The following is a 72,089-nucleotide window of genomic DNA, read 5'->3' on the forward strand; positions in this document are numbered from 1 at the left end:
GAGCTGCACACATCCAGGCAAGTGGGGAGTATTCCATTACACTCCTGAATTGTGCCTTGTAGATGGTGGACAGGCTTTGGGGGAGTCAGTAGGGGAGTTACTCACTGCAGGATTCCTTGCCTGTGACTTGCTCTGGTAGCCACAGTATTTATATGGCTAGTCCAGTTCAGTTTATGGTTAATGGTAACCCCCAGAATGGTGACAGTGGGGGATTCAGCTTTGGTAATGACATTGAATGTCAGGGGCGATCCTCTCTGGTCATTACCTAGCACTTGTGTGGCGTGAATGTAACTTGCCACTTGCCAGCCTAAGCCTTAATATTGTCCAGGTCTTGCTGCATTTCGACATGAACTGTTTTAGTCTCTGAGGTTTTCATAGAATTTACAGTGCAGAAGGAGGCCATTCAGCCCATCAAGTCTGCACCGGCTCTTGGAAAGAGCACCCTACCCAAGGTCAACTCCTCCACCCTATCCCCATAACCCAGTAACCCCACCCAACACTAAGGGCAATTTTGGACACTAAGGACAATTTAACATGGCCAATCCACCTAACCTGCACATCTTTGGACTGTGGGAGGAAACCGGAGCACCCGGAGAAAACCCACGCACACACGGGGAGGATGTGCAGACTCCGCACAGACAGTGACCCAAGCCGGGAATCGAACCTGGGACCCTGGAGCTGTGAAGCAATTGTGCTATCCACAATGCTACCGTGCTGCCCTTGTTGTGAATGGTGCTGAATATTGTGTAAACATCAGCAAAGATTCCCACTTTTGATATCATGGAAGGGAGCTCATTGTTGAAGCAGTTAATGATGGTTGGGCCTTGGAGAATACCCTGAGGAACTCCTGCAGTAATGCCCTGGAACTGAGAGGATTAACTTTGTTGTACCCTCAATAACGACGCTAGAGAGTAAAATGGTAAAGAAGGCTTTAATAAGCTAAGAACTAGCCTGGTGCTGAGACAGGTGCTTACTGGGTGCCGCCTGCAAGTCAGCCCCTTATCTACGACTCCCAGGTGGGCGGAGCCAGAGGCGGAGTCCCCCAGGGTTCCAAGTCCGGTCTTCAAGGGGACATCACCTTACATGATGATAAGGGTACAGTAATACAATAACAGTTTATCACAAACTTCTAACCGCCACAACCATCTTCCATTGTTCTAGGTATGACTCCAACCAGTGTAGAGTTTTGCCCTTGATTCCCATTGACATCGGTTTAGCAGGGCTCGTTGATGCCATACTCGGTCAAATGCTGCCTTGTTGTCAAAGGCAGTCACTCTCACCTCACCTCTGGCATTCAGTTTCTTTGTCCATGTTTGTCCCTGGGATAAGGCCATAACCATTTTTAAAAATCGTTCATGTGATGTGGGCAGCAAACATTTATTGCCCATCGCTGGAGGCATTTGAGAGTCAACCACATTGTTGTGGGTCTGGAGTCACGTGCAGGCCAGGCAGATTTCCTTCCCTGAAGGACATTGGGGAGCCAGATGGGTTTTTACAACAATCGACAATGGTTTCATGGTCATCAATAGACTTTTCATTCCAGATCTGTATTGAATTTAATCCACGCTATTTGCAATGGTGGGATTCGAACCCGAGTTCCCAGATGATTATCCTGTGTCGCTGGATTGCTAGTCTGTCAAAGGATTTGAAGGAAAGCGTGAACAGGTTACTGAGTTAGATGATCAACCATGATCATAATGAATGGCGGGCCAGGCTCGAAGGGCCGAATGGCCTCCTCCTTCTCCTATTTTCTATGTTTCTAATACCACTAAGCTACTGCCTCTCAATGCAGCAGTCCTTGTTGGGCTGCAGCCTTCTTCTTCTGGCTTGCAGCCTCCCTCGTTGGGTTGGTACACATCTCTGTGGGCCGCCTGGAGACAGCTGGGCTGGAGAGAGTGAACTAAGTGTGCTTGGGTGGCGTTTAAATATGGTGCCCAGGACTTTCAGCCCCATCACGAAACGGCAGGGCGGATGAAATATTTCCCAGTCTGCCAAGGAGAGGGACGGGGGCGAGGGGAACGTTTCAAATTTGTGAAGTGGGAAGGATTATGCAGCTCTGAAGCCGATGAAGTCCTTCCTCTGGATGCATGGAGCTGCGAAGGTATTGAAAATGCTGGCATCAATTCAATCTATTTTCATGACAGACAGAATAAGAAGAAATTGAGGGACAGAATTAGCCACAAATAAGTGACGTCTGATGCATGATTACACCAGCAAGTTTGATGCATGCACTTTGAGTGGTGTTTACTGTCAAGACACATGCTAATTTGCAGAACTTTATTTACTTTCTGTTCATTTACGTGGGGCAGAAATATGTTTTCAATGCTAATTGTTTGGAAATAGGTGAAAAATAATGAGGAAATTGCCAACAACAAATTCACAGTTCAGAGGTCAAACTGCAAAATCCATCCCACCCCTGGATTGGGCAAAGCAAAAATGATCCCATTGATAAAGTGCAGTTCTTGCTTTCTGAAACAAACACCTCTTCATACACAAGGAATAATTTAACTCTTTATCCATGGCACACAAATGGGTGAAATCTTCCCTTTGTTCACACCGGCTGGATCCTCCGGTGCTGCAGGCGGTACACCATCGCCGCAGGTCTCCAGGCGGCATGGGGCGGATTCAATGGGACCAGAAGATCCCGTTGCTGGACAATGGCGGGGCTGCCTCCCACCGCCGGGAATCACGCCACAAGGAGACCAGAGAATTTCACTCATGATGTGATAATGTTTGAATGGCTGGAGGGAAATTTAATATTAGTTATAATGTGCAAGGGGTTTTAATAGACATATCTTCCATGACTCCCTGGCAACCTATGTCTGACATTTATCCATATCTATATTAAATAAAGACATCTTTAGGGGCAGCACGGTAGCATAGTGGTTAGCACAATTGCTTCACAGCTCCAGGGTCCCAGGTTCGATTCCAGCTTGGGTCACTGTCTGTGTGGAGTCTGCACATCCTCCACGTGTCTGCGTGGGTTTCCTCCAGGTGTTCCGGTTTCCTCCCACAGTCCAAAGATGTGCAGGTTAGGTGGATTGGCCATGATAAATTGCCCTTAGTGTCCAAAATTGCCCTTAGTGTTGGGTGGGGTTACTGGGTTACGGGGATAGGGTGGTAGTGTTGACCTTGGGTAGGGTGCTCTTTCCAAGAGCAGGTGCAGACTCGATGGGCTGAATGGCCTCCTTCTACACTGTAAATTCTATGATAATCTATGACATCGTAGACGCTAGGATTTTTTGAGTAGCCTAGGCAGAAGAAGAGGGTTTATCTACATACTCATTCTCATTCAGATTTAAATTTATCTCTAATACTCAAGTATTTTTGCCTTTGGAATGTAAAGCTCATCTGGCTGGGGAAGGGATACATCCTATTTGCCAATATGGTCCTTTTTCATCTAAGGGAAAATTTCGGTCCTTTCAAGATACTTAAATAGCTTTTTAAGCAATTGATGTGAATGTGTTAAAAAATGTTGTTCCATGGGGAAATATATTCTCATTAAATACAGATATACAAACTTATTTAAGATCCAATTTAAAAGTATCCTTCCTACTAAGAGGCTTAAGAGTACAGTACAGGATAGAAGGCTCAGAATTCTTCGGCTTTTATATTTATCAGTTAGTCACAGAAATGCCACAGGTACTTTGAAGGAGAAAGTGAATGTAAAATATAACAGTGACTACAAACATGCCATCAGACAACGTTTGAGATCAAATTAAAGTATATTTAACGCTGCCATTGGGTGTTCTGCATTCCTAAATACAGTCCTGTCATTCTAGTGAATTGACTGAGGCTTGGCACTGTGCCAAAATCTGGGAGGCGATTCTCCGCGCCCCGTGCTGGGCCGGAGAATCGCCGCCACAGCGCCACGATGCCCCGACACCGGCGCGCGATTCTCCGAGGTGCGGAGAATCGGCGGCATTTGCTCCGGCGCTTCTGGCGCGGTGCCGGCCGCGGGCCGCTGGAATCGGCGGGGCCGCCGATTCTCCAGCCCGGATGGGCCGAGCAGCCGTGCCGATATGACAGAGTCCTGCCGGTGCCTTTCACCCCTGATCGCTGCCGCCGGAAACTCTGCGGGAAAGGTCGGGGGGCGGCCTGTGGAGGAGGGGGGGGGGGTGGCGGAGGGGGGCTCCTTCACCGGTGGGGGCCTCTGCTGGGGTCTGGCCCATGATCGGGGCCCACCGATCGGTGGGCTGGCCTCCCCTCCCACCGGGCCTGCTTTCTGGCGAGCCGGCCCCTGAACACCGACACCATCTTGAGTCGGGGCCGGCACGCTAAAGAAGTCCCCCGCGCATACGCGGACTGACGCGGCTCCCATTTGGCGGCGCGAAAGGAGGCGGAGCGGAGTGAACCACTCCAGCGCCATGCTGGCCCTCTATGGGGGCCTGAATCGGTCGTTCCAGGGCCCGGTTCGCGCCGTCGTGAAACCCGACGGCGTTCACGATGGCGCGAACGCTTGGGCTCCATATTGGAGAATCGCCCCCGCCCCGATGACAACTTAGCTTCAGGTCGAGTTAGTATTTCATCTTGTTTTAAGTGATCAGTTAATGTCTCTGCTAAAAACGAGAACACGGGAGATGTCGGACTTACTCAGGACTTCAGTAGACTTCTGCAGCTCTGCCCCGGCGGATTTTCAAATGAACTCAGATGCAGAATATTGGGCTGCAGAAATGCTTCAGCAGAATGAAGCATGCACATCAGTTCATTAGCTCTGATTAATCTTTATGGATTTCTTTGAAGCCATCATCCGAGTGACTGGTAGATATGATCTATAGACAGCAGATCGTAAAATCCAGAGAACTGATGCATTTCAGTTAAAACATAAAGCTCTTTGGTCCTTCCAATAGCTCAACAGCTTTACAACGTGAGTAACTGAGCTAGACAGAGCAACAAGTTTCCAAGTTCGATCCATTGGCTGTGGTCAGTTTACTGTAGCACAGTGGTTAGCACAGTTGCTAAAGCAGCTCCAGGGTCCCAGGTTCGATTCCCAGCTTGGGTCACTGTCTGTGTGGAGTCTGCATGCTCTCCCCGTGTTTGCGTGGGTTTCCTCCGGGTGCTCCGGTTTCCTCCCACAGTCCAAAGATGTGCAGGTTAGGTGGATTGGCCATGATAAATTGCCCTAAGTGTACAAAAAAATTTAAGTGGGGGTTATGGGGATAGGGTGGAGGTGTGGACTTGAGTAGGGTGCTCTTTGTAAGGGCCGGTGCAGACTCGATGGGCTGAATAGCCTCCGTCTGCACCGTAAATTCTATGATTGTATGATTCTATACTGACCTCAGCCATGTAGGTTTTGAGATATTACCTTTAGCCCTAGTGTCTGAAGGTTTGGGAGGACAACATTGGTCAGAAAAACTCAATCTTGGGCTGGAATCCCTGGTTCCCCCAGCCACGTGTTTATTGGCGGTGCGCTGTTCGTGGGTGACGGGATTCTATACTCCTATATAAGAAATTAATTTAATCAGTTCCGGGAATAAAGTATTTCTAAAGAGGCAATGGTGTGATCAAAATGGAAGAATGCATTTAAGGAAATACTGAAACCTACGTGAGGGGTGAACTGTTTCGATCTCCCAGAGATCTCGGCACGATAGCACAGTGGTTAGCACAGTTGCTTCAATGCTCCAGGGTCCCAGGTTCGATTCCCGGCTTGGGTCACTGTCTGTGTGGAGTCTGCACGTTCTCCCCGTGTGTGCATGAGTTTCCTCCGGATGCTCCGGTTTCCTCCCACAGTCAAAAGATGTGCAGGTTTGGTGGAATCACGGACATCATTTCCGGATTTCAGAACCTTTCCTCATGCTATACAAATTGCAAAAAAGAAACGCTGTTTCAAGTTTCTCCTGGGATTTAAGCAGCTCGGCATTTACCATCAGCCATGCCATAATACTTGCGGGAGGTATTTTTTAGGTTGACCAGCAGCTCTGAAACTTAACAAGGACTGTCTTCAGGGCAGGAGATCGAGGAAATTGGAAAGGAAAGGCGGCTATTTTAGAGTCAGCCTGGGAGCTCAAATCATTGCATTTGATGATTTTCAGGGGGTAATTGGTAGCTTTTTTTATTTGATCCTTGTTTCAAAATTATTCTCTGGATATTAATTTCAATATATTTATTTGTGTGCGAATGCATTTTCAGAGATGATGGGCGGGATTCTCCCAGCCCCGCGCCGGGCTGGAGAATCCCCGCAACCGCGCCACCTCGCCCCGACACCGGCACGCGATTCTCTGCTGCGCGGAGAATCGGCGCCATTGGCGCCGGCGCGTTTGGCGCGGCACCGGTCGCGGGCCGCTCTACGGGGCCGGGCTGCTGATTCTCCGGTCCGGATGGGCCGAGCGGCCGCCCTAAAAAGGCAGGATCCCGCCGGCGCCGTCCACACCTGGTCGCAGCCGGCGGGAATTCTGCGCGCAGGGTCGGGGAGTAGCCTGTGGGGGGTGGGGTGGAGGGGGCTCCGATCCCAGGGGGGGTCCTCCAATGGGGCCTGGCCTGCGATCGGGGCTCACCGATTGGCGGGCCGGCCCCTTGATTCCCGAGCCTATTTTCTTATGCGCCGGCCCCTGAACTCCCCCGCCATGTTGCGTCGGGGCCGGCACGTTGAGGGAGGCCACCGCGCATGGGTGGATTGGCGCCGGCGCCACTGCGCATGTCCTCGTTGACGCGGGTGCCACTGCGCACGTGCAGATCCCGCGGTGCACAGTTCGCGCCGGGATGGGAGGCTGGAGCGGCGTGAACCGCTCCAGCGTCTTGCTGGCCCCTGTAGGGGCCAGAATCGGTACTCCCAGCGGCCCGTTCATGTCGTTGTGAAACGTGACGGCGTTTCCGATGGCGTGGACACTCTGCCGCCGAATGGGAGAATCCGGCCCGGTGTCCTTCGAATGAGAATTTAAACCAAAAATTCCTTTTGCTTATCTGGCAGATGTTAAAGGCCCGATGGCAATTATTGGAAGAAATGAAAGGGCATTCCGCCACAACCTTCACATTCTTTACCTAACAACTGCACAATAGATTAATTTGTTAACTACCTTGTTGCTGCTGCTGAGAATTTGCTGCATGCAGAATGGTTTCCACATCTGCCGATGTGATAACAGGAACTGTATTTCAAATTAATTATTTGTATGTACGTCAACAGGCTATTTGACATGGCAAGAGACTGCACTAATACTAATATTCATCGGATTTTAATTTTCATGCTAAAATACTACATCCATTTCTATCTCTGTGATCACCCCAGTTCCACACACCTTGTAAAGTTTTGGGATCCTCCAATTCTGGATACTTGCACATCCCCAATTTCTTTCCCTCCATTATTGGCGGACATATCTTCAGATGCCTAGTGTCAGGAAACAGAGATAGTTTTAAGCAATCTACATGTGTATTTTGGGATGTTAGAAACAAGGTAAAGGTTTAGGTGAGTTTAATTATGTGGTCCTGTATAATAAAGGGTTAAACTTTAGTTAGATTCATGTTAAACAAAGGTGTTTGCCTATATGGGGGCTTTGGGTATCATTTCAAACAGTGCTCCATTGTGATTCGAGAGTTTACAGTGTGAAAACAAACAGCTTAAAGAAAGACTAGGCTGTTGCTGAGCAACCAGGGGAAAATCTGAGTTGGAAAGAAATCTCTGAGTTTGGTTTTAAGCTGGACCCAGTAGTAGTTGGAACCAGATAGCTGGGGATGAGGCGACTCTCACAGGCACTGCCAAATGCGTAGGCAAAAACAATGGAGTACGATGCAGAAAGCAAGTCCCAGAAGTTAAAGAACAGATAGTTCCAGAAACCAGTGAATGAAAAGAGAAATCCCAGGAAAACTGAAGTCAAAGGGACAAAAGGAACTGGAAATTGAACCAGGTATTGTTCACTGAAGTTAAAGAAAGGTGCAGAGAGTGAGAGACTCCCAGTTACAGACAAAGCTGAAAGTGCAGACCTGGTGATGTTGATTCGCGAGAAATCAGATACCTGAAGTAAACCTAAGGTTGATGGTACCTTATTAAATCTGTGAAGCAATGGTGTTCTGTTAGTGTGGCTGGGAACCTGAGATTTGCGTGGAAGCTTGAATGCACATGGTTATCCAGGGCAGATGAATACTGAAAGGAGAGATTGAAGTCCTGGAAGTGGATCATTGGTGAAGTCTGAGAGAAGGTGTTGTTTGGGTGAAGATTCGAAGACATTTGGAAACACTTGTGTGGAAACAGGAATTCCAGTGAGACATTTGTCTCACAGAGTGATAAGCATCTGAGGGGATTTGAGAAGTCCACAGAATTAGGTGGTGTTTTCGACTTGATTTCAGAGTGTGGTGTGTCTGACCACAGTTGGCCTGGTGGTACAGGGACTATGTACTTACTGAAAACATTAGAATTTAAGGTATGTTATAACATGTGTTATCCTTAAAATTGGTGTACATTTGTAAAGATATGGGTGGGATGAAGGAGTATTTTGTTATAGTCTGTTCCTCCTTGTCTCTAAAATAAAAGTAAAAGTTATGTTCTATTGAATCAGGGTTCCATTCTGGGATCTTACTGTTAAGTAGTAATATAAGCTGGGATCGTAACACTGGACTCTAACCTCTGGAATTCAATCCCTAAACCTCTCTGCTTTTTTAGTTCTCCCTCCTCAAGTCAGTGCTTAAAACCAACCTCTTCTGACCTAATGGCTCAGAGTTTATCATCAGCAGTGAACAAATCTCAGCAGCCATCATCATAATTATGCTTGTCCACAGACTTTTCATGTGAATTTGCAGTGGAACTCGCTATGATTAGACAGCCAGTTTTGGTGCAGAACCCGATACAGGGGGCTGGATTCTCCTTTATTGGGACTATGTTACCACGGCAGCATCAAAACGGTATAGTTTTAATCCTGAAAATCCTGGATTCCCAGATCTGCAGGAAGCTAGCAGGGACCCAGGTAAATCTCACAGCTTTTGCTGCAGATACTGGACCCCGCACGTCCGGGTCGGAGGCGGCGTCCAGCGGCCGCGCCCTTCTCCATAGCAGACTCAGACCGCGGAGCCAGACCAAGAAAGAGACCCCACGATCAGCTGCCCGCCTGACCCTCAAATCCTGCACAGGCACTCCCGGCCGCCTTTAAGGCCCCTCCATGATCTCCGATCTGCCCGCCCCCGACCAGGACGGCCGTGGACTGAGTCCGCAGCGCCACGCGAGTATCCCGACCGGCTGGAGCACATTAGTTCCACGTCGTCGGGACTTCGGCCGGTCGGACACGGAGGATGTCGGAGCGGGCCACTGGCAATGGCCCCAGGCGGCGCGGCGTACTCCCCGAGTCACCACTTTTCGGTGCCCGGAGGATCCGCGAACTGACGCCGGTGCCGATTTCTGCGTCAAACTGGATTCTCCGCCCCGGCGCCGGCCGCTATTTCGGTGTCGGGGTGCGGAGAATCCAGCCCTGGGGATTTGGGAACTGAATTATTTACCTCCTTAACCAAACAGATTGAAGAGTCCTTACTGGGGCATGCAGTGTCAATAAAGATTCTTCTTATTATTATATTTTTTCTTAGCCACAGGGACCTGCTACACTGATTGAAGCTCGGCCGACTTCCCGACTCAGTCCGGGTGAGATGGGATCGGAAGAGGAATCACACTGAGGACAGTGAGGCAATCTAAAACCGATTGCAACAAGGAAGTTACACCCGAAGGATACTTTAACTGAAATATATACAAATTCACTTACTTTTGCATGATTTCCCAAAATCAACTTTTGGATAATATTGAACCATTGTGAAAGGGTAATGGGGTTGTGTTTTATCAGCACCAATCAGCTGCTGCAATAGCTTTACACAGGGAAGGTTTCTGTTTTCATGTGGGTGGTTACATAACTGTGTTAAACCACCAAGTAAAGTTACCATTGAGTTCTGCGACGGAAAATGCGACTGGAATAAACTGCCTCCCTTTGTGTTCGGACAAAAACTGGAAATGGATTTTGAATTTGTGCATCGAACCAGAAATTGAAAGATCCTTTGTGGCGACATTTGTCTGGCAAGACACCAACATAGGTTCGCCCATAGGCGCGAGCAGAGAGAAAGAGATCCTGCTGTTGAGATGAACAACAATGTAAGAAGGAAAAAGAACAAGTTGATTTCATACAAACTGCTTTCTGATTCACAATTGATTAGTTGACTGCATTAAAGTGTTCAAACATATCAATCTCATCTTTCTATGTCTCCCTCCACAATTTAATGATTCCAATTTAAGAACATACCTCTTGGAGTTTTGAATACATTTCTCTAATTTTTACAGCTGTTTTATATTCAGTTTACAGTAATTATATTACTTCCCGAGTTTGTAGCTTTCTTTCTCTTTTGATTTTATTTTTATCCACGCTCTTATGTCGGTGGGAACCTGGGAATTGTTGGGGAGAGGACTTTATTTTCTCTTTCATTGTTTCTTAAAAATCATTCAAAAATGCTCAATTACCACAATGATTGTTATTTTTGAAATGATAGTGTAACCGGATGGTCACAGCTATTTGATGGTCAGGTGTCAGCAACGCGGGAGTTCTCCGGGGAGTGCGGGCAGAGGTACAGCATGTAAGAGCTGCTCAGATTAGTTAATAAACTGTTGTTGTTCTAAGTCCTTGGACGACAGTCCTTGGAACCAAGCTCTCTGGTCACCGCACTACCAGAAGGACGTGGAGGCTTTGGAGAGAGTACAGAAAAGGTTTTACCAGGATGTTGCCTGGTATGGAAGATATTAGCTATGAGGATAGATTGAATCAACTGGGATTGTTCTCCCTAGAGAGACGGAGGCTGAGGGGCGACCTGATAGAAGTTTATAAAATTATTAGGGGTATGGGTAGGGTGAACAGTTGGAGACTTTTTCCCAGGGCGGAAATGACAATTGCAAGGAGGCACAAGTTCAAGGTGAGGGGGGAAAGGTTCAGTGGAAATGTGCGGGGGAAGTTTTTTTACACAGAGGGTGGTGGTGGCGGTCTGGAATGCCCTGTCAAGTGAGGTGGTTGAGGCAGATACGTTAGCGGTCCTTTTAAAAGAAATTTAGAGTACCCAATTCATTTTTTTCCAATTAAGGGGCAATTTAGTGTGGTCAATCCACCTAGCCTGCACATCTTTAGGTTGTGGGGGCGAAAGCCACGCAAACACGGGGAGAATGTGAAAACTCCACACGGCCAGTGACCCAGAGCCGGGATCGAACCTGGGACCTCGGAGCCGTGAGGCAGCACTGCTACTCACTGAGCCACCCTGCTGCCCCCTCGTTAGTGATCTTTAAGACTTATCTGGATAGGCACAGGAACAGACAGGGTATAGAAGGATACAGGCGGTTGGTCTAGACAGGACACGTGATCGGCACAGGCTTGGAGGGCCGAAGGGCCAGTTCCTCTGCTGTACTGTTCTTTGTTCTTTGTTCTACAGGCGAACACTTTACTAAACATAGCAGACCCTGAGGCTGTCGAGAAGTTTGAATCTTTTGTTTTCCAAGTGGATAAGGAGAAAGAGGACCTCAAGATACCGTTGAAAATGTTTGAGCGCATTTGTTTGCCAGTGAAGGACATCATACTCGATAGAGAAGCATTTAAAATGACAAACCAAAGATCTGACAGATCGATACAGTCCTTCACTGCGACTCTAAAAATCTTCACAAAAACATATTCGTTCGGCACCCTTACCGGTGAGCTCGTAGTGATCACATTGTGTGTGGGGTCCACGGTGACCTTGTCCACAAGCAGCTTCTTCATGAGAATGATCTAACATTGCAATCAGCCATCAGCATCTTTATGTTGAATGAGCAGTCAGAAAAAAGCAGCAAGGAGTTAAGGTGGAGAACAGAAGGTTTTGTGGTACAGCGCACGTCCTGCTCCAACTGCAGTGCTGTCACCCTCAAGAACAGAGCAGCGTGTTTGGCATTTGGGGAAACGCTGCTACAAATGTGGCAAATGGAACCATTTTGCGAAATGCTGCAGCTCAAGTCACAACAGCCTTCCTGTGCCACCAGCCACATTGCAGCCAGTCACGCCTCCAGGACACCAACAAGGTAAACGATTTGGAGCTCAGTTAGAGCAACCGAACCACTGACCCTCCAACAACACTCTACTGAGAGAGTGTCAACACCGTCGCAGAGAAGGGTGAGATTTTCACCCCCTTGAACATTTCCTGCAGTAATGTAAAACTAAAAGTAAAGATTGACACTGCAGCAATGTGCAATATCCTTCCCAAGAAAATACTGACGGAACCAGACCCATATGCATCACTAGATCCTGACACCAAGATGGATGTCATAGCCTGTGGCGGATAAACCATTCGCACTGAAGATGTGGCCACACTCCATTGTGTACAGGGCAGCTTCAAGTTTCATATTGTCGACCAGAATGTAATGCTATTATTGGGCCATCAGGGCAGCATTATATTAAGATTCATCCACCTTGGTGCAGATGTATGCACTCAGCAACACCAGCCCCAGAACTGACACAATATAAACACCTATTCAACTGTGCCACCATTGGGAAGCTACCTGTAATATGCCACATGTGGCTAGATGCCTCGGCACCACCAAGAGACTGTGCTCCCTAGCAATGAAGCAGAAGGTGGTCAGTCGATGAGCTGAATCGGATGTCGACACTGGGTGTCATAGCCCACATTGACAAAGCCACAGAATGGATTTCAACAATGATGGCCGCAGTAAAGAAAGGTGGCATGGTCAAGATATGCATTGACCTAGTTCATCTAAACAAGGTGCCGCTCAGACCTCATCACCCTATGAGGACGGCTGAACAGGTGATAGCCGATATGCCCATTGCTGAGGCTTCCAGCAGATTCTATGCGAAATACAGGATCTGGAAAATTCTCGAAAGTCATTCCATTCATGGGCGTCATTCTCCGACCCCCCGCCGGGTCGGAGAATGGCCGTTGGCCGCCGTGAAACCCGCCCCCGCCGAAGTCTCCGGTACCGGAGATTGGGCGGGGGCGGGAATCGGGCCGCGCCGGTTGGCGGGACCCCCCGCTCAATTCTCCGGCCCGGATGGGCCGAAGTCCCGCCCAGAAATTGCCTGTCCTGCCGGCGTAAATCAAAGCTGGTATTTACCGGCGGGACCAGGCGGCGTGGGCGGGCTCCGGGGTCCTGGGGGGGGCGCAGGGCGATCTGGCCCCGGGGGGTGCCCCCACGGTGGCCTGGCCCGCGATCGGGGCCCACCGATCCGCGGGCGGGCCTGTGTCGTGGGGGGCACTCTTTCCCTTCCGCCTCCGCCACGGCCTCCACCATGGCGGAGGCGGAAGAGACTCTCCTCACTGCGCATGCGCGGGAAACTGTCGGCGGCCGCTGACGCTCCTGCGCATGCGCCGCATTTCCGCGCCAGCTGGCGGGGCACCAAACGCCATTTCCGCCAGCTGGCGGGGCGGAAATCCCTCCGGCGTCGGCCTAGCCCCTCAATGTTGGGACTCGGCCCCCAAAGATGCGGAGCATTCCGCACCTTTGGGCCGGCGCGATGCCCGTCTGATTGGCGCCGTTTTTGGTGCCAGTCGGCGGACATCGCGCCGTTGGGGGAGAATTTCGCCCCTGGTCTCCGCAAGGCATCTCATGGAGCACCGAGTAATAGGGAAAAGGGACCATGATAGAAATACTCACAGACTCTTCCCTGTAACACCTGGTCAAATGGTCCAGATGCAGATTACATGTGGCCACAACAAATTGGCGGTGGTACACAGCCATACCCAGCAGCCAAACAGCTACTTGGTAGCCTTGGATGGTGCCCACTATGTACGAAACCGGTGTCACCTACTGCAGGCATCAGAGCCAGCACCAGCAACCACAACAGTTCCCCAGTCACCCAGTCTACAATACAGACTCCTTACACCGGTGGAAATGCAGGCTCTTCCAGAAGTCTTGCAGCAACCTCTACAGCCATTGGGTGCACCAAAAGAATGTCTGATGTCATCGCCACTAAGGACCTGAGACCATCCCCGACACAGTTGACTAGCACAACCATGCACTCAGGGTCGATGCCCAAACTAAATACAAGACGTGGAGATGCCGGCGTTGGACTGGGGTGAGCACAGTACGAAGTCTTACAACACCAGGTTAAAGTCCAACAGGTTTGTTTCGATGTCACTAGCTTTCGGAGCGCTGCTCCTTCCTCAGGTGAATGAAGAGGTATGTTCCAGAAACACATATATCGACAAATTCAAAGATGCCAAACAATGCTTGGAATGCGACCATTAGCAGGTGATTAAATCTTTACAGATCCAGAGATGGGGCAACCCCAGGTTAAAGATGTGTGAATTACATCAAGCCAGGACAGTTGGTAGGATTTCACAGGCCAGATGGTGGGGGATGAATGTAATGTGACATGAATCCCAGGTCCCGGTTGAGGCCGCACTCATGTGTGCGGAACTTGGCTATAAGTTTCTGCTCGGCGATTCTGCGTTGTTGCGCATCCTGAAGGCCGCCTTGGAGAACGCTTACCCGGAGATCAGAGGCTGAATGCCCTTGACTGCTGAAGTGTTCTCCGACTGGAAGGGAACATTCCTGCCTGGTGATTGTTGCGCGATGTCCGTTCATTCGTTGTCGCAGCGTCTGCATGGTCTCGCCAATGTACCACGCTTCGGGACATCCTTTCCTGCAGCGTATGAGGTAGACAACGTTGGCCGAGTCACACGAGTACATACCGCGTACCTGGTGGGTGGTGTTCTCACGTGTAATAGTGGTATCCACGTGAGAACACCACCCACCAGGTACGCGGTACGTACTCGTGGCTGATTTAAAGGACAAAAGTAATTATGTTGAATTCACAATACTTCAGTCATTTAATCACCACTTTACTGTTATTTCCCGCTGGCTCTGATTCATTGTGCTAGCTCTTCATTATATCTATGCTTGCAGCACCATTATTATCACCTGTGGGGGCTATCATAGAAATATTTTTCTTCCTTTGCATTTGAAATGGTTCATTTTGGTGCTGACAATCCAAGAAAAACAATTTCTACCGTTCATTGCGGGCTCCAGAGGAAATGCAGAGTCACACTGATCAGTGTACATGCTCTGTGCCAAATATTTTTATTCCCTGTAATCGCTGCTACATCCCTTGCTTTCAAAACTCATTTTAATGCTCAAACCTGATTTTGTGGCGGCGGACAAATCTCACCTCATTCATCATGTTATGTGTGGAACCCTGAATAAATCAGCTGAACACTCCAATTCGAACTACAATTAAGCAATTGAATGGAACAGATTAGGTTTTTCCCATTCCGTACAGCTAATAATGCTGTGATAAAACGCCCTCTTTGCAATCGAGAGATTCCTAGTCAGAGACATAATAAGAGACAAAAACAATGAAGTTGTGGAATTGAAACATAAAATGATTCCCTTTAAAAAGCAATTCCCTTTCAAATCCTGCAATTTTTAAAGCAACAATATACAGGTTCCTTAGCATTGCACTTGATGTTGATAATCTTGGTTTGGATGAGGCAGATTTATTTATTTTGCACTCACAAAGGGAAACAAGGGTATTCCCCATCTTGAAATGATAATGTTATTTTTCTAGTCCAGTCTTCTGCTTACAGGTGATCAATTTTTATGAGGGAGAATGCTATTTTGGGAGAATATCCAAATAGTCTTCTCCTCGTGATGAATTTGAAAGTCTCTTTGCTTAAGCAGTCCTTCGCGATTCAGGATGATTTGCCTCCAGTCCATTCGGTGGGTTCTGAGATGTCAGGTTGAGTCCAATACGTGATCTGCAGACTCTGCCACATGCGGGCCAGGTGGTGCCTGAAGCGTTAGCTACATGAGGTGTTTGGAGGCTCAAGTGCCTCCTCCGATGCCTCAACTTGACCTCTGCACGTTGCCGAAGAAGTTTCTCGATGATTTTGGTATCTTCCCGATAAACCTTCTTCAAGTTGGTCAGTCAGAAGCCACGGGGCTTCCGGGAGTCACTGGGGATGTTTGATTTCTTGAGGGATGCTTTGAGGACAACCCTAAAGCATTTCCGCTGCCCTCCAGGGAGTTTATGGCTTTGACTAGGCAGACAGAAGACATGCTGTGAGCTGTCACCACCTTGCCAAACAGAACAGGCTTCTTTTCAGAGAGCCAACATCATCGATGGGGCTCGAAGGACCCACAAGAAGGTCCAGCACTTACTGTACATCACTGGGAAAACAGATAAAACACAAAGAGAAATACATTTTATGTGGCATTGTGGTGATCCCACCAGCTCAAGTTCACCAACATATATTAAAAATTGAATTCTACACCAGATATGCCCCTGATCAAGCCACTTAGTGAGCTCAAGGTGCCTATTAATTTACAATAAGTAGGATTCTCATCCTATCCTCCCCACTGGACATTAAAAATTACAAGCAATTACAGAGGCAATGTCCAGGACCATAATTTTCAAAATGCGTCCGCCCTGGATCCTGACCCCACAGCCCTTTAAAAACCCAATCTATCATGTCGACATGTTGTTCTGTTCATGTATCAAGTTGGTCAATGGCAAACAACAGCAGAGCAGATACAATGTACACAATGGGCCATGTAGTACCACGGTAGTCAGTACAATTGGCTGAGACAATAATCTCATTGTCTATTCACAGGACTATATTTCTGTTTATTAATCAATATAATAATTGATATAATTTATATAAAATCAGATCTAGTTGAATGTCACCATGCATCTTGTGCCAAGAATATAACATGTTAAAATTACTTAGGGCATGATTTAACGGTAAAAGTTCTGACTGTCATTTCGGGCGAGATGGCGGGGAGTATCCCGATGGCTGCGTTGGCGAGATCGCAAGGAGAAACATTCTTCCAGCTTCTCTCCTCAAGTCCCCTCAGGATCTTATACGTTTTAAGAAGATTACATCTCATTCTCCAAATTCCAATGGATACAGTTCCAGCCTATCCAACCTTTCCTCAAAGACAACACTCTCAACCCAGGATTGAGGTGAGTGAACCTCCTCTGAACTCCTTTCAATGCAATTATATCCTTTCTAAAGTAAGGATAGCAAAGCTGTGCACAGTACTCCAGATACCATCTGACTAAGGGCTTGTACAGTTATAGCAATGCTTTGCTACTTTTATACTCAATTTCTCTCACAAAAAAACAGCAAATTTCCATTTGTCTTCCTAATCCTGGCTGTACCTGCATACTAAACCTTTTGTGATTTATGTACCCAAATGCCCATATCCCTCTGTACCACCAAATTCTATGTTTCTATTGTTCCTGCAAAAATAGACAAGTTCACAATTTCCGACATTATACTCCATCTGCTATAGTTTTGGCCAGCTATTTAACCTAATTAAATGCCTTTGTAGACTCTTTGGCCTGTAGTTTTGCAATGATGGAGCCTTTTGTCATTGTGAAATAGGCAGTATAGGCCACAAACCTGAGGGTTGGCACGGAGGGGATGAGACCCATGGGGTATGTGTAGAGGGACACAGATTGGTGGAGTGTATGAGGGCCATGGGGAGTGTTTGGGGGAGTGAGTGAATGTGAGGGGTAACGTCTGGAGGGAAGCTTTTTGTTTTATGGCTTTTAAAACTCTTTGCGTGCAGAGGCAGAGAGGCAGGCATTCGGCCCAGTCCACCTCTACGCCTGGAAGCATTGACACTCTTTCGGGAGTGGCAGGCCCAACTACCAGAGAACCCTGACAAACCAGAACAAAATTTCCAACTTCTGAAGCACTTGCTCCTGGGCCGAGTTTGTCCTCCCTCTGTTCTCCCGATCTTGGAGGGGAAATCCAAGTCTTAATGTCCTCTTGACATCTTACCTTCCAAAGTACCTTTGTGTCACATATCCAGAAGGGCTGTGGGGTGGTCCCTCCTATCGATACTGTTATGAACAGATGGACATGTGGCAGGCAAGTTGGTGAGGGTGAGGTCACGTACGTTATGCCCTCTTATTGGTTCCCTCGCCACCTGCTGCAGTCCATGGGGGGTGGAGGGGGGGGGGGTGATGGCAGGAGGTTTCCTTGCCCATGCTTGACCTGGTGCCATAGGTCCAGAATCTATGTTGAGGACTCCCGTTTTCTCCTGACTGTATATCACTGTGCCATCACCTCAGGGGGTTTGTCGTGTGAATAGGAAACAACATGCCTGAAGATGGTGATGGTCTGATTTGGGACATTGACTCAGAAGGGATGTGTTACTTGAGACCCTGCTCATTTGGCTCAGACAAACGCGATAAAGACACCTGAATTTAGAACAACTCGACTTTATTCAAAAGATACAGCTGAATTGTGATTTCTGAGAGTATAATACAGAGATGACTCAGATGGACTACTGAGATCTAGGTAAAACCCACACTGCCTCTCTGCCTCTGCACGCAAAGGAGGCTAGCCAGGCTACAATCACTCGCTGTGGAAATTTCCTTCTCTGATCTCCGAATTCAGAGCTCCTCTTCTGCCCTGTTTGCTCCCAAGGGTTCTCCAGTTGTCACTGACGATGTGTTCCGACGTCCCTTCTTTTATCCAGGTTTTACTCACGCTGAGACATGACACACACACACACACACCTGGCCTGGGTTTAATTAGACTTAGACTCATCGATAGGAATAAACAGGATACTCCTGTTTAATAAGGGGGATTTAATCAAGATGGGAGGCACGGTGGCAGAGTGGTTAGCTCTGCAGCCTCATAACGCCAACGATCCTGGTTCGATTCCGGCCTCGGGTGACTGTCTGTGCAGAGTTGGCACGCTCTCTTTGTGTCTTCGTGGGTTTCCTCCAGGTGCTCCGGTTTCCTCCCACAGTCCAAAGCTCTGCAGCTTAGGTAGATTGGCCATGCCAAAATTGCCCCTAGGTAGGATTATGGGGATAGGCCGGGATTGGGTTTTGGTGGGGTGCTTTTTTAGAGGATTGGTGCAGACGTGATGGGCCAAATAGCCTCCTTCTGCACTGTAGGGATTCTACGATTCTATATTGGGATTCTTATGAAGGTCCATTGTCCTGATGTTTGACCAGCTATTAGCCAATTATGGAGTCTGATTGCCTGTTTATCGTTCTTCCTGTTACAATGTTTACCTCTACTGTCGTGAAGTGAGTTACATATTCACAGTATGGTCTGTTTGTCCCTTTGTGTTGACATGTAATTGGCAATCATAAAGCTCTGTTCAGTGATAATGAGTTTAATGGTCTGGCGGAGAGCCTATAGCGATTCCAGCCAGGGCCTTTTTGGTAGCTCCTGGTCTAAATGTCTTTTTCCTTGTCAGCCTGTTTCCCAGTATCACAGATAATTTTATGGATATGTTTGAGTCAGGCTCTTGCTTGGCTAGTCAATGGCACAGTACCTTACAGTAGTGAGAAGGGTTGTCTAAGCTGGTTGCTCCTTAGGCGTGTCTGATGCCTTGTTTGAGGCTGGGTGATCTGACTGCTTTTACTCTTTTTATATTGTTTTATTAGAGTGGTGTGATACAATTGCTCGGCCATTTCAGTGCATGTTTGCAATACAACCATTTTCCATGTACTAAACTTCACAGCTTCATAAATAATTAAAAGGGAATGTTATTATTGGATTGTCAATCATATCAGTATGGTGGCCACTGTTTCCGATAGAAAATAGCAACTGGATTCCTGGGCTGAATGTTCCTGGCCATTGGTGACAGGCTGGGAAGTGGGAGGGTTGGGAAAATTGCTCACAGAGGCACTGGAAGTGGAGCTCAATGTCTTCCTGCCTCCATGTCATGTCGTGAGTGGGAGGAAACTTGGCGACCCACAATTGAACCGCTTTAGTGCCCAAAGACTGACCGGTTACTGCTCCCGCAGACATTTCGCCTGTGTCAGTCGGACCCACTGCTATGTGGGGAGACCTCATTGTAAACTCTGGCAACCTCCCAGCAGGTGCTGGGGGACTTCCTTTGTGGCGGCTCCATGGTCCACGAGGGGGATCCCTGGCAGCAATGGTTGCCTTTGCAGCTACATCGCAGCTAGTGCTTCACGATCACCCTGCCCACAACTCACCCCACCCCCTGATCGCTGGGACATGGCTGCCAGGCTCCGGCTTTCCCCCAAGCATCAGCCATCTTTAGCAATGAGACTGCTGAGGGACCGGTCCTCTGATTGGCTCAGGCAGCTCTTGGAGTCCACGCTTAAGTGGACAGCAGCCCCGGTGATTGATTTGATTTGATTTATTATTGTCACATGTATTAGTATACAGTGAAAAGTATTGTTTCTTGCATGCTGTACAAACAATGCATACCGTACATAGGGAAGGAAGGAGAGACTGCAGAATATAATGTTACAGTTATAGCAAGGTGTAGAGAAAAGATCAACTTAATATGAGGTAGGTCCATTCAAAAGTCTGATGGCAGGAGGGAAGAAGCTTGAGTCGGTTGGTACGTGACCTCAAACTTTGGTATCAGTTTCCTGGCGGAAGAAGGTGGAAGAGAGTATGTCCGGGGTGCCTGGGGTCCTTAATTATGCTGGCTGCCTTTCCGAGGTAGCAGGAATTGTAGACAGAGTCGATGGAGGGGAGGCTGGTTTGCGTGATGGATTGAGCTACTTGACAATCTTTTGTAGTTTCCTGGGGTCTTGGGCAGAGCAGGATCCATACCAAGCTGTGATACAACGAGAATGCTTTCTGTGGTGCATCTGTAGACGTTGGTGAGAGTCGTAGCTGACATGCCAAATTTCCTTAGTCTTCTGAGAAAGTAGAGTCGTTGGTGGGTTTTCTTAACTATAGTGTCGGCATAAAGGTATCAGGACAGGCTGTTGGTGATCTGTACACCTAAAAACATGAAGCTCTCGACCCTTTCTACTTCGTTCCCATTGATGTAGACAGGGGCATGTTCTCCACTACGCTTCCTGAAGTCGATGACAATCTCCTTTGTTTTGTTGACATTGAGGGAGAGATTATTGTCGTCGCACCAGTTCACCAGATTCTCTATCTCATTCCTGGACTCTGTCTCATCATTGTTTGAAATCCGACCCACTATGGTGGTGTCATCAGCAAATTTGAAAATCGTGTTGGAGGGGAATTTGGCCACACAGTCATAGGTGTATTAGGAATATAGTAGGGGCCTAGGACACAGCCTTGTGGGGCATCGGTATTGAGGATGATCGTGGAGGAGGTGTTGTTGCCTATCCTTACTGATTGTGGCCTGTGGGTTAGAAAGTTCAGGATCCAGTCGCAGAGGGAGGAGCCGAGGCCAAGGCCATGGAGTTTGGAGATGAGTTTCATAGGAATGATGGTGTTGAAGGCTGAGCTGTAGTTGATAAATAGGAGTCTGACTTAGGTGTCTTTGTTATCTAGGTGTTCCAGAGTAGAGTGCAGGGCCATGGAGATGGAGTCTGCTGTGGACCTGTTGCAGTGGTAGGTGAACTGTAGTGGATCAAGGAAATCCGGGAGGCTGGAGTTGATTCGTGCCATGACTAACCTTTCGAAGCACTTCATGATGATGGGTGTCAGAGCCACTGGACGATAGTCATTCAGGCACGCTGCCTGGCTTTTTTTTGGTACAGGGATGATGGTCGTCTTCCTGAAGCACATAGGGACCTCAGATTGTTGTAAAGAGAGGTTGATGGCCTCTTATTGGCTGTACCAGCAATACACTGTCCAGATCCCACCACCCACCAAGGCAGAGGCACCTCCCACTTTCTGCTTCAGCGGCACAACATCCAGTTAAGTGACAACATTTACCCTTCTTGTCTTCGAACTTCTCTGTGTCTTTCCTCCTGACAGGGCATTGCCTCAGAAATTCAGATATTTGATCCACAGTGTAATCAAAATGATCACCCTTTTCTTTTTACGTTGCGGAAACGATTCTCTTGTATTTTATATATATATGTCACCAGGCAGCCAAAGGCTACAAGTACCTTTTCTTTAAATGATCTATGCCTTGACATAATGAAAGGTAGGTTTCACATCAGCTGTCACAAAGTCTGCTAATTGGTGCAGTGAATTGTGGCAGAGATGGAAAATTTCCACCTACTTTCTCAATGGAAGATTCAGATGAAAGTTTCACGCTTTCGTGACAAGTGTTCAGCTTTATGCCCTCACAGATTATAAAATGGTGTTTTGTTTTTGACTGTAATTATAAAACGGGAAACACGATTGAATTTTGACCTAATTAGGTTGAAAATGGAAGGTGTTTTTCCTTATGAGAATTAGCAGGCTGGGAATGGTGTCTGCGAAAAAGCAGGTTTGAGTGTTTGATCTGGCAATTAATCAAACGGGGGGCGGGTGATGTGCTCTCTGCAGCATTGAGCAGTTCCTGGTGTGTGAAACCTGGACAAGGTGTGTAAAGTGTTGTGCTTCAAGTTGTGCCCTGTTCAAGATGCTCGACTGTCTTTGAAATAACCTTGAGTGACGACTCCGTGTTCAGAGGATTCGCAACCTGTTAAACGCACTCAATTTCTTTATTTTCTTTACTGTTTTGAAAAAGCATGATCAATTCACTGTGGCAGCACCATGCAATTTAAAACAGCTAATTTATGGAATTTTAAGTAATGAAACATTCGATTTTGCCAGTTTATTTTCCTATCAGCACAAAAGGATCATGGAGACTTAAGCACTAAATTAATATTTTGTTTGTTGCTATATTTTTACTTTGGTAAGGATCATGGTGAGTTAAGCATTATATTACTATTTTGTTTACTGCTATATTTTTGCTTTTGTTCAGCCTTATGCTTCACAATAAATTTCAATCTATGCCTTTACCTTGAATCATATGTTTGGTCAGGGTGGTGCTTTCTTACTTATCATGGAATCACCACAGAGCAGAAGGAGCCCACTCGGCCCATCGAGTCTGCACCTCTGAAAGAGCACCCTACCTAGGCCTATGCTCCCACCCCATCCCCATAACCCAATCACCCCACCTCAGGGGCAATTTAACATGGCCAATCCAGCTAACCTGCACATCTTTGGGCCATGGTATCACGCAGGAGCACCCACGCAGACACGTGGAGAACATACAAATTCCACACAGTCACCCAAGTTTGGAATTGAACCTGGGTTCCTGGCACTGTGAGGCAGCAGTGCCAACCACCGTGCTGCCCATTATTGCATAAATCAGAAATGATTAGCGTTAGCATCTGTACTGACCCTGGTATAACTGAGCAGTAAAGGCCATTTCCCATTGATTGAACATAGAACATGCAGTGCAGAAGGGGGCCAGTTGGCCCATCAAGTCTGCACCGACCCACTTAAGCCCCTCACTTCTATCCTATCCCCCTAACCCAATAACCCCATCTAACCTTTTTTTTAGACACTAAGGGCAATTTAGCATGGCCAATCCACCTAACCTGCATGTCTTTGGACTGTGGGAGGAAACCGGAGCACCCGGGGGAAACCACGCAGACACGGGGAGAACGTGCAGACTCCACACAGGCAGTGACCCAAGCCGGGAATCGAACCTGCGACCCTCGCACTGTGAAGCTACAGTGTTAACCACAATGCTACTGTGCTGCCCACACTCAAGACACTCAAGATTTAGTCTGGATTCATAGGATTTGATACTGACTTTTTCCATTAAATTATCAAGTGTTGGAAGAGAACCTAAAAACAATGTATCCAATGTTTAATGTGGCATGTTAATGTGGTGCTGTAGTGAAGCGAATACTGAGGTATTATCACAGAAAAAATTAATAACATTGGTAAAGTGATGCTAGCCCTGGACATATTGAAACCCAGAATGAGCAAATCTACATATGCAAAAATATAGAGACAGAAAAAGAAAGGCCGATGACAACAAGTTGAACATACACACAAGCAGTATTTCGGTTGGTGGGCATGTGACAGCGTGGAATCGCGCCCACTGACAATCAGACAAGCAACTTAGCCCATGAAGGGGCCAATAAAATGAAATTTTATATGTTGCGGCGGGCAGAATGACTGCACGGGTTGCCGGGTGTGGAGTCGAGTTGGGCGCAAGGCCTGCCTCTCTTAAAAAAAAAGAAACTTAAAAAATAATCAAACAAAAATATCCTTCCATCCCTCACCCCCATCCCCTCACTCATTCCCTATATCCCATCCATGCCAATCTATGATAGGGTGGAGGTCTGGGCTTTGGTAGGGTGCTCTTTCCAAGGGCCGGTGTAGACTCGGTGGGCCGAATGGCCTCCTTCTGCACTGTAAATTCTATGTATTATGAACAGATTAGCAGATAGCCGTACACACAGCAACTTACTGGTGTAAAGGGAACAAAAGATTATTTCAAAAGGAGCTCCCCATTAGACCTGAGATCCATTCTGCTCAGCTGGAGAGATCTATAAACGTAACATAATAATGATCCTTAATTAAACTGCACAGAAAATAATATTGGCAATGCCCTTCCAACAGAAAAAGAAGCAGATGTTGCAAAAAAGAATTGCTTTGGCTGCTACTTATCGCAACTTTGAAACATATTTTTTTTTGATGTGTTACAGGCAAGAGAGAAAGCGGCAAACTGTATCTAATTCCTCTCACCACCTGTCCTTGAGCAGAAGGTGTTTTGAATTATTTTTCAAAGGAGGTGGCAGCCTGCTTTCCCAAACCCTCGGTATGCGTAATGCAATTTACTAATAACCCGTAGCAAAGACGCATTATCAGTGACTCAGAAGGTTAGTTTATTTCACATTCAAACTTGTGCGCAGGAGTGTTTGCAACCGTCCACCCCACTACACACACACACGCACACCTGCATAAACAGACAATCACTTTGCGGTGGGGGGGGTAAATAGGAAAAGATGGGGAGCTCCTCACGCCGGAACTCCCCGTTGTAGTGAGAGATTGTGACACCATTTTTAAATGGTGTCCAGATCTCCAAGGCCCACAAAAAAATCCACGACCTCCCCCCAGCTCGAACGCAACATGGGGGGGGGGGTACCCAAGCCCCCTGCCCCCCAGCACACCAACATCCACAGCGGGCAACCCCAGCCCAATCACATATACACAAAAATTCCAGCTCGGAACCCTGGCAGTGCCCTTGCCAGCTGGAAGTGCCACGTGGGCACCATGGCAGTGTCAGGCTAGCATCCAGGTGGCAGTGTTAGGTTGCCAGGCTGGCAGTGACAGGGTGTCAAGCTGGCACTGCTAGGGTAACCAGGTAGCACCAGCAGTGCCAGCCCAAAGGTCATGCAGCTGCGGGGGGGGGGGGTCTCTGATCCCCTTGGAAACCCCCCCTAATGCCACTTCGTCTGGTCCCCATTTCTGCTTGCCTGTGGTCACAGAGGCAAAGGAGTTGAATCCCAAAGCCTCAGGTTCCTTGGGAATCTGAACATTAGAGTAAGGTTTACTGCATCGCTCTAATATGCAGATTTACCAAAAACTGATCCTGTCCATTGCTGGCAGGATTCCCCTTGCAACGTTGCGTTGAATCACGTGAGGAGTTGCGAGCCAGGTAGATCTTGGGAGTGGGGTCTGCCAGCTTTCACCAGCCACACTGAACCACAGCGAGCTACTTTTCCAGTGGCCGGAAGATCGTGCCGACAGTCTGTATTAGCATGTCTTCTGGTATAATGAGTTTCAAACTCTCTCTTTTGTGATAGTTCAGGTTGGGATCCAGTGTGTCTGCACTTCCTCTTCTTTCATTATTTACAAGTGGTCTGTACAAAGTGACGTAAGATTCCATAGGCTGAGATTGGAATAATTTTTTTTCTTGTAACTCCTGGTGTTGTTCCCAGAACAAAAGGCAAACCATGTGGTCATGTGACCTGTAGCAGCCATCTTTCTTGTTCAGCAGCAAGTCAATCTTTTTTTTAATGACTAAAGAATAAAGTTCTGGATTTCTTTACGTATGAAACCAATAGATGGCAGTTTTCATGTCTTGCAGATTATGATCAGAACAATTCTTCTTCCTCTTGTAAAATCATTTGTTATTCAGGCACTGAGCAGGGCAATAGGCCTTTGGACGTGGAAGGTTAGTTGAATGCCCAGAAGAAATCAAGTCCACTCAATGCAACTGGGCTGAAATGCCAAAGTGATATTTGTTGAAAACATTTTGGATTTAAATGGGTTAATCCTACCCTTGGACCATCACAACATTATTGTTCAATGCTGCATTCTGAATAAACCTGTTCTTAATAAGAACTGGCAAACAGAGCTTATTTGCAGAATAGCTCAACTGAAAAACAATTTATTTTAAGGTGACTGTAGGCAGCCTGACATGAATTAACAATGATATGACGTATTATGCACTCTATAGCATTTTTTGCTTTCCTTTTTCAAAACTTTATATAATTTGAACATCAAGATATTATGGCACATTTCCCAAAGTTTGAGGGATGAAGCGAAACTGGAAAATAAATGTTGTATTTCAAGGACTGTGGAAACAATTGCCATGCCATTATATTCACCCAATTGCATTCAATTTTCATAGAGGTTTCAAATCCTTAATTAGTTTTCACTTACATGATTGGACACTTTGATATATTGATCTGAAAACCATGTTGACTTTTTTTGCAATCAAAGACATACTAGAGCTCAGTAAGCCCATATTTATATTTTAATCAGAATGCAATCAGCATTTTTGCATTTTGCATAATGCACTTTTCTCAGATTAATTTGCGGCATAATTTTAAAATGGTATGGACTGATTTATTCTTAGTACATATAATTACCATAGAATTCTTGGTAATAATTGCTTAATTAAGATTGATATTGCTTCACCTCTAAGTAAAACCACTATAAAGAAGAGTTCTCACAACAGACTTTAGAAGAAAATTATAGCTTTTAGAGAATAAAAGTGACAAGAGCAACATGAACACAAAAGTGGCTGAATGGAAGGAAACACGGAATGGTGGTTAATGGATAATTTTCAGGCTGGAGGTCCCCAGGGGTAAGTAGTGGGATCTTTGCCTTTTCTGATATTTATTAGGGACTTCATTAGTTGCAATACAAAACTTGGAAGAACTGTGAACTGTGCGGAGGCCAGTGTAAAACTTCAAAAGGACATAGACAAGTTGATGGAATGGGCAGATAGGTGGCAGCGAAGTTCAATACAGAGAAATCATAGAGTCATAGAATTTACAGTGCGGAAGGAGGCCATTCAGCCCATCGACTTCGCACCGGCTCTTGGAAAGAGCACCCTACCCAAGGTCAACACCTCCACCCTATCCCCATAACCCAGTAACCCCACCCAACAACAAGGGCAATTTTGGACACTACGGGCAATTTAGCATGGCCAATCCACCTAACATGCACATCTTTGGACCGTGGGAGGAAACCGGAGCACCCGGAGGAAACCCACGCACACACGGGGAGGATGTGCAGACTCCGCACAGACAGTGACCCAAGCCGGGAATCGAACCTGGGACCCTGGAGCTGTGAAGCAATTGTGCTATCCACAATGCTACCGTGCTGCCCCTATGTAAGGTGATATACTTTGGTAGTAAGAACATGGAGAAATAATATAAAGTAAAGGGTACAATTCTAAAGCGGGCGCAGGAGCAGAGAGACCTGGATATATAAATGCACAAATCATTGTGGCTGGATAGATTAAGAGAGTGGTTAATAAAAGATACAAAATCCTAGGTTTTATTAAGAGCAACATAGAGCAGAAGAGCTAGGATGTTTTGTTGAACTTGTGTAAGACACTAGTTAGACCTCAGCTGGAGTATTGCGTACAGTTCTGGGCGCCGTATTTTCGGAAGGCACTGGCGAGAATACAGAAAAGGTTTACGAGAATGATACCAAGGATGAGAAACTTCAGTTATGCAGATATATTGGAGATTGGAACTCTTCCTTGGATAAAAGATGGTCGAGAGGAGATTTTATAGAAGTAGACTATAAGACCATGGAGACCATAAGGCGAAGGAGCAGAAGTAGGCCATTCGGCCCATTGAGCCTGCTTAACCATTCAATGAGATCATGGCTGATATAACCCTCAACTCCACTTTCCTGCCTTATTCCCATAACCCTTGATTCCCTTACTGATTAAAAATCTGCATATATCAGCCTTGAACATGCATAACAACCCAACTTCTACAACTTCTGCAGGAAAGAATTCCACAGATTCACTGCCCTCTGAGAGAAGACATTCCTCCTTATCACTGTCTTAAAAGGGTGACCCCTTACTCTGAGATTATGCCCTCTGGTCCTAGACTCTCCCACAAAAGGAAACATTCTCTCAGGATGTACCATGTCAAGCCCTCTGAGAAAGCTACATCTCAATAAGGTTGCCTTTCACTCTTCTAAACTCCAGTGAGTACAGGCCCAACCTACTCAACCTCTCCTCATAAGAAAATCCCTCCATACCCGGGATCAACCTCATGAACCTTCTCTGGACTGCGTTCAATGCCTATATATCTTTCCTTGGATAACAGGACCAAACTGTTCATACTATCATACTATTCCAGGTGTGGACAACTAATGTCTTGTGTAGTTTTAGCAAAACTTCCCAATTTTTATATTCAATTCTCTTCGAAAAAACAGCCAGCATTCCATTCTCCTTCCTTGAGCTGGAATCTCCGCGACCCGGCGGGGCGGGCAGACCCGAGGAGTGGCGTGAACCACTCCGGCATCGGGCCGCCCGGAAGGGGCGGAATCCTCCACACCTTCAGGGGCTAGGCTGGCGCCAGCGGCATTGGCGCCACGCCAACTGGCACGGAAGGAGCTTGGCGCCGTGCCGATCGGCGCCAAAGGGCCTCCGCCAGCCGGCGCGGGTTGGCGCATGCGTGGGTGTGCCAGCATGTGCTGGCATCATCCCAGTGCATGCGCAGGGGGGTTCGTCTCCGCACCGGCCATGGTGGAGATCCACAGCAGCCGGTGCAGAGGGAAAGAGTGCCCGCACGGCGCAGGCCCGCCCGCGGATCGATGGGTCCCAATCGAGGGCCAGGTCACCGTGGGGGCACCCCCCAGGGCCAGATCGCCCCGTGCCCCCCCGAGGACCCTGGAGGCTGCCCGCAGAGCCAGGTCCCGTCGGTAAGTACCAGGTCTAATTTACGCCGGCGGGACCGGCCTAACACGGGCGGCCGCTCGGCCCATCATGGGCCGGAGAATTGCCGGGTAGGCCGCTGCCAGCGGCCGCCGACCGGCGCGATTCCCGCCCCTGCCAAAACACCGGCGCCGGAGAATTCGGCAACCGGCGGGGGTGGGATTTTTCCCTTACTCAGCCTGTCCCCAGTACCACAGGAATGACGAAGCAGACACGATGGGCTGAATGGCCTCCTTCTTCACTGTGACAAATCTATGATAAATGAATTTCTAAAGCGATAGAAATATTGTGTTTAAAGGCATTTTGCAGATTTCTGGTGCCATCATTGTTCATTTGCATTGACTCCAAAAGAAATTGCCTTTGGCTAGTTGATGTGAATGTGCAGTTAATAAATAAGTTATATTTATAGACTGACTTTCACAATCTCAGGAAGCTCAAATCACTTCAGGTAATTAAAAACTTTGAAGTGTGATGTAAAAAACACTGCAGCCAAATTGAACACTTGTTAAGTCAGCACAAGCAGAGAAATGTAAATGTAGACGACACACTGAAATCCTGGAGGGGGTCTTGAACCCCTAACTCTCTAAATGCATAGGCAAGGGTCCAGCCACTGAGCTAAGGCTGATGTTTATTTTGATATTTTTTGGGCATCACTGGCGAGGACAGCATTTATCGTCCAACCCTGTTTGCCCTTGAGAAGGTGGTGGTGTGCCATCTCCCTAAACCCCGACAGACCGTGTGGTGTTCAGTCAAGTGCTGCCATGTTCTCAAGTGCAGTCACTCTCTCCTCAATTCTGGAATTCAGCCCCATCTTGCTAGTGGCCCTGGTGGAACTCATACTGAGGTTCACTCAGCAGACTATGTCGCACTGTCCACGACACCTTCCATCACTTCGCTGGTGATCGAATAGCAGTGGATTATGCCAGGAGCAACCCCAGGTATACAACAAAGGGATGGTTTTGCATGTGAAACAGAGAAGCAGTATGTGACAACCAGAAAGTGATCCCGCAACTAATGGACCAACTCTAAGCTCTGCAATCTGGCCACATCCAGCTATGAATGGTGGTGGACACTTAAACAACTCTCTGGTGGAGGAGGCTCCACAAATCACCCCAGCCACAATGATGGAGGAGCCCAGCACACCTGTTCAAAAAATCAGGCTGAAGCATTTCACTCATCTTCAAACCGAAGATCAACTGAAAGATCCATCTAGGCCTCGTATGTGTCCCCAGTACAGCAGATGCCACTGACCAGCCATTTCAGCTCATGAAAGTAAGAAATGGCTGAATTCACTGGATACTGCAAAAGCTATGGGCCCTGACAACATTACAATAATAGCCCTGAAGATTTGTGCTTCGGAACTTGCTGCGCTCCGAGCCAAAAAATGGTGCCCCAAACTCCGAGGCGCACAAAACTTTCCCCAACTTCTCCCCCCCCCCCCCCCCCCCGCCCCCCAGCCCGAACGCAACATGAGAGGATCTCCCAGCATCCCACCCCCCCCCTCCAACACCCACGGCAGGCAACATCAGCCCGACCATACGCACGCAAAAAATGCCAGCTTGGCAATCTGGCAGTGCCCCTGTCAGCACCAACTGGGCTGGCACCCAGGTGGCACTGCCAGGGTATCCAGGTGGCACCAGCAGTGCCAGGACACCACCCGGCCCAGAAGGCACGCACATTAGAGTAGGGCTTACTGCCTCGGTCTAATATGCAGATTTGTCACAATGGGCGGGATTCCACTTGCAAGGTCTCACAAGATTGCATTGAATCTCACAAGGCATTGTGAGCCGGGTAGATCCCGAGAGCGGGGTCTCCCAGCTTTCACCCGCCACGTTGCATCATGGTGATCTGATTTTCCGGTGAAGCATGGCCGGAAGATTTGATTTATTGTCACATGTACCGAAGTACAGTGAAAGGTATTTTTCTGCGGCCGAGGGAACGTACACAGTAAGTACATAGTAGACAAAGAGAATAATCAACAGAGGACATTGACAAATGGTACATTGACAAACAGTGATTGGTTACAGTGCGGAACAAGGGGCCAAACAAAGCAAATACATGGGCAAGAGCAGCATAGGGTTCAGTGAATAGTGTTCTTACAGGGAACAGATCAGACCAAGGGGGAGTCATTGAGGAGTCTTGTAGCTGTGGGGAAGAAGCTGTTCTGGTGTCTGGATGTGCGGGTCTACAGACTTCTGTACCTTCTGCCTGATGGAAGGGTCAGGAAGAAGGCAATGCCTAGGCAGGAGGGGTCTCTGATAATGCTGTCTGCCTTCCTGAGGCAGCGGGAGGTGTATACACAATCAATGTGGGGGTGGCAAGCTTGTGTGATGCGTTGGGCTGAGTTCACCACACTCTGCAGTTTCTTGCGATCTGGGACCAAGCAGTTGCCTACCAAACTGTAATGCAGCCAGATAGGATGCTCTCTATCGCACATCTGTAGTGGTTTGTGAGAGTCGATGCAGACATGCCGAATTTCTTTAGCTTCCATAGGAAGTAGAGACGTTGTTGGGCTTTCTTGACTGTTACATCAACGTGAGTGGACCAGGACAGATTGTTGGTGATGGTGACCCCCAGGAACTTAAAGCTATCGACCATCTCCACTTCGGAGACGGGTGTGTGAGTCGTGCTACGCTTCCTGAAGATCGTGCCCCTTATCATTTTTTGGGTGAATCGCGCCCAATGTCTGGATGAGCGCAGTTCCAAAAATAGTCAAGAAGCTCAACACCATTCAGGACAAAGCAGCTCATTTGATTAGCACCTTTAACATACACTCCTCCATTCCCTTCCCCTCCAAGTCACTCACTATCCTGACTTGGAAATATATCGTCGTTCCTTCACTGTCACCGGGGCAAAATCCTGGAACTCCTGCTCTAGCAGCATTGTGGATGCACCTACCCACATGGACTGCAGCCGATCAAGAAGGCAGTTCAACACCACCTTCTCTTTTTTAAGAATAAATTTAGAGTACCCAATTATTTTTTTCCAATTAAGGGGCAATTTAGCGTGGCCAATCCACCGACCCTGCACATCTTTGGGTTGTCGGGGTGAAACCCACGCAGGCACAGGTAGAATGTGAAAACTCCACACGGACAGTGACCTGGGGCCGGGATCGAAACCGGCTGCTCAGCACTGTGAGGCAGCAGGTATCACCTACCTATGGCCGTTGTCAGAGGCCCGCCCCGCTATTCTCCGCCCCCGACCGGCCGAAGTCCCGACTGCGTGGATCTAACATGGTCCCAGCCGTTCGGGAATCAAGCTAGGCAGCTACGGACTCAGTCCGCGGCCGCCATGGTCGGGAGCGGGTCGATTGGAGGGTGGGGGTGGCCTCATCTGGGACCGGGCTATTTTGGGGCGGGCGGTCCGGATAGGGAGCGCGGCCGATCGAGGGGCACTATTTAGGATGTCCAGCTCCGCGGTCTGAGTCCGCCATGAAGCATGACGCGGCCGCCGGGCTCATGCGCGGCCTCTGAACCGGAAGTGCGGTGACCTGTATCTGCAGCTAAAGTTGCTAGCTTCCTGACGGGTCCCTGCTCGCCCCCTGCAGGGCTATGAATATGTGGCTTTTTGATGCCAGTTTTTCATTGACTATTTACGGCATTTTCTGTTTTTATCTCAGATTTGTGGAATCTGCAAACTTTGTTTTTGTAGGAATATAATGGTGTATGGTAAGTGAAGGTCAATTACAGTGTTTCAAAATCCGCAGAGGACTTTAAGCATAACAAGTGAAACATCCGCAGTGTCTGCCGCAGCAGGGTTCCTTCACCATTTGTCATTTTCAAAATATTATCTTTTCTTCTGGGATGTCATTTTGAACAACACTTTGATGCAGTAGAAAATGTGGGTGAAGATGTGATAACAAATAACCATGAGAAGAATGCTACGATGTCATCTCTGCCGCTAACGCTGCAGCAGACAAACCGCAAAAGATTGGCCCCACTTTTCGGTCATATGAAGCCCTGGCTTGTTTTTTGAGTGGGCCGCTAAATGTCTGACCTACTCTCTCACGTGACAACCTTGTTTAAATACATAAATGAGGTGAACCTGATGTAGGGACCTCATATGGCTTTCACATGGCAACCAGCTGAGTGTGTATTACATTAGTAGATAGGGTCGGTGGGCAGCACGGTAGCACAAGTGGCTAGCACTGTGGCTTCTCAGCGCCAGGGTCCCAGGTTCGATTCCCTGCTGGGTCACTGTCTGTGCGGAGTCTGCACGTTCTCCCCGTGTCTGCGTGGGTTTCTTCCGGGTGCTCCGGTTTCCTCCCACAGTCCAAAGACGTGCAGGTTAGGTGGATTGGCCATGATAAATTGCCCCTTAGTGACCAAAAAGGTTAGGTGGGGGTTATTGGGTTTCGGGGATAGGGTGGAAGTGAGGGCTTAAGTGGGTCGGTGCAGACTCGATGGGCCGAATGGCCTCCTTCTGCACTATGTTCTATGTTAATCGTAGCACAGTAGGCCACTCAGCCCCTTGAATCCGCACCATCATTCAACACAATTGTGGCTGAACTTCAAATTCAACACCTGCACTGTCCCCAAATCCATTGATGTTCTACTGCATCAAAGTGTTGTTCAAAATTACATCCCAGGACTTCCGGTTGCGGCGATGCACTGCTAAGCCGCACATTTCGGCAGCTCCCGTTCTAACGGACTTTTGGGCTCTTTTCGGGAGCCCCAACGGAATTTGTTTCATACCAAACCCAGTGTTGGGTGACGAAGGAAGGCCCTCCCCCCCCCCGGGTGTGTATGGAAAGGACCGGTGGTAGTGGCCAGGTTGCGAAGGATCCTCTGGAGCAGCGGCAGAGAAGAGAAGGAAGAAGCAAGATGGCGGCGGATGGAGCCCAGACGACATGGGACCCGAACCAGCAGGAATTCCTCCGACGGTGTGTGGAGGAACTAAAGAAGGAGGTGCTGGCGCCGATGTTATTGGCAATCGATGGGCTAAAAGAAACACAAAAGGCCCAGGCGATAGAGCTCCGTGGGGTGAAGGCAAAGGCAGCCGAAAACGAGGATGAGATACAGGGCCTGGTGGTAAAAACGGAGACGCATGAGGCGCTACATAAGAGGTGTCTTGAAAGGCACGAAGTCCTGGAGAACAGCTCGAGGAGGAAGAACCTCCGGATTCTGGGTCTCCCCAAAGGAATGGAGGGAGCTGACATTGGGGCTTATGTGAGCATGATGCTCCACACGCTAATGGGAGCTGAGGCCCCCTCGGGCCCCCTGGAGGTGGAAGGGGCTCACCGGGTCCTTGTGAGAAGACCAAAGGCTGGAGAACTACCAAGGGCGATAGTGGTGAGATTTCACTGCTTCACTGACAGAGAGGCTGTCTTGAGCTGGGCCTAGAAGGTACGGAGTAGCAGGTGGGAGAATGCGGTGATACGAGTGTATCAGGACTGGAGCGCGGAGGTGGCGAGAAGGAGGGCGAGCTTTAATCGGGCCAAGGCGGTGCTTCACAGGAAGAAAATAAAATTTGGGATGATGCAGCCGGCGCGATTGTGGGTCACGCACCAGGGCAAGCACTACTACTTTGAAACATCGGATGAGGCATGGACATTCATCCAAGAAGAGAAACTGGACCAGAACTGAGGGACTGGTGTTGGGGGGGGGAGACAACGAGGTTGATGTACAGAAATGTAAATTGGGGAATGGGAGGTTCATAGTATCGAGACGATAGACGGGGATTTCCCCCCCTCTTGATGGGGGGGACACTGAGAAATGTGGGCGCTGGTGGGAAAAAGGGACTGAGAGGGGGGATGGGGAATGGGGGAGCTGCGCCATGGGGGGGCGGGGCCGATCTAGGACAGCGCGGGTTTTTTCCCGCGCTAGGGAGATGATGGCGGGAAGATAGGCGTAGGAAGGAAGAGAGTTCCACGCACAGGGGGGTCAATGAGAGAACGGGGGAAGCCGGGGTCAGTTAGAGTTAGCTGACTTTCGGAAGCATCATGGGGGGAGTAACCATGCTAGATGGGGATCTAGCAGGGGGGGTGGGGGTGGGGGGGATCAACTGGGTTGCTGCTGCTGGGAGCGAGTGGGAGCTGGCAAGGGAAGAGGTGGTTGGGACGGGAGGGCGCCGCCTGGGGGACGGGTGGGTGCGCGGGACCCTGACGGGGGGCTGGCCTAGAACAGGGGATGGCTAGTCGGCGGGGGGGGGGGGGGCCAATCCGGCTGATCACGTGGAATGTGAGAGGCCTAAATGGGCCGATTAAGAGGGCCTGAGTGTTCGCGCACTTAAAAAGACTGAAGGCAGACGTGGTCATGCTTCAAGAGACGCATCTGAAGGTGGCGGATCAGGTTAGGTTAAGGAAAGGATGGGTGGGACAGGTGTTCCACTCAGGTTTGGACGCGAAAAACAGGGGGGTGGTGACATTGGTGGGGAAACGGGTGTCGTTCGAGGCTAGGAATATAGTGGTGGACAACGGGGGTAGATATGTGATGGTGAGTGGTAGATTGCAGGGAAAGGAGGTTGTGCTGGTAAATGTATATGCCCTGAACTGGGATGACGCGGGATTTATGAAGCGGATGCTGGGACGTAACCCGGACCTGGAGGTGGGAAGCCTGGTAATGGGGGGGGGGGATTTCAACACTGTGCTGGATCCAAGGCTAGATCGGTCTAAATCCAGGACCGGAAGAAGGCCGGCAGCGGCCAAGGTGCTTAGGGGGTTCATGGAGCAAATGGGGGGAGTGGATCCGTGGAGATTTGCTAGGCCGTTGGCCAAAGAGTTCTCCTTTTTCTCCCATGTCCACAAGGTATACTCCCGAATAGATTTCTTCGTTTTGAGCAGGGCATTGATCTCGAATGTGGGATTATTGGCGGATGAGGGGGTCTGTGGAAGGGTGCGAGGATGTATTGACAGGTACCTGGAGGCCAATGATGATGGTGAGATCCAGGTGGCGGTAGTATGGGAAGCGCTGAAGACGGTGGTTAGGGGAGAATTGATCTCCATTAGGGCCCACAAGGAGAAAAAAGAGGGCAAGGAAAAGGAGAGATTAATGGGAGAGATTTTGAGGGTGGATAAAAAATATGCGGAGGCCCCGGACGAAGGACTATATAGAGAGAGGCGAAGACTTCAGACGGAGTTTGACCTGCTGATCACAGGAAAGGCAGAGGCACAGTGGAGGAAGGCACAGGGGATGCGATATGAGTATGGGGAAAAGGCGAGCCGGCTGCTGGCCCACCAACGTCGCAAGAGGATAGCGGCGAGGGAAATTGGGGGAGTCAGGGATGAAACGGGAACTACGGAGCGGAGAGCAGGGAAGGTAAATGAGGTGTTTAAGACCTTTTATGAGAGGCTATATTGGTCCCAACCCCTGGAGGGAAAAGAGAGAATGCAACAGTTTCTGGACCAACTAAGGTTCCCCAGGGTGGAGGAGCAGGAGGTGGCAGGTCTGGGGGTGCCAATTGAGGTGGATAAGGTGATTAAAGGGCTGGGGAACATGCAGGCAGGGACGGCCCCGGGACCAGATGGGTTCCCGGTGGAATTTTACAGGAAATATGTGGACTTGTTGGCCCCGCTGCTGGCGAGAACCTTTAACGAGGCCAGCGAAGGGGGGACTCTACACCGACAATGTCGGAGGCGACGATATCACTAATCCTGAAGCGGGACAAAGATCCACTGCAATGCGGGTCATATAGGCCTATCTCACTCCTGAACATAGACGCCAAGCTGCTGGCAAAAGTGCTGGCGACGAGGATCAAGGATTGTGTAATGGGGGTGGTGCATGAAGACCAGACAGGGTTTGTAAAGGGGAGACAACTGAATGTCAACGTGCGACGGCTGTTGGGGGTGATAATGATGCCCCCAGCGGCGGAGGGGGAGGCAGAGATAGTGGTGGCGATGGATGCAGAGAAGGCATTCGATAGGGTAGAGGGGGAGTATCTATCGGAGGTGTTGAGGAGGTTTGTGTTTGGGGAGGGGTTTGTCAGTTGGGTCAGACTCCTATATGGGGCCCCAGTGGCAAGTGTAGTCACAAATCGGCAAAGATCGGAGTATTTTCGGCTATATAGGGGAACAAGGCAGGGGTGCCCCCTGTGCCCATTACTGTTCGCGTTGGCAATTGAACCACTGGCCATAGCGTTGAGAGACTCTAAGAAATGGAGGGGGGTGGTTAGAGGGAGTGAGGAACATCGAGTGTCACTCTACGCAGATGACCTACTGCTATATGTGGCGGATCCTGTAGAGGGGATGACAGAGGTTATGCAGATATTGAGGGAGTTTGGAGATTTTTCGGGATATAGGTTAAATATGGGGAAGAGTGAGCTTTTCGTAATACACCCTGGGGATCAGGGAAGAGGAATAGGTGCCCTGCCATTAAGGAGAGTGGAAAGGAGCTTCCGATATTTGGGGATTCAGGTAGCTAGGAGCTGGGGAACTCTACACAAACTCAATCTGACGCGGCTGGTGGAGCAAATGGAGGAGGATTTCAAGAGGTGGGATATGCTGCCGCTCTCACTGGCGGGCAGAGTGCAGGCGGTAAAAATGATGGTCCTCCCAAGGTTTCTTTTTGTGTTTCAATGTCTCCCCATTTTGATCACTAAAGCCTTTTTCAAGAAAATAGACAGGAGCGTTATGAATTTTGTGTGGGCAGGGAAGACCCCGAGGTTAAGGAGGGGGTTCCTGCAGCGCAGCAGGGACAGAGGGGAACTGGCGTTGCCGAATCTGGACGCCAACGTGGCGATGGTTTGTAAGCGGATGAGGGAGGGAGAGGGGGCGGCGTGGAAGAGGCTGGAGATGGCGTCCTGTAAGGGTACGAGCCTAAAGGCGCTGGTGACGGCGCCGCTGCCGCTCTCCCCGAAAAGGTATTCACAAACCCAGTGGTGGTGGCAACCTTAAGGATCTGGGGGCAATGGAGACGACACAGGGGGGTGATGTGTGCCTCGGTGTGGTCTCCGATCAGGATCAACCACAGGTTTGTCCCAGGAAGGATGGACGGAGGGTTCCAGAGCTGGCATCGGGCAGGAATTAGGAGATTGAGAGATTTGTTTATAGACGGGACGTTCGCGAGCCTGGGAGCGCTGGAGGAAAAGTATGAGTTGCCCCCGGGGAATATCTTTAGCTACATGCAAGTGAGGGCGTTTACGAGGCAACAATTGGGGGAATTTCCGCTGCTCCCGACACAGGGGATCCAGGATAGATTGATTTCCGGGGTATGGGTCGGGGAGGGCAAAGTGTCCGAAATATATCAGGAGATAAGAGACGCGGGGGAGGCGCTGGTAGAGGAGCTGAAGGGAAAATGGGAAGATGAGCTGGGGGAGGAGATTGAGGAGGGGCTGTGGGCTAATGCCCTAAGTAGGGTAAATTCCTCGTCCTCGTGTGCCAGGCCTAGCCTGATACAATTCAAGGTTCTACACAGAGCACATATGACGGGAGCAAGACTGAGCAGGTTCTTCGGAGTGGAGGACAGGTGCGGGAGGTGCTTGGGAAGCCCGGCGAACCACACACACATGTTCTGGTCGTAGTGGCAAAGGTGGTGAAGGTCCGGGTCAAGCCAGGCTGGGGTTAGCTATATTTGGGGTAACGGAAGAGCCGGTTGTGCAGGAGGCGAAAGAGACCAATATTCTGGCCTTTGCGTCCCTGATAGCCTGGCGAAGGATCCTACTTATGTGGAAGGAAGCGAAACCCCCCCCCGGCGTGGAGGCCTGGATAAACGATATGGCAGGGTTCATAAAACTGGAACGGATGAAGTTTGCGCTGAGAGGATCGGCTCAGGGGTTCTCCAGGCGGTGGCAACCGTTCCTTGACTATCTCGTGGAACGTTAAGGGAAAATAGATCGGCAGCAGCAGCAGCCCAGAGGGGGCCGGGGAGGGGGGGGAGGGGGGGGGGGGTTGGCGGGAAGGGAGGGGGGAGCACTAAAACACTTTTTTTTTGTTGTCACTTTGTTAGTTGTTAGCTCACTATTGTATTTAAATAATGTTATTGATCAGCTGTTGTGTTATTTTTATGTTGATTTGTAAAGTGGAAAAATTGTGTTTGAAAACTTTAATAAAATATATATTTAAAAAAAAATTACATCCCAGAAGAAAAGATAATATTTTGAAAATGACAAATGGTGAAGGAACCCTGCTGCGGCAGACACTGCGGATGTTTCACTTGTTGTGATTAAAGTCCTCTGCGGATTTTGAAACACTGCAAACCTATCGATTTCTGCCTTGAACATGCACAATAACCGAGCTTCCTCAGCTCTCAGGGGTAGAGGATTCCAAAGGTTCACCAACCCCTGCCTGAAGAAATCCCTCCTCTTCTCAGTCCGAATTGACCTGCCGCTTCTTCTGAAACTGTGTCTCCTGGTTCTGGACAACCCACCTCCCCACCATAGCCGGAATCTACCCTGTTGGGCTTTGTATGAATTTTGTATGTTTGAGTGAGATCACCTCTAATTCTTCCAAACGAAGGCCCGATCTCTTTAAGCTTTCCACATGGGACAATCCCTCCATCCCAGGAAATAATTTAGTGAACCTTTTTTGCACGCTCTCTTTCTTGAGGTAAGGAGATAAAAACTGCACACAATACTCCAGGTGTGGTCTCACCAAGGCATTGTATAACTGCAGTAAGACTTCTTTACTCCTACACACAAATCCTCTTGCAATAAAGGTCAACATACCAGTTTCCTTTTTAAATGCTTGCTGTACCTGCATGTCAGCTTTCACTGTCACTTGAACAAGGAAACCCAAATCCCTTTAAAGTTCAACACTTCCCAGTCCCTCAACATTTAAAAAATATGGGACGGGATTCTCCCGTACCCGGCGGGACGGAGTGGCGTGAACCACTCTGGCGTCGGGCCGCCCCAAAGGTACAGAATCCTCCGCACCTTCAGGGGCTAGGCCCGCCTCGGAGTGGTTGGCGCCCCGCCGGCCGGCGGGATAGGGGCCTGGCGCCACGCCAACCGGCGGCGAAGGGCCTCCGTGAGTTGGCGCATGCGCGGGAGCCCCAGCCCGTGCTGGCGTCATCCCCGCGCATGCGCACAGGGATTCACTTCCGCATCGGCCATCGCGGAGGACCATAACGGCCGATGTGGAAGGAATAGAGTGCCCACACGGCACAGGCCCGCCCGCGGATCGGTGGGCCCCGACCGCGGGCCAGGCCACTGTGGGGGCACCTCTCGGGGCTAGATCCCCCCGCGACCCCCCAGGAACTCCAGAGCCCTCCCACGCCGCCAGGTCCCACCGGTAAGAGACCTACTCTGATTTACGTCGGTGGGACCGGCTACAGGTGGGCGGGACTTCAGCTGATTGCGGGCCGGAGAATCCGGGTGGCCCCGGCGGCCATTGAGTCATGCCGGACCCCGCCATTCTCCGAGGCGGGCGGCGCGATTCATGCCAAGCGGGTCTTTGGGGGGTGGGCGAATTGGGAGGACGGCGGGGACGGGATTCACGCCGACCCCTGGCGATTCTCCCACCCGGCGGGGTGTCGGAGACTCCCGCCCATGCTGTTGGTAGAATTTGACACCGTCCCCAAGGCGGGTTCTGAGACGGGGTAGGGGGAGTGTACAATTGAATGGATGGGTGCCCCCCTCCGTGGGAACCGACCCAACCACACCAGGACACAATTTCATGCGTGGACAGGCAGGACCTCGGGCAGGAAACCTGCCCATTAACCTGGAAAGGCCCTTAAGTGGCCACTTATCCACTTCATGGCCATTTGAGGGCCTTTTCCTCGCTCAGCCGCAATTTCTAGGCAGGTGGGAGTGGGTGCAGGTAGGGTGGGAATCAGAGAAACACTTTTCTCTATCTTGGGCGGGAAGGGGACAAGGGCGCCTCAATCTAAAGGCCTGCTCAGAGTTTGCGTGCCTTCCCCTTGGGGACTTTGGATCTCCCCCACTAGCTGACCCCCACAATGCCACAACCATCTCACTCCTGACCCCGCAGGGTGTCCCTACCCTCCTGTCCTGGGACCCTTGGAATCTACCTTTCCAACACCGATCGAACGCCAATCGCTCACCATCCTAAAAATTCTACTCCCTAGTTCCTTATTTTGCAAACAAAGTGCATACCTTCACATCTCTCTACATTGTACTCCATTTTCCCACTCACATAGTCTCTCCAAATCCTCTTGAAGCATCTTTACATCCTCCTCACAACTCACACTTCTTTTGTGTCAGATGTAAAATTGGAAATGTACATTTAATCCCCCCAAGTCATTGATATAGGTTGTGAGCAGCTGGGGCCCAAACACTGATCCTTGTGTGGTACCCCACTAGATACAGCCTGACAATGTGAGAATGACCCATTTATCCTACTCTCTGTTTCCTGTTCATTGCTCAGTTCCCAATTCATGCCAATATATTCCGCTCAATCCCACATGTTGTAATTTTGTTTACGAACCTGGGATCTTACAGAAAGTTTTCTAAAAAACTAAATATACTAATCCACCAAATCCCCTTACCTATTCTGCTGGTTGCATCCTTAAAATCTCGAGCAAATTCACTGAATATGATTTCCCTTTTACAAATCCAAGCTAACTCTGCCCAAACCTACCATTACTTTCTAAATGTCCTGTTATTGTATCTTTAATTATGGATTCTAGAATTTTCCCTTCTACTGATGTCCAGCGAACAGATCTGTAGCCTCCCATTTTCTCTGTCTCTCCTTTCTTTGATAGTGACATTTGCCAGTTTCCAATTTGCAGGAACTATTCCAGAATCTATAGAACTTTGAAAGATAATCACAAATGTATCTACTAACTCTACAACCCCCTCATTAAACACTCTGGGATGTAAATCATCAGGTCCAGGGGATTTACCTACTTTAAGTCCCATTAATTTCTCTAGCACTTTTATTTACTAATATCTTGCAGATCCTCAATTTTACTAGTCCCTTGATTCTCCATAATTTCTGGGAGGTTTTGGTATTTTCCTCTGTGAATATTTGCTTAGTTTCTTTATCCCCTGTTATGAATTCTCCTGACTCTGCTTGTAATGGGCCCACATTTGCTTTTGCTAATCATTTCCATTTTATATACTTATGGAAGCTTTTACAGTCCATTTTTACGTTTCTCACGGGTTTACTCTGATATTCTATTTTTCCTTTTCTTAATCTTTGGTCAGAATGCTATGTTGCTCGGGTGGGCGCGTGCCACGCCCAGGAGCACGTGCAATCGTGTGAGAAAATATCGGGTGCATGTCCCGACGTTGCAGCGCACTTGCACAATATTTCCGTCGGTGGCAAGTCAGAATCGCATCCTACGGCAATCAAGCAGGCAATTTAATCCATTGAAGGACCAATTGAATGCAATTTTATATTGCCTGTTTCCTTTTACATTTGGCAGACAGCCGAATGGCCAGGAGGCCGTTACATCTTAGCTGCAACCTGGGCCAAGGGCAGGGTGAACTGCCCCGGCTATAATAAAATTTAAAACGCGGACCGAGTTCTGCGTACGATTGTGCTGCCCGGATGCTCTTTGTGTCATGTCTCTGTCGCTATTTAATTTTTCACAGACTGGCATCTCCTTGAGGCAGGTCCGCAGTGGCTGTGCCCTGAGGGAGTGCAATGGAAACGTCAGTCCGCTTGCTCCCTTTCCTCGGTGCCCGCCCTCTTCCCCATCCTCTCCCACAGCGTTCCGCCTTTCCCAGACTGCCAATTGTGCCCCAGGTCCGACCGCAGCCAGGAACACATTTCGCACCCACCCCAAGTCCGCCGAGTACACATGCCCCAACGGCAATTTTAACGGCTAGAAGCACTGTGCGGTAAACCAGAGGGGAATCCCCCCTGGAAACGGATGGGAAAAGGAGAGGGAAGTGGCCAGATTGCAGTGGATCCTTTGGAGCAGCGGCAAGGAAGGCAAGCAAGAACCAAGATGGCGACGGAAGGTGGCAGTTTAACATGGGGCCCTGAACAACAAAAGTTTTTGAAATGTTGCGTGGAAGAACTTAAAAAGGAAATGAAGAAGGAGCTGTTGGCCCCGATATTACAGGCGATCGAAGGGCTAAAGGATGAGCAAAAGACCCAGGAGCGGGAGCTTCGGGTCGTGAAGGCAAAGGCTGCCGAGAACGAGGACGATATACAGGGCCTGGTGGTGAAGACGGAGATGCACGAGGCACACCATAAACGATGTGTGGAAAGACTGGAGGTGCTGGAGAATAACGCGAGGAGGAATAATTTAAGGATTCTTGGTCTTCCTGAAGGTGCAGAAGGAGCAGACGTCGGGGCATATGTGAGCACGATGCTGCACTCGTTAATGGGAGCGGAGGCCCCGGCGGATCCGCTGGAGATGGAGGGAGCATACCGAGTGATGGCGCGAGGACCGAGAGCAGGAGAAATCCCTAGAGCCATAGTGGTGAGATTCCTCCGTTTTAAGGACAGAGAGATGGTCCTTAGATGGGCAAAGAAAACTCGGAGCAGTAGGTGGGAGAACGCGGTGATCCGCGTATATCAAGACTGGAGTGCGGAGGTGGCGAGAAGGAGGGCGAGCTTTAATCGGGCCAAGGCGGTGCTTCACAAAAAGAAGATAAAATTTGGAATGCTGCAACAGGCAAGACTGTCACATATCAAGGGAGGCACCACTACTTTGAGACGGCGGATGAGACGTGGACTTTTATTGTGGAAGAAAAACTGGAATAAGCGGGTTATTAAAAAAGAACGTTTGAAACAAAGTGGTGGGGCGAGTTGGGGGGCGAAGAGGGGGGAAAAAGGGGGGGAAAGATGAGTTTTATGTTATTAATCCTGCGATGCGGTAACGTTTCTCTCTTCCACAGGTGGTGGTGGAGGGAGGAAGGGAGGTGGAGGAGATGGGGCGTTGGCCATGGGGGGCGGGGCCAAAAGGGAAGCGCAGGCTTTGTTCCCGCGCTATGATAATCATGGCGGGAATAGGGAAGCAGGAAGGAGGGGGCGTCGCACGGTGCGAGCCGAGGTCACGGGGGGAAGCCGAGGTCGGCCAGAGTTTGCTGACTTCTGGGAGCAACATGGGGGGTGTAACTATGCTAGCGGGGGATCTAGCGGGGGGGGGGGGGGGTGGGAGGGGGGAGTTACTGGGTTGCTGCTGCTGGGGAGAGGGGGGAGCCGGAATGGAGTGGGTTGGGCGGGGGGGCACCGCCTGGGGGGGACACAGCTGCGTGGGAACCGGGTGAGGAGCTGGAAAAAGGGGATGGCTAATCGACAAGGGGGGGGGGTAAAAAGCCCCCCAACCCGGTTGATCACGTGGAATGTGAGAGGGCTGAACGGGCCGATAAAGTGGGCACGAGTACTCACACACCTTAAGAAACTTAAGGCAGACGTGGTTATGTTACAAGAGACGCACTTGAAACTTAGAGACCAGGTTAGACTACGCAAAGGATGGGTGGGGCAGGTGTTTCATTCGGGGCTAGACGCGAAAAACAGGGGAGCGGCTATACTAGTGGGGAAGCGGGTTATGTTTGAGGCAAAGACCATAGTGGCGGATAGCGGGGGCAGATACGTGATGGTGAGTGGCAAATTACAGGGGGAGGCGGTGGTCTTGGTAAACGTATATGCCCCGAACTGGGATGATGCCAATTTTATGAGGCGCATGCTAGGACGCATCCCGGACCTAGAGGTGGGAAAGTTGGTAATGGGGGGAGATTTTAATATGGTGCTGGAGCCAGGGCTGGACAGGTCGAGATCCAGGACTGGAAGGAGGCCGGCTGCAGCCAAGGTGCTTAAAGATTTTATGGAGCAGATGGGAGGAGTAGACCCGTGGAGATTTAGTAGACCTAGGAGTAAGGAGTTTTCGTTTTTCTCCTATGTCCACAAAGTTTATTCGCGAATAGACTTTTTTGTTTTGGGAAGGGCGTTGATCCCAAAGGTGAGGGGGACGGAGTATACGGCTATAGCCATTTCGGATCACGCTCCACATTGGGTAGACTTGGAGATAGGGGAGGAAACAGAAGGGCGTCCACCCTGGAGAATGGACATGGGACTAATGGCAGATGAAGGGGTGTGTCTAAAGGTGAGGGGGTGCATTGAAAAATACTTGGAACTCAATGATAACGGGGAGGTCCAGGTGGGAGTGGTCTGGGAGGCGCTGAAGGCAGTGGTTAGAGGGGAGCTGATATCAATAAGGGCACATAAAGGAAAGCAGGAGAGTAGGGAACGGGAGCGGATGCTGCAAGAACTTTTGAGGGTGGACAGGCAATATGCGGAGGCACCGGAGGAGGGACTGTACAGGGAAAGGCAAAGGTTACACGTAGAATTTGACTTGCTGACAACGGGTACTGCAGAAGCACAGTGGAGGAAGGCACAGGGTGTACAGTATGAGTATGGGGAGAAGGCGAGCAGGTTGCTGGCCCATCAATTGAGGAAAAGGGGAGCAGCGAGGGAAATAGGGGGAGTGAGGGATGAGGAAGGAGAGATAGAGCGGGGAGCGGAGAGAGTGAATGGAGTGTTCAAGGCATTCTATAAAAGATTATACGAAGCTCAGCCCCCGGATGGGAAGGAGAGAATGATGTGCTTCCTGGACCGGCTGGAATTTCCTAAGGTGGAGGAGCAGGAGAGGGTGGGACTGGGAGCACAGATCGAGATAGAGGAAGTAGTGAAAGGAATTAGGAGTATGCAGGTGGGGAAGGCTCCGGGACCGGATGGATTTCCAGTCGAATTTTATAGGAAATATGTGGACTTGCTTGCCCCGATACTGATGAGAACCTTTAATGAGGCGAAGGAAAGGGGACAGCTGCCCCCGACTATGTCAGAGGCAACAATATCGCTTCTCCGAAAGAAGGAAAAAGACCCGCTGCAATGCGGGTCCTATAGACCTATTTCCCTCCTAAATGTAGACGCTAAGATTCTGGCCAAGGTAATGGCAATGAGGATAGAGGATTGTGTCCCGGGGGTAGTCCATGAGGACCAAACTGGGTTTGTGAAGGGGAGACAGCTGAATACGAATATACGGAGGCTGCTAGGGGTAATGATGATGCCCCCACCAGAGGGGGCAGCGGAGATAGTGGTGGCGATGGATGCCGAGAAAGCATTTGATAGAGTGGAGTGGGATTATTTGTGGGAGGTGTTGAGGAGATTTGGCTTTGGAGATGAGTATATTAGATGGGTACAGCTGATGTATAGGGCCCCGATGGCGAGCGTGGTCACGAATGGACGGGGGTCTGCGTATTTTCGGCTCCATAGAGGGACGAGGCAGGGATGTCCTCTGTCCCCATTATTGTTTGCACTGGCGATTGAGCCCCTGGCAATAGCATTGAGGGGTTCCAAGAAGTGGAGGGGAGTACTCAGGGGAGGAGAGGAACACCGGGTATCTCTTTACGCGGACGATTTATTGGTGTATGTGGCGGACCCGGCGGAGGGGATGCCAGAGATAATGCAGATACTTGGGGAGTTTGGAGAATTTTCAGGATATAAGCTGAACATGGGGAAAAGTGAGCTGTTTGTGGTGCATCCAGGGGAGCAGAGCAGAGAAATAGAGGACTTACCGCTGAGGAAGGTAACAAGGGACTTTCGCTACTTGGGGATCCAGATAGCCAAGAATTGGGGTACATTTCATAGGTTAAACTTAACGCGGTTGGTGGAACAGATGGAGGAGGACTTCAAGAGATGGGACATGGTATCCCTGTCACTGGCAGGGAGGGTACAAGCGGTTAAAATGGTGGTCCTCCCGAGATTCCTCTTTGTGTTTCAGTGCCTCCCGGTGGTGATCACGAAGGCTTTTTTCAAAAGGATTGAGAAGAGTATCATGAGTTTTGTGTGGGCCGGGAAGACCCCGAGAGTGAGGAAGGGATTTTTGCAGCGTAGTAGGGATAGGGGGGGGGGCTGGCGCTACCGAACCTGAGTGAGTACTACTGGGCCGCCAACATCTCAATGGTATGTAAGTGGATGGGAGAAGAGGAGGGAGCGGCGTGGAAGAGATTGGAGAAGGCGTCCTGTAGGGGGACTTGCTTACAAGCCATGGTGACGGCGCCGTTGCCGTTCTCACCGAAGAAATACACCACAAGCCCGGTGGTGGTGGCTACTCTGAAAATTTGGGGGCAATGGAGACGGCATAGGGGAAAGACGGGAGCCTCGGTGTGGTCCCCGATAAGAAATAATCATAGGTTTGCTCCGGGGAGAATGGATGGGAGATTTGGAACCTGGCAAAGAGCAGGAGTAACACAATTGAGAGATCTGTTTGTAGATGGGACGTTTGCAAGTCTGGGAGCGCTGACCGAAAAATATGGGTTGCCCCAAGGGAATGCATTCCGGTATATGCAACTGAGGGCTTTTACGAGGCAACAGGTGAGGGAATTCCCGCAGCTCCCGACGCAGGAGGTGCAGGACAGAGTGATCTCAAAGACATGGGTGGGGGACGGTAAGGTGTCAGACATATAGAGGGAGATGAGAGATGAGGGGGAGATTATGGTAGACGAGCTGAAAGGGAAATGGGAAGAAGAGCTGGGGGAGGAGATTGAGGAGGGGCTGTGGGCTGATGCCCTAAGTAGGGTAAACTCGTGTGCCAGGCTAAGCCTGATACAATTTAAGGTGTTACACAGGGCGCATATGACTGGAACACGGCTTAGCAAATTTTTTGGAGTAGAGGATAGGTGTGCGAGGTGCTCGAAAAGCCCAGCGAATCACACCCACATGTTCTGGTCATGTCCGGCACTACAGGGGTTTTGGGTGGGGGTGACAAAGTTGCTTTCGAAGGTAGTGGGGGTCCAGGTCGAACCAAGCTGTGGGTTGGCTATATTTGGGGTTGCAGAAGAGCCGGGAGTGCAGGAGGCGAGAGAGGCCGATGTTTTGGCCTTTGCGTCCCTAGTAGCCCGGCGCAGGATACTGTTGATGGGGAAGGAAGCCAAGCCCCCGGGTGTGGAGACCTGGATAAATGACATGGCAGGGTTTATAAAGCTGGAACGGATTAAGTTCGTCCTAAGGGGATCGGCTCAAGGGTTCACCAGGCGGTGGCAACCGTTCGTCGAATACCTCACAGAAAGATAGAGGGAATGGAAAAGAAGAAGACAGCAGCAGCCCAGGGTGGGGTGGGGGTGTGGGGGGGGGGGGGGGGGGTGGAGGAACCAGAGGGATTCTCAGGGATGTTAATATATAAGTATAATATGTATAGGTTGTTGTTATAGATAATTGTATATTGGACTGTTAAAACATATTTTTGGAGAATATTTATCTGGGACAAGGCAGTTGCCATTTAGTTTTGTTTTTGTTTTTGTTTATATATTATTTATTTATTGTTTATAAAACTGGCCATTGTTATTTATATTGTTATATTACCGTGTAAAGGATACACAATGTACTGTGATGGTTGGCCAAAAATTTCTCAATAAAATATTTAAAAAAAAAAAGAAATATCTCAAAGTATTTCACATGCAATCAGACTTTAAAATGCACCCATTTTGTGCGTGAAGGTTTCCAGAAACAATGGAAAATGTTGGTCAGTCCCTGGAAACATTTGCTACTGTCCAGCTTGTTCCCAGAATAGACTCATTTGGATCTTTAACATTCACCTCAATGACCAGAATAGGCGGGCAATGTCTCACCCAAAAGGTCAACAAAGTGGCACTCTCAAAGTCAGTGTAGATTCTAAGTTCTAGTTTTGATGAGCGGTTTGAACACCCAACTCCTGAACTAGACGTATGTGTTACAAAAGTGGATGTGAGACAATAAGTCAAGTCCTGTAGCTGTCAAAAAGTCAAATGTGTTGTCACAGTGTCGTAACTCAGATTAAATAAAGCGCACAGAAATGTGAAGTCACTGTTGTAAATTATGGTTGAGACTATTAACAAATTATATTTTCAAATAATTCAGGAATGCCATTAGCAAATTTGTTAATTCCTCCTGTGCCTGCATTGTTACCCCTGTGACCCCCCAAAGATCTATTTTTTGGCACCCGTCCTATTTCTCATCACTGTCCCTCAACGAGACCATTAAAAAGTAGCTTTAGATTTCATATGTACACAACAGTCGGGAGGCAGTGGCGTAGTGGTATTGTAGCCGAACTGGTAAACCAGAGACACAGAGCAATGCTAGAGGAGGACCCAGGTTCGAATCCTGCCACTGCAGATGGTGAAATTAAACTCAATAAAAATCTGAAATTAAAAGTCTAATGATGATGTCGTTATCAATGCCTTTTAGGGAAGGAAATCTGCTGTCGTCACCTAGTCTGGCTTACATGTGACTCTAGGTCCACAGTGATGTGGTTGACTCTTAACTGTGCACGCTCAAGGTCAATGGAGAATAAATGCTGGCCCAGCCTGGGACACCCATGTCCCATGAACGGCGCAGGCTTGGAGGGCCAAAGGTGCTGTTTGTTTCTTTGTCTTTGTCAACGAATAAAAAAAAAATCCCCCTCGACCTATTCAACTCATCCATTGATGCTGTGTTTTCTGTCTACTTATCTGACACCTCATACGAAATGAGTAGAATTTCCTCCAACTAAATACTGAGAAGACTGAAGCCATTATTTCTGGTCCCTGCTCCAAACTCTATTCTCCAGCTATGGGTTCCAGCATTTGCCTTGACAGCTGTCACATGGTGTCACATATAATCCAGTGATAAACTTCCAACTATTTGCGGCATCCTTGAGATCCACTGTTTGCATCTCCATAACATCACCCAACTACACCACCGTATCAGCTAATCTACTGCTGAAACTCTCATCCATCTCTTCATCAGCCTGGGCTATCTCAATGCACCCCTGGCTGGTTTCCCACATTGCACCATCCATAAACTTGAGGTCACGCAAAACTCAGAGCAAGGCAGTTTTCAAATCCCTCCGTCTTCGCTTTCTCTGTAACCTTCTCCAACCTCGCAACCGACTGTGATATCTGTGCTCTTGTGCATTCCCAATTCTAATTGCTCCATTGTGGTGACAATATCTTCAGTTGCCGAGACCCCAAGCTCTGGAGTTCTCTCGCTCAACCTCTCTTTTTAGAAGGGAGGGAGAGGGAAAACAGGGAACTACTGACCTGTTAGCTTTACATCAATAGTGGGGAAAACTGTTAGAATCTATAATTAAATGTGTGTTAAATGGACTCTTGTACAATTATGATCTGATTGGGTATAGTAGCATTGATTTACAAATGATTATAAATAATGTTTGACAAACCTTTTGCATTTATTGAAGATGTTACTAACAAAATTGACAAAGGAGAGTTGATGAATGTAGTATATTTGGATTTTTAGAAGGCTTTGGATAAAGTTCCCCGCAGGAGGTTAATGAGTAAAATCAAAGCAATGAGATAGGAGGCAATCAAATGGCATGGATTGAGGATTGGTTAACAGGCAGAAAGAGAGTAGGAATACCCAGGCCATTCTCGTGTTGGCAGCCTGTGGCTAGTGGGGTAGCGCAAGGATGAATAATTGGGTCCCAGCGCTTCACGATATAGATCAATAATTTAGATGCGGGGACCAAATACTATTTCCAGGTTCATGGATGATCAAAGCTAGGCGGGAATATGTGTTGTGAGGAAGATGTAAAGTGGCTACAGGAGGATTCATACAGACTTAGTTAATGCTTTTGTCAAGGCACCACACAAAAGGTTGCTTCATAAGATAAAGATGCATGTCGTTAAGGGTAAAGTAGTAGCATGGATTGGTTAATTAATAGAAAGCAAAGAGTGGGGATTAATGGGTGTTTCTCTGGTTGGCAATCATAAGCTAGTGGTGTCCCTCAGGGATGAGTGTTGGGCCACAATTGTTCACAATTTACATAGATGATTTGGAGTTGGGGACCAAGTGCAATGTGTCCAAGTTTGCAGACGACACTAAGATGAGTGGTAAAACAAAAAGTGGAGAGGATACTGGAAGTCTGCAGAGGGATTTGGATAATTTAAATGAATAATCTAGGGTCTGGCAGATGGAATACAATGTTGACAAATGTGATGTTATCCATTTTGGTAGGAATAACATCAAAAGAGATTATTATTTTAATTATAAAATATTAAAACATACTGCTGTGCAGAGGGACCTGGGTGTCCTAGTGCATGAGTCGCAAAAAGTTGGTTTACAGGTGCAACAGGTGATTAAGAAGGCGAACGGAATTTTGTCCTTCATTGCTAGAGGGATGGAGTTTAAGACTAGGGAGGTTATGTATAAGGTGTTAGTGAGGCCACACCTGGAGTATTGTGTTCAGTTTTGGTCTCCTTACCTGAGAAAGGACGTACTGGTGCTGGAGGGTGTGCAGAGGAGATTCACTAGGTTAATCCCAGAGTTGAGACGGTGGATTACGATGAGAGGTTGAGTAGACTGGGATTGTACTCGGAATTTAGAAGGATGTGGAGGGGGGGGGGGGGATCTTATAGAAACATATAAAATTATGAAGGGAATAGATAGGATAGATGCGGGCAGGTTGTTTCCACTGGCGGGTGAAAGCAGAATTAGGGGGCATAGCCTCAAAATAAGGGGAAGTAGATTTAGGACTGAGCTTAGGAGGAACTTCTTCACCCAAAGGGTTGTGAATCAATGGAATTCCCTGCCCAGTGAAGCAGTTGAGGCTCCTTCATTAAATGTTTTCAAGATAAAGATAGATAGTTTTTTGAAGAATAAAGGAATAAAGGGTTATGGTATTTGGGTGGGAAAGTGAAGCTGAGTCCACAAAAGACCAGCCATGATCTCATTGAATGGTGGAGCAGGCTCGAAGGGCCAGATGGCCTACTCCTGTTCCTAGTTCTTATTATGTTCTTATGCGGGCAAGACCATGGCAGATGGACTATAATGTGGAAAAATGTGAGGCAATCCACTTAGGCAGAAGGAACAGATGTGCAGAATATTTCCTAAATGGTAAGAAATTAGAAAGTGTAGATGAGCAAATAACCTGGGTGTCCTTGTCCATAATTCAATGAAGGTTAGCATGCAGGTGCAGGAAGCTATTAGGAAGGCTAATGGAATGTTAGCCTTTATTGCAAGAGGATCTGAGCACAGGTAGTAATGAGGTCTCACTTCAACATTATAGAATCATGGTCACACTGCAACTGGAGTACTGTCTGCTGTTTTGATTCCCTTACCTCAGAATGGATATTATTGCAATAAAGGGAGTGCAACAGAGGTTCACCAGACCTGTTCTGGTGGTGATGGGACTTTATTATGAAGAGTGATTGGGCAAACTGTGCCTGTATTCTCTCGAGTTTCAAATAAAGAGAGGTGATCTCATTGAAATCTACAAAATACTGAAAGGAATAGACAGGGTGGATGCAGGTAAGATGTTCTCCTTGGTTGGGGAGTCTAGAACTAGGGGGCACAATTTCAATGAGCAGAAATTTCTTTACCATGAAGGTTGTGAACATTTGCAATTCTCCACCCCAATGGGCTATGGAGCTCAGTCACTGAGTAGGTTTAACCTAGGGATTGATAGATTTCTGATTAACAATAACAAGGGTTATGGGTAAAAGGCATTGAAGTGTCCAATCAGCCATGATCGTATTGAATGGCGCAGCAGGCTCGACGGGCTGAATGGCCAACTCCTGTTCCTATGTTCCTCTGTCTTTCTATCTTGCTTCCCTGCTTTAAGGCAACACATACCTCCTGTCAGTGGCAGGTCTCATCCATTTTGAGGGCTATTGGCCAGATGCGATGATAAACCACGTTCGAGATCACTGACTCTAGTCCAGCAAAATATAGGATAGAGCTGAGGCCAACCAAGCCAGCAGGAAGGTAGGATTGGGGGGAGCTAACCAGAGGGTACAGCAGCAAACACAGGGCAGCATTGGCCCACATTACTAGTGTAGAGCCAATACGCCCACTCCTGCTTTTCTGGTTCCACAAAAAACAATTTGAAACTTACACTTTTGGCGGTTTGTCTGTTGTACCGTGCTGAGCAGACAGAGAGCACAATCTACCCATTTGCCTGTCAACATTTGCAGATCGAAGTGTCCTACTGCCTGAAACAGGTGAGTATGTGGCCAATCAGCAGAAAATCTCTTTGAAAATGGTGGTTGCCGGGCAACGGCATCAGCTGGGCATTAAACTGCAGGCTACGACTGTCTGATTTATGTTGTGTGACCCAATTAAAACCTAACCCGCACATGCAAAATCGGTGCAATTAATTTAACCCCTTGGTTGATCGGCTGTCCAGCAATTTTGGTTGTAAATTGTCCTGGTGTACAATGGGCAGCCAGTCCACTGCAACCCCTTTAACTTCAACCCAATCTTTGAATAATTAATATCTGCAATTGTGACACAGAAACATGTGATCAGAGTTACCATCATTTTACAAAGAGGGGATAAATGCTACAGTTAAACCATGTACAAAGCCACAAGCGTCTGCATTTGTTCACATCAAGGTTTATTGGAATCATAGAATCGTAGAATTTACAGTGCAGAAGGAGGCCATTCAGCCCATCGAGTCTGCACCGGCCCTTGGAAAGTGCACCCTACCCAAGCCCACACCTTCACCCTATCCCCGTAACACAGTAACCCCACCCAACCTTTTTGGCAATTTAGAATGGCCAATCCACCTAACCTGCACATCTTTGGACTGTGGGAGGAAACCTGAGCACCCGGAGGAAACCCACGCAGACACGGGGAGAACATGCAGACTCCGCACAGACAGTGATCCAAGCCGGGAATCGAACCGGGACCCTGGAGCTGTGAAGCAACTGCGCTAACCGCTATGGTTGAGATGATTGGCCATGTGTTTTCATGGTGGCTGACGGAGTGCTGTTTAAGGTGTTGTCATCCTGTAGGAGTTGGATTTCCAATTCCAACTCTCTTCCCGCACCCAGTGGCACATTAAGGCAGACTTTTGTCCATTCTGAGAGCAAATAATTCTCGGACAGGTTGTTAGTCTATCGCCAGGGGCTTATAGCTTGAGGGGTGCATCAAGCATGGCTGACCAGGTGTCTCTCCCACTCATACTGCCAGCCTGGTGAGTCTTGGTGGATTTGCAGGTTGACGGCAAACTGTTTGACAATGTTATGAATGTGCTTACCTTGGCCATCAAGTCCTGGAATGGGTCTCGAACCCAGAGTATCTGCCTCAGAGGCAATGACACTACCCACTGTGCCACAGTGACTCCCCAGTTGATTTGCCCTGTGGAAATCAGGAAAGTGGGAGGAATTTTACTCTTTCCTTTAGTGATAATAATTGTTGAAGCTGTTTGGTTTCAATTCGACAGTCCTTCTTGAGAAGTATTTATGCTGTATGCAGTTTTCAGATTTCCCACTGATTTATAAGCATACCCAGATAGCGATAACTAGAACAATTTATAAAAACTGTTTCACTCAGTGATTAGTGTTGTGTATTCATGTTTGTTCTGGGAGGTGGTGTAGCTCTGTTATTTAAGGATGACATCCGGGCAACAGTAAGGGATGACATCAGTGCTATGGAGGATAAGGTTGAATCCATTTGGGTGGAAATCAGGAATAGTAAGGCGAAAAAGTCACTGATAGGAGTAATCTATAGGCCACCAAATAGTAACATTATGGTGGGGCAGGCAATAAACAAAGAAATAACAGATGCATGTAGAAATGGTACAGCAGTTATCATGGGGGATTTTAATCTACATGTTGATTGGTTTAACCAGGTCGGTCAAGGCAGCCTTGAGGAGGAGTTTATAGAATGTATCCGCGATAGTTTCCTCGAACAGTATGTAATGGAACCTATGAGGAAACAAGCGGTCCTAGATCTGGTCCTGCGTAATGAGACAGGATTGATTCAGGATCTCATAGTTAGGGATCCTCTCAGAAGGAGCGATCACAATATGGTGGAATTTAAAATACAGTTGGAGGGTGAGAAGGTAAAATCAAGCACTAGTGTTTTGTGCTTAAACAAAGGAGATTACAATGGGATGAGAGAAGAACTAGCTAAGGTAGACTGGGAGCAAAGACTTTATGGTGAAACAGTTGAGGAACAGTGGAGAACCTTCCAAGTGATTTTCCACAGTGCCCAGCAAAGGTTTATACCAACAAAAAGGAAGGATGGTAAAAAGAGGGAAAATTGACCGTGGATATCTAAGGAAATAAGGGAGAGTATCAAATTGAAGGAAAAAACATACAAAGTAGCAAAGATCAGTGGGAGACTAGAGGACTGGGAAATCTTTAGGGGGCAACAGAAAGCTACTAAAAAAGCTATAAAGAAGAGTAAGATAGATTATGAGAGTAAACTTGCTCAGAATATAAAAACAGATAGTAAAAGTTTCTACAAATACATAAAACAAAAAAGAGTGGCTAAGGTAAATATTGGTCCTTTAGAGGATGAGAAGGGAGATTTAATAATGGGAGATGAGGAAATGGCTGAGGAACTGAACAGGTTTTTTGGGTCGGTCTTCACAGTGGAAGGCACAAATAACATGCCAGTGACTGATGGAAATGAGGCTATGACAGGTGAGGACCTTGAGAGGATTGTTATCACCAAGGAGGTAGTGATGGGCAAGCTAATGGGGCTAAAGGTAGACAAGTCTCCTGGCCCTGATGGAATGCATCCCAGAGTGCTAAAAGAGATGGCTAGGGAAATTGCAAATGCACTAGTGATAATTTACCAAAGTTCATTAGACTCTGGGGTGGTCCCGGCGGATTGGAAATTAGCAAACGTGACACCACTGTTTAAAAAAGGAGGTAGGCAGAAAGCGGGTAATTATAGGCCAGTGAGCTTAACTTCGGTAGTAGGGAAGATGCTGGAATCTATCATCAAGGAAGAAATAGCGAGGCATCTGGATGGAAATTGTCCCATTGGACAGACGCAGCATGGGTTCATAAAGGGCAGGTCGTGCCTAACTAATTTAGTGGAATTTTTTGAGGCCATTAACAGTGCGGTAGATAACGGGGAGCCAATGGATGTGGTATATCTGGATTTCCAGAAAGCCTTTGACAAGGTGCCACACAAAAGGTTGTTGCATAAGATAAAGATGCATGGCATTAAGGGGAAAGTAGTAGCATGGATAGAGGATTGGTTAATTAATAGAAACCAAAGAGTGGGGATTAATGGGTGTTTCTCTGGTTGGCAATCAGTAGCTAGTGGTGTCCCTCAGGGATCAGTGTTGGGCCCACAACTGTTCACAATTTACATAGATGATTTGGAGTTGGGGACCAAGGGCAATGTGTCCAAGTTTGCAGACGACACTAAGATAAGTGGTAAAGCAAAAAGTGCAGAGGATACTGGAAGTCTGCAGAGGGATTTGGATAGGCTAAGTGAATGGGCTAGGGTCTGGCAAATGGAATACAATGTTGACAAATGTGAGGTTATCCATTTTGGTAGGAATAACAGCAAAAGGAATTATTATTTAAATGATAAAATATTAAAACATGCTGCTGTGCAGAGAGACCTGGGTGTGCTAGTGCATGAGTCGCAGAAAGTTGGTTTTCAGGTGCAACAGGTGATTAAGAAGGCAAATGGAATTTTGTCCTTCATTGCTAGAGGGATGGAGTTTAAGACTAGGGAGGTTCTGCTGCAATTGTATATGGTGTTAGTGAGGCCACACCTGGAGTATTGTGTTCAGTTTTGGTCTCCTTACTTGAGAAAGGACGTACTGGCACTGGAGGGTGTGCAGTGGAGATTCACTAGGTTAATCCCAGAGCTGAAGGGGTTGGATTACGAGGAGAGGTTGAGTAGACTGGGACTGTACTCGTTGGAATTTAGAAGGATGAGGGGGGATCTTATAGAAACATAAAGATTATGAAGGGAATAGATAGGATAGATGCGGGCAGGTTGTTTCCACTGGCGGGTGAAAGCAGAACTAGGGGGCATAGCCTCAAAATAAGGGGAAGTAGATTTAGGACTGAGTTTAGGAGGAACTTCTTCACCCAAAGGGTTGTGAATCTATGGAATTCCTTGCCCAGTGAAGCAGTAGAGGCTCCTTCATTAAATGTTTTTAAGATAAAGATAGATAGTTTTTTGAAGAATAAAGGGATTAAGGGTTATGGTGTTCGGGCCGGAAAGTGGAACTGAGTCCACAAAAGATCAGCCATGATCTCATTGAATGGTGGAGCAGGCTCGAGGGGCCAGATGGCCTACTCCTGCTCCTAGTTCTTATGTTCTTATGTTCTTATGTTCTGAGTTGGAGCAAGGTCACTTCAAGGGGTGATTTAACACCTGCAGTGTCGAGAACAACCCCGCTATAAAGAGGGACTCTGTTATTTTTTTCTGGCTTCTGTCAGGAATTCCCCGTCGAGGCCGCATTTACCTTACTTCCTGCGCCGACGAGCACAGCTTGTCAGTGCAGGAAGATATCGGGGCACCAGTTTTAAATGCCACCCTGATTTCTTGACCCTCCTCAGACACCCCACTGCTGCCTCCAGACCCCCCCTCCCCCTGCACTGCGACAACTTACCTCTCAGGGGGTCCTTGAGCCCCCCCCCCCCCCTCCCCTCATCCCAACTCTTAGGGGCAGGGCACTCCTGAACCCAATCCCTGGCACCTTGGCACTGTTAGCCTGGCATCCTGTAATTCCCCCTGCCAGCCTGGCAGTGCCGCCCGGGCATCCTGGCAGTGTTAGGCTGCCCAGGTGGCATTGCCAAGGTATCAGGCGGGCATTGCCAAGGTGCCCGGTTGACAGCAGGAGTGACTGGGTACTATCCTATCCAGAGTCCAACCATCCTGGGTCTTCCATTGGCCGAGGAGAAGGCGGGCACTTGATCGGCTTATGTCGAGGTTCGAAACACGCTGCCAATAGGGCCATTACACCCATGGGAATGGCCAGAAGGGCCCTGGCAAAGAGTTCATGTAGATTATAACATTCGAAGGACAAATGTTTTTCATTGTGGTAGACGTGCACTTGAAATGGCCTGAGGTCGTCGTTATGAAGATTACGTCCCCGGAGAGAACAATAGAAAGGCTGGGTAGATTTTTGCAAGATTTGGCTACTCTGAACAACCTGTTCATGACAATGGGCCACAGTTCATTCAGCAAGAATTTCACAAATTATCTGAAGGAGAACAGAATCCTACACATCCGATCAGCTCCTCATCATCCTGTCACAAATGGGCTGGCTGAAAGATTTGTTCAGCCAATGAAGCATTCATTGAAGGTAACTCATGTCCAAGGATCATTGGCAAAACGACTGAGCAAATTTCTGATGACACGCAGGAATACAACTCACAACCCAAAGTTCTCTGGCATTATTCATCGTAAAACGTCAGTTACGCGCTTTCTGTGAAGGCACCGAAGACAAGAGAAATTTTTGAGAGGAAAGAGCACGGTCAGGTTTTGCGACGTCAGAAAGGTCAGGGAATATTGGCGAGGAACTATAACACCGGTGAGAAGTGACTACCTGCGTATTAGCACAGACAGGACTGATCTCCTATACCATTCAAACTCGGGATGATGTAGTGTGGAGGAGACACCCTGAAGCAACTAGAACTAGTTTGCAAGAGACAGAGTCAACTGAGAGTCTGCAACAAACTGTGACAAGTGAAGACATGGACATTCCTGTGAATGTTACAATACCAGAAACAACTGAGGAAGACTGTATCCCAGTTAAAGACACTTGAACCTGCGAACACGACATGGACAACTATGAACGGTGTACAAACTAAACCAAAACCACCAGCAGTTACAGTCAACATAAAAACACGAAAGCCTGAGGTTCTTTGACAGCCATACAGAAATTGACGTCCTCCGAAACATCTAACTTATTGATTGTTGTGATTTTTAATTTTTTGTATTGTGAATTATGATTGTTACATTATATTGTGGGGAGGCGGTGACATAGTGGTATTGTCACTGGACTAATTAACCAGAGCCCCAGAGTAATGCTCTGGGGACCCAGGTTCGAATCCCATCACTGCAGATGGTGACATTTTAATTCAATAAAAATCTGGAATTAGCGGCGGGATTCTCCGACCCCCCCGCCGGGCCGGAGAATCGCCGGGGGGGGGGGGGGGGGGGGGGCGGCGTGAAACCTGCCCTGCCGCCCTGCCGCCGACTGGCGGATTCTCCGGCGTCGGACTTTTGGCAGGGGCGGGAATCACATTCGCTGGTCGGGGGCCGTTGGCAGTGGCCCCCCCGGCGATTCTCCGCTCCGCGATGGGCCAAGTGGCCGCCCGTTTTCAGCCAGTCCCGCCGCCGTAAATCAAACAAGGTCCTTACCGGCGGGACCTGGCTCCGCGGGCAGCCTGCGGAGTTCTCGGGGTGGGGGGGGGGAAGGCACTGGGGGATCTGGACCCGGGGGGGGGGGGCGGGGGCCTCCACGGTGGCCTGGCCCGCGATCAGGGCCCATCGATCTGCGGGTGGGCCTGTGCCGTGGGGGCACTCTTTCCCCCCGCGCCGGCGGCTGTAACGGTCCGCCATGCTGGTGCGGAGAAGAACCCCCCTGCGCACGCGCTGGGATCACACCAGAACACACTTGCACTCCCGTGCATGCGCTCCTGTACATGCGCTAACACACGCCGGCAGAGGCCCCTCGGCGCCAGCTGGTCGCCGCCAACCCCGCCGGCGCCGGCCTAGTCCCTGAAGGTGCGGAGGATCCCACATCTTCCGGGCGGCCCAACGCCGGAGTGGTTCACGCCGCTCCTCGGCGCCGGTACGGCCCGACCCCACCGGATAGTGGAGAATCCCAGCCTAGAAGCCTAGCGATGACCATAAACCAGTATCGACTGTCGTAAAAAACCCCATCTGGTGCACTAATGTCCTTTAAGGAAGGAGATCTGCTGTTCTTACCTGCTCTGGACCACATGTGACTCTAGACCCACAGCAATGTGGTTGACTCTTAACTGCTCCCTCAAGGGCAATTGGGGATGGGCAATAAATGCTGGCACAGCCTGCAACGAACACGCCCCATGAATGAATAAAAAGAAAATTATGTTTTGCTGTAGGAATGATTGAAAAGAAAATTATGTTTTGCTGTAGGACCCTCTCATGTAAAGGGGGAGGAAATTGTGTATTCATGTTTGTTCCTAGTTGGAACAAGGTCACTTTCAGAGTCCGATCACGTGATGTATCAATGATTCATCGGTCATTTGCATGGGCAGCCTATCCTTTAAAAATACCACAATTAGTTTGTCAAAAGAGTAATATTGCCAAAGTACAAACCTCTTTGCATTACCAGCAGGGATCAGGCAATAATCTTTTTGCTGTATGCAACGTGACAGAATCCTTTTCTTGAAGTATTTAATTACTTTATCAGAATTGGCAGTAAAAATGTTTTGATGTTTTCAAACTTAGTATAATCTCATTTCCTGCTAAAATTTTAATCTGTCATTTTGGCATCATTGGTGCAATGGGGTGTACCTTTCCTGTAATCGAAATCGACAGAAATAATATCACAAGACATTCAAATTAAGTAAGAATTATTCAATATCCGAGAGCAATGGAAAGATAGAAGATGAAGAAGGAACCAAGCCGAAACTGGTGAATTAAGCTGTTCAGTAAAACCAGCTCATAAAACCAAGTAACAGAGAAAAATGATAAAACAGATCATAAAACTAGGATGACTTACAACTCCTTGCACTTAGTAAGGTTGGTATTCCACTGGTCATTCCCATGGCAATGTGATAAATACATTCCTGAAGATTTATTTTTTCTGACAAAACTGTAAGTAAATTCTAAAAGGGATTGCATTTCTGAATTTGTTCCAGATACAAGAAATATCTTCACTGATACACTTAGCCTCTCGGATCACGTCCACAACCAGTTGAGTTCTTACCCTCGACATTCTCATCCAGTTCAAACTATTATTCATTTGGGGTCTGAAAACCTGGAAGGCATGGGGTGGATTCGATGACTGATACACATGCCGGGGTGTAAGAATATTGATAGATTTTTACATTACTTGTACATCTCACAAAGACAGAACAGTAATGTAGGTAGTATTATATTCCCAAGAAACCTGTCTTTTCCCCTCAGTGATGCTGATAATATTGGAGATGGATGAATTTCAGAACCAAGGAGAAAATGCAGATATAAATATTGAGTTTAAAAAGTTATTAATGTCCAAACCCATAGGCTTTTCGAATACACATATTTCATCACAGCAGGTACGGTGCAAGAGGAGATTGCTGTAATGTAAAATCTAATATTTTGCAGTAGAGTATGCATAAAAAGGTTGTTCCATTAAGGTACAGCTTAGAGAACGCAATGATAAAAAGTGACATATTGTAGCCACCTAAAATGGCTGATTCCCTATTAATTTGGCCAAAACCCGATTTAAAATGGGAAAAGCAGCCAACAGTACACAAACGGACAGCTGCAGACAGAATAGCGTATTCGGATCTGGGGAAGTCGGCCCAGATCGATACCTAAGACTATTAGCAGCACATCAACACAGACATCTGCAGTTTAATCGGCTATCCCCGGGAACAATTGCAACATATTAGCAATTGAATGCCGGGCCAGACCTCTCGGCGCCTGCAGTGGCCGAAACAAAGACAGGTGAACGACCACCCCCCGATCGAGGAATCGCCCCATTATTGGAGCATATCGAACCAAGTGATTGGGAACAGGTCCAATCACTTGGGACTCAGGGTCAAGGGCCACCCCGAGAGGCGGGAAGCCCCTGGGCCCTATAAAGTGAGGGGCCAAAGTTCAGATCTCTCTCTCTCTCCCTTCTTCTCCTGCTCGCAACCTTCGCAAGAACATCGACCAGAAACTGTAAGTTTGACTCCAGCGATCGCTACCCGATAGAGATTCCTAGCCATCGACCCGTATCAGCCTTTTGAATCCCGCAGGCCAGACCCAATTCGATAAACCATTCATTCCCCTGACCTGGTGGGCCATCTCCTAAAGTTAAGTATTGGCCAGTAGTGGTAGGTTTTGATATAGATAGTAGGATTATTGTGTAAATATTGATTGCTGTACATAATAAATGACCGTTGATTTCAATCTTACTAAGCGGTGTGCTGAGTTATTAATCATAACTCGAGCTTGAACCACGTGGTGGTATCATAAAGATACCTGGCGACTTGTGAGCAAAGGTGACATAATCAGAGCTAATAAAACTAAGGCTAAAAAGAGCAACAATATGTAAGTATGGTGTGAAACGACATGAGACCTCTGCTGGACAATTTATTGAAACTGCTAGGTGGTTACAAAATATCCAAGAGTTTTGCATCCATGTTGTGGAAATCATAATAAAGACAAATTCCTCGAGGTTCGATTTAAGGAAATTTATTTACACAAATATATTTGCAGAGAGAGAGTGTTCCAGCTGCAAAGCCAAGGCACAGCACTCTGAGATTCGATTGGAGACAGCATGTTTTTATAATCTGAAGTAAACAGGCATGTTTATATTAAATAGACCTTGGAAAGTACGTACGATGAAATATGTAGTACGTATGTTCTTGCTTTGTTATCTTTCGGAGGACAATGTGTTTTCATAATAAGGCCGAAAGCAGAATATTTCAGCGGTATTTCATTGATGTTAATTTCCCTTCCACAATCCAGAAGGAAGCAGGGAATGTTTTCAAGATATTTTGCTCCCTACCCTCAAGAACCAATGGCCTGAATGACCTTGGCAAAGCACATTCAGAGTTCCTCATTCAATATGTGCACAGGTAAGGCTGACGTGAGCTCCATATGAGCACAATCATACATAAACATTCATGTTATCTCATGTGACACTGTTTGAACAATGGAATTCTCCCAGTGGTCTGCCAAAGTGGCCAGGATTAGGGGAGGACGCCCAATTTGAGTTGGAGCTCTGCACACCCATGACACTAAGGGCAAAGCTTGGGAACCCATTGACTGAAAAGCCAACATTTGACGACACTGTTTTATCAAATGAATCTGTCGCAGAAAGTGAGCTGCCTCCTCAAACCGCTGTAGTCCACGTGGTGTAGGTACACCCACAGTGCTGAAAGGGAGGCAGTCCCAGGATTTTGACCCAGCGACAGCGAAGGCACGGTGATATATTTCCATGTCAGGGTGGGGCTGTGACTTGGAGAGGAACGTCCAGGAACCTCCCACAGGTCTGCCGCCCTCGTCCTTCTAGATGGTAGAGGGCATGGGTTTGGAAGTAACTGACGTAAGCATTCATCCCATAAAGGTTGAAACTGGGGAATTAAGAAGGGGAAGCAGGAACATGGCTGTGGCATTGAAGAAGCATTGTGTATCTGTCCTCCCAGTAGAACACAAGAAATCATCACAAGAAAAGTATAAAATCAAAAGGAAAAAAGAAAGGAGGAACTTAAAACAACCTCGTTCATGAGGAAAATGAAGATTATGATCAATAACAATGAAAAACATAGCATGTTGTCTTGCGGCCAATAGCAAGAAGTTGCATATAAATATTGGAATTGCCTACATTATTTCAAATAGTAATAATAAAAATATCAAAATTATCAAATGATCAACTTGCAGTTTATTCGTTTGCACCTAATATAAAAAGAGCAGAATCTTAGTAGGATGGGCGTAGCAGATGGGCAGCATGGTGGTACAATGGTTAGCACAGCTGCCTCACAGCTCCAGGGACCCGGGTTCAATTCCGGTGCAGGTGACTGTCTGTGTGGAGTTTGCACTTTCTCCCCATGTCTACGTGGGTTTCCTCTGGGTGCTCCGGTTTCCTCCCACAGTCCAAAGATCTGTGGGTTAGGTGGATTGGCCACGCTAAATTGCCCTTAGTTGGTGCAGGTTAGGTTAGAGGGTTGTTGGGGTGGGCTGGAAGAGTGGACTTGGGTGGGGTGCTCTTTCGGCGGGGTGAGTGCAGACACGATAGACCGGATGTCCTCCTGCTGCACTGTGGGGATTCTATGATTCTGTGCTCCTCTATGAGGAGGTGCAAATGACATTTCGGAGTGATTTAGTTACCAAGGTCAAGGTCATCAATGCATGAGTGCCAAACATTCAGAAGATCATTCAAAGATACCAGGCTTCAATGGAAGCAAGATCAGTGTTATAAGAGGGTGTATATAAAAACTGGCAATTCATAATTGAGAAGATGATACATTTTAACGATCAATTTCACTATAGTTCCAGTTATTACCATCAGACTGAGAGAAAACCTGTCAACAGAGGGCGCTCTTACTTGGTGCTCATTGAAGTGAACGTTCTTAAATAATATCCCTGAGTTTTCAACTCATTATAAATCAGATTAAATGTCCTACTGGTGATCAGTTAAATGCTTTTATGACCAAACAGGTATTAGCATAGGTTGTAAATTATGCATGAGGATCTAAGATGCTTACAAGTAGAGAAGTGTCACATCAAAACCTCTTTAATTCTTTGGGACCAATTTCACCTGCAAAGTTCCTGGAATATAAACATTTCGGGTTGTTTGAAGAAAATTATTACTTTTGATCTTTGCACGTTGTAGGGGCTTAGGTTTTACTTCTGCTACTACCTTTTGTATCGGATGGAATTTTTAATATAAACTGTCCAATAACTATATTGTACATTGAGACATTTTGAGAAAAATGTAATTCTAAATGCATTCTTGAATGTCCCCAATCTCCATAAATAGCTGGAAGTTTAAACTTCAAACTAGCAGTCTGAAAGAAGATGAAGAAGGATTTTCTCTGCCTACCTTTTCCGGATAAATTGTAAGCATGTTTATGAAAGATACATTCCTGATCCTGAGCAGAGAGAGTTCTTCACATGAGAACATTTATTTTAAAGACGTTTATCAAAGTAAGAAATGATTCTGCCATAGAATGCATTTAAAACTGTACAGCTCGCATTGGATAGTGACTGAAACTCATATCTATACTGGATGCATTCAAGTCACTTCGAGTTAGATGACAACAAATACAGCTATTTATTTATGTATGAGTGCTTGCTGAGGAGAGATGTGACCTTGTTGAGAGATGGAAGTTGTTCTCTACTTGTGTATTTAGTTGATGCAAAAGATTTGGATTTTCATTAGCTCTTGTAAAATGCCACAGATTCCTGATTTACTGCTTTGTTTTTCTGGGACGTCATTCTGATAAAGGACACTACAAATTCAGATAATAGAGTTAAGGACCAAGAACCAGCCTGACCATTCCTGTACAACAATCAAACAATGTGTTGTGAATATTTGCCTATAACATATCAGCTCGCATTTCTGTACTCGAAGGGACTTTTTGTTTATATAACTGACTTGGTGGTAAACCCACTGGGAAAGGAAAATGCCAGATTTACACCCATTGACGATAATGGAGAGTAAAATCAGGTGCGGTTTAATAATCAGTGTTGCACCCAATGTCATCAGTTTTCCAAAGGGTCAATTAGGTTACAATCGGCACAAAGTGCCTTCTTTTGTTTGATTGCGCCCATCAGCAGCATTGTGGCATAATGTTAGCACTGTTGTCTCACAGCATCAAGGACCCGGGTTTAATTCCGGCCTCGGGTCAGCTCCTGTTTCCTCCCACAGACCAAAGATGTGCAGCTTAGGTGGATTGGCCATGATAAATTGCTCCTTAGTGTCTAAAGGTTAGGTGGAGGTTATGGGAATGAGGTCAGTAGACCTGCGCCTAGATAGGGTGCTCTTTCGGAGGGTCAGTGCAGACTCAATGGGCCGAATGGCCTCCTTCTGCACTGTAGGGATTCTATGATTCTAGGCCATGCTACAAACCTGGTGAACTATGTGTCATCAGTTTAATCTCCAACGCTGGATTCCCAGTGCTATCAGCTGGAAGTGCTGGATGTTCTAGATGTAACTGTGAGCAAAGGCAGCAAATAATTCTCACAAGCTGCTGTCAATTAGAGCTCTCAAAATAATATGTGATTTCTACCAGAACAATGCCTTCCATGAACTCGAAAAATGTCATTATTTTCCTAATACTTTCTCATGTCTTTTCTCACATCCCAAAATGCTTCTGAGCTTTGTTGCGAAATGAGTCACAATTATTATTTGGACAAACGCAGCACTTATTTTGTTCACAGAAATGTTCCACCAATAGCACTGAGATAAATAACTAGTTAATTTATTTTGGTTATCTTGATTGAGGGAAGAATCTGTGCCAAGTCAACAAATTAGACAGTCGTTATTCCAACTATCCAACGGAATTAGAAGTGTCTAAGAAATGTGAAATGCAGTAAACAGGGGGATTTTTACATTATGTGATTCCAATGACCTGAGTAAATCTGATTTAAAACAGTATGTTATCTTCCTCTGTTCTGTTCATATTTTATTGTCCTTTATACTAGCATCTGAAGACACAACATCAGGTTTGTTATGGAGCTGTGTCGTATGGAATATTAATTTATAACGTCATCGGCTGGATATATGTAGCGAACATTTTGAAAACAACACTTTTGCTAAGCAAAGGATGCTGGCGTACAGCAGTTTGTATGCTATGAAGCTGCTTTATGGAGGCACAGAGGGCAAAATTCTCCGTCTCGTGGCGCCGCAAACGCAAACCATGATTGGCCAGAGAATCATGCATCCGGATAAAATTGATGTTGGCTCCCGCCGTTGATTCGGCGATGTTAAGTAAAGTTGAGAGAAAAAAGGTAACAAAAAGACTTCAAGTTAACGAATAAGCTATGAGACGCAGACTTGAAGCGAAGTAGGCTCAACAGAAGCCCTGAAGATCCGAGGAGGCAGCCAACGATTGGTGACTCATTACTGCAGGCTTTTTGAATCATGTTCTTGTGTTTGCATTGAGATCTTTCTTTTTGTCTAATATAGTTTATTTTTCTTGAATAAATGTATCATTCTTTGTGTTGAAGGTTGATCAGCAGACTCCTGTGAATTTGTTCAGCAACTTAACTCCAAGGTTTATAAAAAATTAAGATCTGTCGAATCACATTTCACCCTGGGATCTAACTTGTCCAGTAGTATCATTAGCTGGCATCGTAACAAGTATCTGTGAGAGAAAAGGGAATCCGTCAACCACAACAGCATAGCGACTACTTCAGTGAGAAAGCCCAAGTTTCAGCAGCAACTGTGCAAAGTGACCCTTCAGATGTAAATGAACATCTGGAAAAACCGTGAATATTATTTTTATGACTTTACATTTTTACATGGCCAAGTTTTAAGATCTGGTACTCCGTAAAATTTAATCTCTTTTTGTGCAAGTTTTGGGGAGGGAGGATTGGGGGCTGTGATGGTGGGGGTGGTGGTGTGTGTATAGTTTGGTGAGGGAAAATTGGGGCTGTGATCGCTGTCGAGGTGACGGAGAATTGCGATTTGGCGTCAAATCGGCGCCCATGCGATTTTGGCGTTGGGGTTTCGCCATTTCGCCGTCGGCAAACGGAGAATCATGCCCAGTGTGATTTATTTTGCAATGTAATTCTCTAATCAGTGAATCATTTGCTCCTCTCTGTGAATTAAATTTGAATTTGTTTTCAGATTATGCCCAGGACAATAATATCTTAACAGTGGTAGCAAGTGTCATATTTGGGACAGGTAGAGAAAGTCTCAACTAGATTGAAACTAACTTCAGTGCTGTTTTAGTCTGATTTGTTACATGGATCAACGTATGTTTCTCCAATAGTAGCAGTGTTCTCAGCATATTATGATTAATGCGTGAAACAGGTAGAAGAGGCTTGCCATGGAAGTTAACTACAGCTTAACCAAATAAATAGGAACCTAGGAGTTATAAGCAGAAGTAGGCAATTCAGCCCTTCAAGCCTGCTCCACTATTCAATCAGACCATGGCTGATCTCTTCCTGGTAACAAATCCACCTCCCCGCCTGTTCCCCATATCCCTTTAGCCTGTTTTTAAAAATCAGAAATATACCTATCTCCTTCTTGAAATCACTTAATGACGCACTATGGGGCAGCAAGTTCCACAAATTCACCACCCTCTGCGAGAAGTAGTTCTTCCTCATCTCAGTTCTAAATCTACCACCTCTCAACCTACACCTGTGACTTCAGGCATATTGGAATTTTAGCAACGACCTGTGTTTTTTCAATCGGAGTGAAAGAAAGAGTACGTTTATTAGTTACTAAAACCTGAGGAAAACTAATAAAGATGTGACGCATACGCACAGGTCAAAAATTACAAAATTAAGAGGCCAAATAAAAGCTAAAAAGAATTTACAAATCAGTCCTTGGCTTGTCTGTGAGGCTTAGATAGTGCTACATTGTGACTGTTAAGTTAGATGATTCTGGTAGACTGTGGAGATTTCCTTGCCAGTTTTGCAGTCTGTTGGAGACGCTTGTTGGCTTTTCTCCAGGGGGACAGATGGCCTGGTTGTTTCTGTAGGGTAAACTGAAGAGCTTGTCCTGTTTTTCTTGCTTGCTGCCCATCTCAACCAAAACATGCGCGCCTCAAGCAAGAGACAGAGACATGTCCTTCAAGATTCTTTGTTCTTCTGCTCAATCATCTGCCAAAATACTGGTCTTCAGACAGTTTAAACCAATTTTCCCTCTGTATTCCTGTGAGTGGGGGGTGCGTGGTGGGGAAATAGACATGTCATGCAATCTGTGTTGCTTACGTCGCAGAGTGTTTTTACACATTCTGAGATATAATTCACCAGGAGAAGGATTATGAATGTCTGCTAATCTGTAGGAAACACTTTCCAATACCTCCCCACACACAGACGATTAAAGCCCAGCCTTTTGCATTTCGTATCCTTTCTTTCAAATGCCCCTGTTTGAAGTGGGCCTTGACATCTCTTCAGTGTGAATTCCATGTTACATAAGAACAGTGGAACTAGGAGCAGGAGTAGGAAGCTCAGCCCCATGGGCCTGCTCCGCCAATCAATATGATCATGGCTGGTCTAATCTCGGCCTAATCTCCACCTTCTTGCCCACTCCCCAGAACCCCCCATCCCGCTGCTAATTAAAAACCGACCTATCTCATCCTTAAGAGGAGACATCATCTGCCCATATATTCCGCATAGGCATTTTCTAGAAAATGGTCATTTTTCAGTATCAGCTATCTTTTGATCAGTGTCTTTATTTTCATGTCTTAGATCATAGATCATAGATAATAGATCATGGAATTTAAAATGCAGGAGGCCATTCGTCCCATCGGGTCTGCACCGGCCCATGAAAAGATCACCCTATCTAAGCCCACATCTCCACCCTACACCGTAACCCAATAACCCCATCTAATCTTTTTGGACACTAAGGGCAATTTTTTTTTGATAAATGTTTTTTATTGGGTTGTTCGAACGTAGTATATTTATAGGTATACCCAAAGAAGAGAAAAAAAAATGGGAAGATAATATAAACAAGATAAAAACAACAACACTATATAATTAGCAAAATCATGTAAATAGAAAGTTAAAAACAAAAACAAGGCGTGGAGAAGTAAAAACTGGGGAAATGTATATCCATCGAGGGTACTGGAGAAATGCATGTCTTGTGTATTCCTCCGGGTTTTTTTTAAACAAAGTGAGTACATACAACATCAGTAATACAAAATAGGGATGTTGCTTGCTTCTCCCAGTCGGTTTTCGCTGCTGTTGTTGTGCGTTTGCCTCTGCTTCGGCCGTTTGTCGTTTCTTCCTCCTGTCCTTTCTTACTCTCTGTTGCTGTGTTCGTCATGGCCGTTGTCATTTCCTGTGCTCTCCTCCAGTTGTGGTCGCTTGTCTTTCCCCGCCCACTTTGGTTCCCCTCTATTGTTCTTTGCCTCCTGTCCTTCCTTCTTTCACCTCCCCTCCCTGCATCCCTCCTCCCCTCACCCCGCCTCCCCCCTGCAGCTCACCTTTCTTTTCCAATGTATTTAGATACCCCCTCTTGCACTGACTTCTTGCACTTTCTTCTTTTTTCTCATGTTTTGGCTACTTTCCCCTGGCTTTTGGCCACTTAGTTATTTATCAGCCGGTTCAATTTATCATGGTCGATCTGCCTAACCTGCACCTCTTTGGACTGTGGGAGGAAACCGTAGCACACGGAGAAAACCCACGCAGACGCAGGAAGAACGTGCAGACTCCGCACAGACAGTGACCCAAGACGGGAATCGAACCTGGGACCCTGGGGCTGTGAAGCAAATGTGCTAACCACTATGCTACCGTGCCACCCACTCTGGAATCATAGACCCACAGACTTCCTGGTACTTCAGCACAGCCCACCTAGCCCCACCCTCCTGTAGCCCTTCCCATCAATTGGATCCAATGATCTACATTCCAAAGTGTTGAAAGAGGTTGCTTTGGAGATAATGGATGAACATTTATGGTCATCTTCCACAATTCTATAGATTCTGGAACGGTTCCTGCAGATTGGAAGGTAGACAATGTAACCCCACTGTTTAAGAAAGGAGCGAGTGTGAAAACGTGGAACTACAGGTCTGTTCGTCTGATCCAGGAGTAGGGAAAACGCTAGAATCTACCTTAAAGGATGGGATAACTGGACAACAGGAAAATAATGGTTTGATCGGTTAAACTCAATTGGGATTTATGAAAAGGAAATAATGTTTGACAAACCCATTGGAGTCCTTTGAGGACATAACTAGCAGAATAGATAAGGAGGAATAAGTGGATTTGGTATCTTTGGATATTCAGAAGGTTTTTGATAATACCCCACACAGGACGTCAGTAAACAAAGTTAAAATACATATGCCTGGGGAGGGTAAATCACTGATGTGGACTGAGAATTGGTTAACAGGCAGAAAACAGAGATCATGAATAAATGGGTCATTCTCAGATTGGCAGCGGGTGACTAGTGAGTCATTATAAGGATCAGTGCTTGGGCCTCAGTTACTCACATCAATGATTTGGGTGTGGTTACTAGATGTAATATTTCCAAGTTTTACTGTTGACACAATTCGAGGTGGGAATGTGAGTTGTGAGGGGGCTGCAAATAGTCTTCAATGGGGTTTAGACAGGCTAAGTGTGTGGGCAAGAACATGACAGATGGAATATAATGTGGAAAAGTGTGAATTGATCCACTTTGATAGGAAAGACAAAAAGACAGAATATTCCTACAATGGTGAGAGATTGGGAAGTGTTGCTGTCCAAAGAGGTCACTGAAAGCAAACACGCAGGCGCATCAAGCAATTAGGAACACAAGTGGTAAGCTGGCCTTCACCACAAGGGGAATTTGAGTATAGGTATAAAGATGTCTTGCTGCAGTTGTATAGAACCTTGGTGAGACCACACCTGGGGTAATAATAATAAAAATAACTTATTGTCACAAGTAGGCTTCAATGAAGTTACTGTGAAAAGCCCCTAGTCACCACATTGCGCCGCCTGTTCAGGGAGTCAGGTACGGGATTTGAACCTGCGCTGCTGGCATTGTTCTGCATTACAAGCCAGCTGTTTAGCCCACTGTGTTAAACCAGCCCCTGTACAGCATACAGTAATATGTACATCTTTGGTCTCTGGATGCATCCCATCCAGTTCTGGTGCCTTATCAATTTTAAGTAAATATAGCTTTTCCAATTTTAAGTCAAGATAGTGGGCGGGTTTTAACGGGACAGAAACAGAGGGTTCTCCGAACCCCCGCTAGGTTGGAGAATCGCCGGGGGTCGGTGTGAATCCCGCCCACGCCGACCTCCAAATTCTCCGGGCCCCCAAAAATCCGCCCGGCGTGAGTCGCGCCGCCCCCCCTCGGAGAATGACGGGGTCCGGCGTGACTCAATGGGCCGCAGTCCCGCCCGTCTTTTGCCAGTCCCGCCAGCGTAAATTAGAGTAGGTCCCTTACCGGTGGGACCTGGCAGCGCGGGCGGCCTCCGGGGTTCTTGGGGGTGGCGTGGGGGGATCTGGCCCCGGGAGGTGCCCCCACGGTGGCCTGGCCCGCGATCAGGGCCCACCGATCCGCGGGCGGGCCTGTGCCGTAGGGGCACTCTATCCTTCTGCACCGGAGGCTGTACCGGTCCGCCATACCCGGTGCGGAAGCGAAGCCCTCTGCGCATGCGCGGGGATGACGCCAGCACACGCTGGCGCTCCCGCGCATGCGCAAACTCGCTTGGCCGACGGAGACCCTTTGGCGCCGGTTGGCGTGCCGCCAAGTCCCTTTTCCGCCGGCTGACGGGGCGCAAACCACTCCGGGGCGGGCCTAGCCCCTGAAGATGGAGAGGATTCCGCACCTTTGGGGCAACCCGACGCCGGAGTGGTTCACGCCACTCGGTCCTGCCAGAGTTGCCCGCCCTGCCGATTACGGAAGAACCCCGCCCAGAGTCTCGTTTCGGGCATGTTTAATGGGGTGTTTCTCGGCACTGAAAGACGCCGCTATTTAACGACACTTTGTGAGATTCAAGGCCTTGTCGTGTCGGGCACAATGAGGCCATTAAATCGCATCCAGCGTTTTCAACACCACCTTCTTCTCAACTCTAAATTCTTCAAATGTACCATTTATCTTGTCTCTCGTCTCGGCCTGGGTAACATCCTCTTCCTTTATTAAGACAGATGAAAAGTATTCATTTAATATCTCCGCAGCTTTTCCTGTCTCCACGAGACTCTGTTTCTGTCCCTTTAAATCCCACCCACTATATTTACTTAAAATTGATAAGGCACCAGAACTGGATGGGATGCATCCAATGTTACTGAGGAATGTTAGAGTGGAAATTTCAGAGGCATTGGTGATCATCCTTTATTCTTCCTTAGCCACCGGAAAACTGGAGAATTGGGAATGTTATGCCCTTGTTAAAAAAGGGCTGAAAGGATAATGCTGGCAAGTATGAGCCAGTCAGCTTGACTTTAATGGTCGGAAGCTTCTGGAAACTATAGTCCGGGATA

General features: G+C 47.7%; 1 long non-coding RNA gene across 1 annotated transcript; it reads right to left on the minus strand.

The window, feature by feature from the left end:
- Positions 1-7,231: 7,231 nt before the first annotated feature.
- On the minus strand, positions 7,232-52,569 carry LOC140384930 (uncharacterized). Its single transcript, XR_011933223.1, has 2 exons — positions 52,453-52,569; positions 7,232-7,321 (listed from the first exon to the last, which is right to left on the minus strand). It is a non-coding gene; the product is annotated as an uncharacterized lncRNA (long non-coding RNA).
- Positions 52,570-72,089: the final 19,520 nt, after the last annotated feature.

This window comes from Scyliorhinus torazame, chromosome 10, assembly GCF_047496885.1.
Source record: "Scyliorhinus torazame isolate Kashiwa2021f chromosome 10, sScyTor2.1, whole genome shotgun sequence".
Lineage (NCBI taxonomy): Eukaryota > Metazoa > Chordata > Chondrichthyes > Carcharhiniformes > Scyliorhinidae > Scyliorhinus > Scyliorhinus torazame.